The 71,329-nt window shown below is 44.7% G+C and overlaps 2 protein-coding genes across 2 annotated transcripts; both read left to right on the plus strand.

The window, feature by feature from the left end:
• The first annotated feature begins 964 nt into the window (after positions 1–964).
• DHRS11 (dehydrogenase/reductase 11) lies at positions 965–27,378 on the plus strand. The gene is made up of 7 exons (XM_063296585.1): positions 965–1,202; positions 17,427–17,636; positions 19,731–19,825; positions 21,007–21,136; positions 22,105–22,197; positions 24,893–24,958; positions 26,710–27,378. Exons 1-7 carry the CDS (start codon positions 1,071–1,073, stop codon positions 26,749–26,751), a joined length of 768 nt encoding a protein of 255 aa, XP_063152655.1. The 5' UTR covers positions 965–1,070; the 3' UTR covers positions 26,752–27,378.
• A 6,610-nt stretch (positions 27,379–33,988) lies between these two features.
• Positions 33,989–48,556, plus strand: MRM1 (mitochondrial rRNA methyltransferase 1). Its single transcript, XM_063296574.1, has 5 exons — positions 33,989–35,222; positions 37,151–37,244; positions 41,416–41,536; positions 45,062–45,181; positions 46,010–48,556. Exons 1-5 carry the CDS (start codon positions 34,402–34,404, stop codon positions 46,141–46,143), a joined length of 1,290 nt encoding a protein of 429 aa, XP_063152644.1. The 5' UTR covers positions 33,989–34,401; the 3' UTR covers positions 46,144–48,556.
• Positions 48,557–71,329: the final 22,773 nt, after the last annotated feature.

Genomic DNA, 71,329 nt, shown 5'->3' on the forward strand with positions numbered 1-71,329 from the left:
GCCCCACCCTCTTTTTAGATGGGGCTTCGATGGCCCAACTGCGGCCACCATTTTGACTCTTTTGACCGCCTGTAAATGTTTCACAGCCTCGAACAGTAGGGGAGAGGCAGCCTCTTATCAATGATTATTTGCATGTCTCCCCATAGTCATCGTTCCTAACACCGTGATTATATTATGATTCATATTTCATTAGATTTAAGGTTTATAACCCCAGCTCCTATTACCTCTGGGAGCTCACAGCAGTGTGCATAGCCCTTGCTCGTTTTTATCCCCACAACAACCCTGTGGGGTAGGCCAGGTGGAGAAGGAGGACTGGTCCTAAGTCACCAGCAGCATTCCGTGGCTGAGGATGGCCTGGGAGCCCAAGTGCCCTCACCAAGGACCTTCTCCTGCTGCTGAACGATCCTGCACCCATCCTTGAGTCAGCAGACAACCAGACGGGCACAACATTTGGTCTCGCACTGCTGATCCTTTCTGCCTCTGCCAGGCCTCTCCAAGGTCACGGGTGCCAAAGCTGAATAGATCAGACACCCCCTGAGGCTTACCAGCCAGGGCTGGTTCCGAATAAGGGGAAAATACCACTTTATGCCCAGCCCCGTTAAGAATGCCTTAAGGCTGGCTCACTCGCGGGCTGGAGACCACGGGCAGGCAAACCAGCTGCCCGGGCAGGTCGGGGTCACAGCTAGGCGCAAGGGCCACCCCAACGCTTGCCCCTTCCTACGAGTTGACTCCCGTAACGCCGAGCGCCGCTCCTCCCGAGGACGGGAGGCCCCACCCGCCGGAAAAATGCAAGCGGGACTTTCAACCCTGCGAGGGAGGGGGCCGCGGCGCTTCCCCGCCCCCTCCCGGCTCCTCTCGCCTGCCGAAGGGCGAGGCCGCCCTTGGAGAAAGAGGCGAGTGCGCCGGTCGGTCCGTTCCTCCTCCTCCTCCTCCTCCTCCGCCCGCCGCCGCCGCCGCCGCCTCCAGCCGGAGAAGCTTCGCCGGACGGGCTCCTGCGTTTCGGGGAGGGAGGGAGGAAGCGGCCGCGGCTGGACGGGGGAAGGCGCCGGCAGTCGGCGCGGCTCGGGGCCATGGAGCGCTGGAAGAACCGGGTGGCGCTCGTCACGGGCGCGTCGGTGGGCATCGGAGCGGCCGTGGCTCGGGCGCTGGTGCAGCACGGGCTGAAAGTGGTGGGCTGCGCCCGGAGCGTGGACAAGATCGAGGTAGGCGGTAGGGGGGGGAAGGAAGGAAGGAAATGTGTGGGGAGATGGCAGACAGATAAGAAGACGTGGGAGCATTTGCGAAGAAAGGGATTTAGAGAATGAATGAACGAACGAACGAACGAACGGATGAATGAATGAATGAACGAGGCAGTGGAGGGAGGCAGGACCGCGGGCGAAGGGACGGAGAGAGAAGGAACAAAAAACAGCGAAAGGGGGTGGGTCTTCTTTTGGGGGGGGTCTTCTTCCTCTTTCCCCCTAGGAGAAGGCAGCAAGTTCTCCCCCCCTCCGCCGCAGCCCAGGGCCGCTTTCTCTTAGCCGGCCAGCCCGGCGTTCTGCAGACAAAGCTTCGGGGGACTGATACCTGGGGCAGAGGGAGGGTTTGGGTGCGTTTGCGGGGGGCTGGGCGGGGAAAGATGTTACTTGGCTGGAGAAATCTAGGTGCACTGGATGGGTGGGTGGGCAAGGGAGAGGGGATAGCACGTGGCCTGTTAAAAAGGGGGGAAAGGGGAAATTGATGGGATCTGGGACCATATTAATGAGGGGGGGTTGAATAGAAGGAACAGCACCTTTGTTTGCAAGAGGCGGCCCCTCTTTTTCCTTTGTTGGAGGGAGGGTGAGTTTAGAAATCTGGGCAACAGCACCCTCCCCCCCCCCTTCAGTCTTTGTAGTGTACTTTTAAAGAAGCAATTGCTTGAAACAACAATGCAGGAAAAGGAAAGGCAAAGGCACTTTTCTGTGGCTTCATCTGGGAATGTGCCCTAGATGCATCAAGGCGCTTATTTGCGCCCCACTGCGCTGTCAGATTATACATGTGTATCCCCCGGCTGACAGTTCCCAAGAAGCACTGCAATTTTGAAGGAATTCTTGCTGATCAAAGCATGACACTTACTTTTTCCAGAGGACATGTAGGTGACACTGCTTTGAAAAAGGAGCTACGCTTTGTGAAGTCTTTCCGTTGTAGTTCTGGAGAGGTGTGAATGTCTGCTTTTGCTGGAAATCAGGGCCATAAGTTTCTTACCTCTGGAACAGGGCTCCTCCGCCAGGGTTCTGTGGCACCCCAGGGTTCCGCGAGAGGTCACTAGGGGTTCCCTGGGAGATCACGATTTATTTTAAGAATTATTTCCAATTTGGGCAACTTCACATTAAGGAGGTAAGTTTCATTCTTTAGTTTAAGAACACTGTTAATGTATCTAGACAGGCCTGCCCATGAAAAGAATATAATCATTCTGTAACTTCTGGCCTGTATTTGAGCCTGAATGTGCAGGGGTTCCCCGAGGCCTGAAAAATATTTCAAGGGTTCTTCCAGGGTCAAAAGGTTGAGAAAGGCTGCTCTGGAATAATTGAGTAAGACAATCAAAGGGAAAAACAGTCCTCCTGGAGCATAGAATTTTCTTCCAGAGAGACTGGGCCCATCTAGCCTATTTTTCCCTTCTACTATAGGAATCCTTCAGATGTTTTGGATTTCAACCCCTTTGGCTCAGTAGGCTTAGCTTCCCAATCAAGAAGCATCATGAACATATGGAATGGAAGGCAGGGACATCTGCAATGCCAAAACAAAAACAAAACAAAACACCCCAACCCATCCCTGTCTATTGCTTAATCAATTATCATTCCATCTGATGAAAAAGAGAAAGTAGTTTCCAAATTTATTGCGAAGAGAAGGGATGAAGTGGAATGTTCCTGCACATTTTCTTGACTTAAGACTTGTATAGTCTCTTGAATGGTCTGCAGGACCTTTAGCTTCTCACATTTCAGTTAGATCCCCCTTCCTCTTCAGCACCACCACCTCCACCACCACCACCACCTTTTCTGAGTGACCCACTCCTCTTGTTTTTGGCCCTGATCAATTTTCTTCACCTAAGCCAGTGTTTCTCAACCTTGGCAAGTTTAAGATGGGTGGACTTCAACTCCCAGAATTTCCCAGTAACCCTTTTGCAAGGTCTACCCATGCTAGCTGGGAAATTCTGGGAGTTGAAGTCCACCCATCTTAAACTTGCCAAGTTTGAAAAACACTGGTCTAAACCATTCATGCTTGTTTTAGGCCCAGATTCCTTGGTGGCAATATACACCTTCTGGAATATAATAATAAAGAAAAGAGATGCTAGATGGGAGCAAAAACCTGTCTGGTCCAGAATTCTGTCCTCAGAGTGGCTGAAAGCAGCTTCTCATTGTTGCTTTCAAGCCGATGTATTGAAAAGCCCACTGCTCTGACAGTGTATCATAACTACTGCTTGTTGATCACCACCTCCTCCACGAATTTGTCTGATTTCTTCTAGAGCCTTTCAAGTTGTTCTTTTTTCTTGTGGCAGTATGTTCCACAGGTTCACAAAGTACCATGGAGGTCCTCTAATCTGCCTGGAGTCTGCTGGCTTTGAATTCTTACCCACGCTCAGTTTGCAAAAGAAAGTTTCTTCTCCTCCATAGATGTTACAAGGAGAAGGAAGTAAAATCTGAAGCCAGCCTGGATCTACGGGCCTACAGCATAAGTTAAAAAAAGGGAGGGGGCAGAATCCTTTGCTGAGAATATTTTTTTTCTATTTATTTATTTGTTTTTCAAATTTCTATCACCGCCCATCTCCCCCTAAAAGGGGGACTCTGGGCGGTTTACGGCAAAATCAACCATGAAAACCATAAAAATATAAATTACAATATAAACAAACCAGTAAATAAGAATAAAATAGATACAAAACCCAAGGAGCGAAAATCCTTGTTGCATTTCATCTTGTTTTTTTAAACCACCCATCCTATCCTTCGTAAAGAAAAGCAATGCAACATTTTATTTATTTATTTAAAAGATTTATAAGGCCACCCATCTTAAGCAACTCTGGGCGCCTCACAACAATAAAACCGATAACTATAAAACAATCATAAAACAGTAAAACAATAAAACAATTAAAGTGGTCAGGCTATCAAAACAGAATCTTGGACAGATTATGTGCTGGATAAGTATATCTTCCTTCACTTGGGCCCTCCCAGTTCCCCTTCTAGAAATTTTGGGCATTGTTATCCAACTACACATCTTGGGGAGGGGAGAATTTCCTGATGGCAGTTACTGCAGCCAGTGAAATCCATTGCTTCATGGTATGTCCCCCTTCCATGGAGGCTGTCCAAAGTTTCATTCATTTAATATTAGATTTATATTCCCACCTCTTATTTTTTGCAATTCCAGGTGGTGGACCTACAGTGATGCTCCCACAGCCTATTTTCCCCACAACAACCTTGTCAGGCAGGTTGGGCTGAGAGAGAACAGGACTGGCCTGAAGTCACCCAGCTGGCTTTCATGCCTAAGGGAGGATTAAAATTCACAGCCTCCCAGCTTTTAGTCCAGCTTCTTAAACACTACATCAAAATAGCTCTTGATGCTTCAGTCGATCCTGCCCCACGTTAGGGGGTTGGACTAGATGACCCCCATAATCCCTTCCATCTCTGTGATATTATGATTCTATCTAGAGAGTGTCCAGCTGGGGAAGGTTGGTCAGTCTAAAAATTAGGGCTGTAGTCTCATAATAAGACCCCTGCTTTCCATACAGATGGTCCTAAATTTAGTCCCCCAGTCTCTAAACTTGGAAGACCTGAATCTGCCATAAATGACAGTATGACTGATCCAATTGATGCATAGTTTAGGAGGAATTCTGTTAATTGCTTTAATTTCCACTGCTTTCTGTGGCCTGGCAGGGATGGTGTTAAGATGGTACAGGGCTATTTTAGTTTATTTATTTATTTATATTTCAAATTTCTGTCACGGAAAAGGGGACTCTGGGTAGTTAAAAAAAAACTTGGAAAATAAGGTAGGGCTTGGAAAAATTTAAAAAACAGTGGAAGATCTGTGGGCTTTAAGCAACTGAGTGGTGCGCATTTGCAGTTGGAGGAATGCTCAGTGTTTAAGGAGCATTTGAGTTAGAAGTCAATATAAGATTTTTCTTTCTGTGTATGTTTGTGCACCTGCGTGTTTCTGTGTTTTTAAACTTTAACAAGGTGGGGTTGAAATGCATGATGGTGGAGTATGCTGGTTGCCATTTTAAATGGAGACTGCAAAAAGGGACAAGAGATACAGTGAGCCTTTAAACAGTGTTTTTCAAGCTTGGCAATTTTAGATGTGTGGACTTCAACTCCCAGAATTCCCCAGCCTAAAGTCCACTCATCTTAAAGTTGCCAAGCCTGAAAAACACTGCCTTAAAAGGTCAGTTGAGAGATTCAGTTTCAGCTGAATTTCCAAATCAGGTTGAATTTCCAAATCAAACTGGAAAATCAAAAGGAAACATCAAATCAGATCTGACACCTTGGAAATTATTGAAACACTTCAGCACCTGGTTAGATTCAGAAATCTGAATCGAATTAGATTCAGCTGTTGGATTTGGGAATCGGAATCCAATTGATTTTCCAAATTGGTTTGAATTGCTCAGTTTGTTTTATTGTTTTACCATTTTCTGATTGTTTTATAGTTTTGTTGTTGTGAGCCGCCCAGAGTTGCTTAAGATGGGCCGCCGTATAAATCTTTTAAATAAATAAATAAATGGGATCAGAATGAATTTTTGAACTGAACTGAACTGAAAATTTGAATTGGATCCCAATTGATTTATGTAAGTAAGCCAGATTGATCAAACAGATTTCTGGCACATCAAGCTAATTGCCTTGACTAGTGAGGCTGGCTATAAAAATTACATTTCAAAGAACCCCTGTTCCAGATCTGTTGATTTTCTGTGACCATTCTCCATTCCTACCATTTGGGGGTATTCCCCTTTAAATCTTCAAATTTTGGAGCGTTTCCACATTTGTTGATTACTCCCCACCCCAATTTAGATGATGCTGTTTTGACTAAGGAAGTTGAGTTCAGTTCAATTTTATTAAGGTCACTGACCAGTACAAGATACAAGTCTGTAAAGATATACACATTAGCCTTAAAATATGAACCATCTGATTTAAAATGATTTTAAATTTGAATTTAGAAGTTCCAATTAAATGTTAAAATACATATAGATCATGATGTAAATGAGCCCCTTAATCAAATTTAAAAACCATCTTATTAATTTACATTATCGTGACTAATATTCTATCAAATATAAGTATCTATAAAAATATGACATGTAAAATATTAAAAAGAGTAACAAAAAGAGTAAAATATCATATATAAAATATGATATATAGACCACTTAAAGTTATTGCACTGGGTACATTACTACATTTTTCCAATCATAATCTGATGTATCTTCATAGCAGCTGTGCAGAATCTGGCTACTTGCACTGTGACAGTTGGATGTTCATCTATAAGTGAAATGGAGGTCCTAGTATAAAAGTGGTTTAAGAGAGTCCTCTGTGGTATCTTCCAGCAACTGATAGCTGCTTCAAAATGTTCTTCATGAAATCTGACTTATCTGGCCGCCACCCGACAACCATTCGGCTAAGGAAGAAAACCTAGGAAATATGGGAGGGCTTTGATTAAATTTTTAAAGGTTAATAAAAGAACTCCAGGCATAAGACAATGCTGAGTTGACCCCCCGATAATTCCAACAGGCTTCTCATCTAGGGCTTAGTGTGGTCTCCAGAAATCTTAGCTATAACCTCAAGGGTGGACAACCTCAAGGGTTGATTGGTTATTTGTTTGTTTGTTTATTCCATTTATGTAGTTACTCACTACGCGATGCAATGCATGCAATTAAAAAACAAAAACTACGCAGGATAAAATCTGCACTGTAATAAAACTTATTGCACCAGAGGCGGCTCAGACAACCAAAGGCAATAACTCTCACTGAATTCTCATTTTAATGCCACAGAAGTATTAAATATATGGGTAATTAACTGCATTTGGTTCATTTCCTTTCCATGTCCAATGTAAATTAAATCAAGTGTTGTTTTTCTCCTGGCTCCATTTGCTTCTTCCTCCTTGACGAACCTCCTTTTTGGGGGAATGCCGCTCTAGAGGGGAAGGGTGGCTCTCGGCACCCCAAAGTTTTATACTCTGGATCTCAATTGAGCTGTTCCCTGATAGGCAGGGGCCTGTTCCCACCTGGGTCTCTGGGAGTCCCAGGCCTTGGAAGCCGAGCAGGGACTTCCTGTCTGCAGGGCCTCCCCACTCCGGACCGGAGGCTGGCAGAGGGCGCGGGGTGCCCCTTCAACTTGGGTTGCCAAAGGAGGGTTTCTTTGGTTGGTGAGAAAAGCAGGGTAGACACAAGGCTTGTTTGGCCTTATCCAGTTGAGTTGTAGCAAGAACTTGGTAAGATGAGATGGCCTCCCTTGTTAGAAGATGGGTGAAGTAGGGCTCTTTTCTTTTTTCCCTGCCTTTCTTCTTCCTCCCCCTCCCCCTCCCCCTTCCTCTGCTTCTGCTTCTTCTCCTGCTTCTCTTTATTCTCCTTCTTTTCTTCCTTTTCCATCCCTTCTCCTTCCTGTGCCTCTTCTCCTTCTCCTTTTCTTCCTCCTCCTTTCCCATCCCTTCCCTTTCCCCTTTTCTTCATTCTCCATCCTTTCTCCTTCTCCTTTCCCTCTCTTCCTTCTCTTCCTTCCTCTTCCCCTTCTCCTTCTCCTTGTCTTCCTTCTCCATCCCTTCCCCTTCCCCATTTCCATCCCTCCCCCTCCCTTCCCTTCCCTTCCCTTCCCTTCCCTTCCCTTCCCTTCCTTTCCTTTCCTTTCCTTTCTGATGATGCTTGCAGGCCCAGGAGAACAGAAGTTTCCCCTTCGGATTTGGCAATACGATGGGTGCCATTTTGCTGCTGGCACTGAAGTGTTAAGTGGTTATGTCGGTGTTAATTTAACCAGACTGTTAAGGAGGAAAATTGTTAACAGTAAGTCATTTATTAATAACCTCTCCTGCTGGGTGGTAAGATTGTCCACAGCCTGCCAAGTGGGCCAAGGGAATTCCTAGCCGCGTGTTCTCCTTTCTGTGCACCCTGTCCCAAGCAGGCAGGCCAAAGGGGCCTTGATCAGCAGACCCGTTTTCATTTCGGATCATGTGATACAGGATTTGGGGGCATATGTACTACCTATATATTCAGTACTTCTGTGGTATCAAGGAGATCCCGATGCAGTTTCTTATTGCCACAAAGCTCTCTGACTGAACTTGGTCACATGTCCTACTGCACAGGGTTGTTGTGAAGGGGAAAGGAAGTCAGTTGAGAAAATCATGCATTTGGCTATGAGGTCGCCTGAGGGAAAAGGTAACAGTAGGAAGTAGGGGTTTCTCAGTGTTAACAAGGGAGGCAAGGAGGTGGTGCTTCTCACCATCTGGGATTAAAAGGTATACTTTACCTGAAGATGGAAGCTCCATTGAGGGATCATGGCTTGTGATTTTGCAAGATGTGGAACAGTATTTACGATTGATCAGATTATCCCAGGAATTGGATGGCTCTGCCATTCTGAAGGAAAAGGGCAGAAAAACAATTATATCTACTAGGATGGATAGTAGCATTTGAAATGTGTTGAAACGCCCCAGCAAGTTATTTCTTTGCTGCTTCCCTGGGTCCTTGTCTCTCTCAGTGTCCTTCAATCTGATGCCCTCCAGAACTGTTAAACTACAGTTTCCATCATCCCCACTTCCACCACCACTAATTTAAGCATTACCTTGCTTGGTCCATGGAAACCAGTAGAGTTTCTGACAGGATGCCCATAGAACAAGGTTTCTCAACCTTGGCAGCTTGAAGATGTGTGGACTACAACTCCCAGAATTCCCTAGCTAGCTTGCTGGCTGGGGAATTCTGGGAGTTGAAGTCCACACATCTTCAAGCTGTCAAGGTTGAGAAACACTGCCATACAGCATACATACCTGCCTTGCCTGTCCCAGCACCTGAAGGTCAGATAAGTCCTCTCTGGGTATGGCGATAGCTTGCCTTTGTTGCCTCCCCCTTGGCTGTGTTTGCTTGGTCCCATCCCAAAATCCAAATAAAGAGTGGCAAATAAAATTAAAAGTGGCTCTTTCATTATTCCTTGCTGGCAAAAACAAAAAAAACCCAGACCAGCTGCAGCAGACCTGGTCTGTGCTTGGCTGATAATTGGCAATTACCAGCAGAACACAAGCCGGCTAGTTTGGCTGGCCTGTTTTTTGCTTGCAAGCAGGAATAAAATGTACTTTCGCAGCATCTGAGCATACACAGTGATGTCACTACACAAACTGTAGTATCATCACGGTAGTATCATCATGCAAGCTCATAATCTCACAAGTTGAGTGCTGTGTGTAGCAATACCCAATCACAAAACTCACATTTTACCAGATTGCATGGAGGCAAACTTGCTTCCCACCATCCTCTCTATTTTTACTGGATGTTTGCGTCTTAGCTAACCTTTGCCTTTTTTCCTTACAGAGTCCATTTCTAATCCTGATTTTTCTTTGTTATTTTCCAACAAGGCCTTTGTGTATCTTAGTTACACTTGCAACTGATGCTTGGCATTGCAGCATGCTACCATACATCCCATTTTGTCTCTTCGGCTGCTGTTTTATAGCTTGTTTTGGTCTGTCTCTTCATTTATTATCACCAGTCAGTCCTTTATTTTTTATTGTTATATTTTATCCCCAACTTTAGTATGGAACAAAATGTTAATCCATTTTATTACTCTTAATAGGCATTTTGATTTATTAATACTAACATTATAGAAGATTCAGAGTTGTGTCATTTGCATTCCATTTTGTAGTTTTTATATAGGTTTTAAGGTTGTGGTGAGTTCATACCTTTGTGCCAGTTATTCTATTCTAGTTACTTTTCCGCTAGCTTTTAGCTTAGATTGTTGATGTTACAGTTTTCCATTCTCTTATGTTGGCCAGGGATAATAAGAAAGTGTTTTGAGGGTGGTTGTTTGTTTGTTTTTTAGCATGTTAATTCCCTTTCTACTTTCTTGAAAAATTAGCAAATCTGAAAGAATAAAATAAAATAATAAGAAGTTTGGGTGGGCAACCTGGTTAGTGCCAAAGAAGGTGTGGCTGAAATCCCAGACTTTGGATGGATGGATGGATTGCTTGAAGATGAAGAATCAAGGCAGTATTGATTCTTAGCAACCTTAAAGATAGATTTTCTCTGGATGGATCTGTTCCCAGCCTGGTCCTTCAGGTCTTCAAACAGTACCCCCATTGCCACTCTGAGTCCACCCACCTTGCTGCTGGTCCTCCTCTTCTTCTTCCTTCCACCTTTCCCAGCATTAAAGCCTTCTCCAGAGAGCTGGGTCTTTGCATCATGTGTCCAAAGTAGGATAATCTGAACCTGGTCATTTGGGTCTTGAGTGAGAACTCTGGGTTGATTTGTTTGATGATCTATTTGTTCATTTTCTTGGCTGTCCAAGGTATTCTCAGGAGTCTTCCCCACACCAAAATTCAAAAGCTTCCCATCTTGCTTCTTCAAAATCAGTTTTCACTTTCTGAACTTTGTGGAAATAGAATATCTTTTCTATTTGAATTTGAGTATCTTTTCCAGGGCCTTCATGGCTGCTCTACCGAGTGCTAGTCTACAGCATATTTCTCGACTGCTGGTTCCTTTATTGATGACAGTGGATTCTAAAAGGCAGAAGTCTATCTACCACTTCAAGATCTTCATTGTCAACCCAGACTCTTAGAAATGGATGCATTTATTGGATCCCTGGCAATCTGAGAGAAGAATGGTGGATTAAAAATACAACAAACAAATACTGCTTCATGGCTTCCTTGCAAAGGAAAACAGGATGGCTGGAAAGGAAGGAAAAATGTGGCCAAACGTCACCCAGGAATTTTGTCCTTGGTCTGGTCTTCCTCCCCTCCCTCCCTCCCTCCCTCCCTCCCTTTGGTATGAACAAGGAGTCCAAACACATCAGAACATGCTGAGATACCAGTATTGCCTTGCACAAAACTCCATCTTGGGCCTCTAGTCTGAAAAGCTACAGTATGTGTGTTAAAAGGCACACAAACGATCAGTGTGTCAGTGATAGGGACGGATCAAAGGTGCCCATTTATGGCACCTTTGAGGGAGGCGCAGCAAGAGTAACTGTGGTTGTTCTGTAAGAGTTTGGTGCAGAGGGAAGGCCCGCTGGGGAGGCAGATGAAGAGCCATCCTAGTAACCCTTTTGTGGAGAACAAGGAGGATATAAACGGAGTGCCTGGATGAATAAGGAGGAGCTGATCCTTCAGTTCGGAACTCGTAGGGTGCAAGAATAGCTGAAGAATAGTTGCTATGGTTTGAACGCTGAACTGTTCTATTCATGCTGGCTGGGGAATCTGGGAGTTGAAGTTCACATGTCTTCAAGTTGCTGAGGTTGAGAAATGCTGAATTAAAGGCATGAATTAGGAAGAAGGAATGCACACTTAGCTAAATCTAGCTCCCACCAATATCATTCCCTTCACTTCTTCCTACCCTTTGCAAACCACCCTTGTCTCCACCATGACCACTCGCCGCTTCATATGTTGCCTTTTCCTGTTTCAACTTCTCACCAATCCTCTTTGAAGATCTCATCAATACCATCCAACCAAGCCCTTCCTCTGCCTTTCAGTCCATTCCCTCTTCCTTCAGATATTTGGTTGGCAAGTTGATCCTCATTCATTCCGTCTCTCTGACCAAACTGCCTTATCATGCTTCCTTTATGATTAGTCGTCTTGATATTCAGTCCACATTCAGTTAGGACCCATTTTACTCTCTCAATTGACCACACTTCTCCTTAGCTCGTTCCCACTGCAGTCAAGTTACTTTTATTTTCCTCCTGGCATGCAGAACTCTCATTTCTATAAAACTAGTCAGAAGCATGCTCTTATACACAATCTTGTTCACTTTTTTCAACCAGAGATTTCTTGCAACAGGCCACAAATTACCCACTGTCTTTCCATCAGCATTTGGGCATCTTAAAATGTCTCCAGCCATTTTCTTAACTTTAGTCAAAGCTCTACCAAGATACACAAAGGTATTTGTTTTAGGTTGTGGGTTTTTTTTTTTGCAATTTGTGTACAACTTGCAATCATTCACTCCATTCTGCCTGTGAAATGCCTTGGACTTTGATACATTCATTTTCAGCTCCTTCCTCTTCATTGCATCATGCAGTCTGACATTCATTGCAGATCGCTTGGATTCTCAGCCAGCGATATGGCATTGTCTGATAAAAAGCACATGTACATTCATGTCTTCCACCAACACACCTCTGCTATCACCATAAACAATCCTTACCTATCTATCCATAATGGTATCAAACAATTAAAGGGACATCACCCATCTTTGTTGTACTCTCTGCTCAGTGTTGAACCACAGACTAAGCATCCTATACATGCCCTATTTCCATTATATCCTGCCCCAGTCCCATACAGCAACCAACTTTCCACTCCATATTTGTGGGAAAATCCCACAATTCAAAGGTACTCACTTCATCATATGCTCTCTGCAAATCAAGCATCTTTCTCCATTCAGGCATTTTTCAGTAACCTGCTAAAGTGCAGAAATCTGATTTGCACACCTCCTGCTCATCCTAAGCCTCGTTGTCCTTTCTACCTTTCCTTCCACGCACTGTTGTGTCTCAATCTTTCAACCAAAATTCTGCCGAAGTCTTCCCAGGCCCCTTTAAAAAGTGAATTTCCCTATACTTTTTACATTCCCTTTTTAACCTTTTCTTTTGTATAAAGGAACAGTAATACTGTTCTTCCAAACATCAGGCACAAATGCAGTCTTTACATGAAACACCCTACTGGAATTTCAAAGAGCCCTGAAGATATGATTAAAGCCCCTTGTTTTATTTTCCTTGTTCTCATCCAGGTTTGTTTTCTCTTTCATCTTTGTTCCTTTTGTTTAGCATGGTTTTTGTGCAGTTTCCTTGTTTTTACTTAACAACCATTAGTTTAGTGACAGTTCGGATTCACAGCAGTGCTGAAAAACTGACTTATGACCAGTCCTCACACTTATGACCATCGCAGCATCGCCGCAGTCACGTGATTGCAATTTGGGCGCTTGGCAACCAGTTCGCATTTATGACCATCAGAGCGTCCCATGGTCACATGATTGCCATTTTCAACCTTCCCAGCTGGCTTCTGGAAGCAAAATCAGTGGGGAAACATGTGATTCACTTAACGACCACATGGTTCGCTTAGCGCCTGTGGGGATTCGCCAAACAACTGCCACAAAAAAGGCCCTAAAATTGGGTTGGATTCACTTAATGACCCCTTTGCTTAACAACTGAAATTTTGGTTCCAATTGTGATCGTTAAGTGAGGACTACCTGTAAATGGTTTTAATAATTTGTAAACTGCCCAAAGTCTCTGGGAGTCAGGTGGTATATACATTTAAGAAATAATTATTATTTTCAATGTTGCATAGTCACTCCATAAGCAAACCACACTCACATTTTAACACATCTCCAGCTACATTGTTCACATCTGCAGCCTCACTGTATTTTGACATTCTCACAGCATTTGCAACTTCCTTTTCCTCGTTTGTTTTTTTCTTGGACTCAGTTCTATTTTTTTGCACCACAGTCATTCCCCTGTAAACTCTAAAATACTCCTTTCAGCATTCCGACACTTCGGTTTCATCTCAAATAATTTCATCGTTTTTATTTTTCATTTCCAGCAATTTGCTGGAGACAGGCTTCCACCTTTTCATTCCCCCCAGCAATTGCAGGGTGGGAGTAGTTAGGGTCTTAAAATCAGGAGTCTGACTTAACAACTTTTACTGAAAGGCACAAAGTGCATAGAGGTGGATGGGCTGGCTAGGCTCGTGGAGGATTTAAATTTAAATTTAAATGGAGGTGGGATGGGCATAGGCACCCCTACAGAAAGTAAGAGGTAGTTTCTCAGTAGCTAGTCCATTTCAGCTTTTCTCCTATTCAGGAATGGGTCTGCATTCTGGAAATACAGTATTCCAGCCTAAGGAAGGCCGGGCAGAATCCCCAAGTAAGACCCTCCCCATTCTTGCAGCAATCTCCCATTGTGGCTATTTTCCCTATTTAACCAGCCCATTAAAGATTCAGGTGTATTTGCACAAGATGCTAAACTCTGTTAATCTCAGCTCTTATCCCTGCTGGCATTTTACTATATCATGCCCTGACCACACCAGTCTTCCATCTTGGCTGCACAGGACTGTCTCTCTCCCCTCTTCAGCCCTGAGGTCCTCATTTTAAAGCTGCCTTTTCCCTCTTCAGCTGAGTCTATCCCAGCACAGCTTTGAGACAAGCTTATTCCACAGTGTGTGGTCCCCCCTTGTCCAGGCAAAGTCCCAAAGAGAGACCCTCCCCATTCCTGCTGTGTTGTCCCACTGTGGATGTTTCCCTTGCCGGCTGGTGACTGGCTGAAGGGGGACAGCAGCGAGGCGGAAGAGACACCCAATCCCCTGTCCTATCGCAACTGGTACGCTCAACAATCCAGCAGTGGTGCAGAATACCAGGTGGCCCTTTGCTTGCATCCATTCGTTCAGCGACCGTTCAAAGTTACAGCAATGCTGAAAAAATGGACATACGACCGGTCCTCGAAATTCTGGCCATCGCAGCACCCCCGCAGTCACATGATTGTGATCTGGGTGCTCGGGCACCTGGCTTGTGATGATGACATCGCAGGGAGCCACGGTCACGTGACCACCATCTGCAACCTTCCCCGCCAGCTTCCCACAAGCAAAGTCAATGGGGAAGCCAGCAGGGAAGGTCGTGAGTCGCTCTGGGAAGTTGCTCCCACTTTTTCTCCAGCCTGCAGCACCCGCCAGCCCTCCCAGGTCCTCTCCCAGCCTTCCCCACCCCTTGTGGCAACTTCCCATCCCTCAGCGCTACTTACCAGGCACTCGCACCTCTTCCCACTTAACGACCCACGCGTCTTGGGATTTCAGTCACTAAGCAATGAGGTCACGTGACATTGCGCTTTATGACTGCATTGTTTAGCAATGGCAGTCCTGCTACTAATTGCCATCGTAACCTGAGGACCACCTGTAGAGGCAATATGGATCAGCAGTGGGGAAAGTGAATGTTATGCTGGCATTCTTCGGTGCTGACTCAAGGATGGATGGGTAACATTTTAACTCAGCAGTGGGGAAAGGCTGTCATTCTGAAAGCACATATGGTTTGAAGACAGGGAACTATTAAATCGTTTGCCCAGTTACTGTGTGTGTGTGTGTGTTTTGTGTGATTTCTCTCTGGAGGTCTCAAGGTGGAGACCTGCCAAAAATTTAGCTGAGGGACTTGCCTCCAACCTGGTTAGGTGGAAACGTACCTTTGCTTGCCCTGAAGAAGTTTAGGCTTTTCTGTATACCAAATGGGCATCGTTTTCTGTTTGATAGTGATATTTCAACACAATCCCATCAAAAGCAGACCCAAAATCCCAGCTCTGGTTACAGACAGACTTGCCTTCATTGTTCATGATGGGAAGTGGATTGACTTCCAAAATGGGGGGATTGGTTTTAAATTATCTTTGCTTACCGCCCCAACCCGATGAATACTGTATGTCTTCAGCCTGCCAGTTTGGGAGCACTGAACCTTAATTTATTCTTCTGGAGTGCTTTGCTGAATTGGGGCCAGAACAGGGGGCATTGTATATATTGGATGAAACCTTCTTCAGGGAATATTTGGTGTAAGTTCCTGAACAAAATGGTGCTATATATTGATTTGTGTGGTCAGTGGTGCAATCGATCTGGAAATTTTCTCTGTTTAATGGTGGCCTCCTGGCTTTTCCGTTTTTTGAAAAAAAATCTCTTTTCCATTCTCATTGTTGCAGATGCAGCCACAAAGATACACCACATGTTTTTGGCTTGTTTTTAACTAGGAGCATTTTAAGAATTGAGTTTCACTTCTTCCCTGCTCAGTGTATCAGTTAGGGGAGATGTTTTATCTTCTCCTTTTACAGTTTTTAATATCCGGGGTGTCTGCAGGATAAGGTTAAAAAACGTCAAGGGAACAGCTGCCATAGCGCGATCAAAACTCCGGCTGGGTTTTATGTGCAATGCATATAAAAAACAGGCAGACCTTCGACTGCACTGTCATAAAATGATCTTGACCTTTTTGACTGGACTCTGCAGAGGCCCTTTCCTCCATCTGGATCTGGGTTTAGGTCCTTTTTCATCCCAGCTGCCCTGTGAAGTACTGTGGTGGGCTTCCTCTATCATATGTAGCTTTAATAATTTGGTGGGTTTCTGAAAGAAGAGGTTAGGGATAGATCGTCATGGAGAAAATCTATCTATGTGGTTGCTAGGAGTCGAAAATGACTTAATGGCACATAATCATCATAACCATTAGCAAATTGAGCAAAACCAAGCATCTATGGCTTGTAAGCCATGATTTTGTAACTTATGGTGATGGTATGAAGCCTGTGGAGGGTGGTTCATTCAACAAACCATCCTCAAAACAAAGCATGGGTGAACACAGGGGTGGGACTGGGCAATCTTGGGTAGCTGAAGGTGCCAACTTGGTAGGACTTTGAGAAGGGGGAGAGCTGCACTTGGTACGGCAGTGTTATGCATCTAGATAGGACCAGGATTTTAAATTTTCCCTTTGTGTTTTTGGTGGAGGACAGAGCTAGAAGGCCTGCTGACAAGTTACTAGAATAGGTCCTCTGTTCTGACAGGACCTCTTGTAGACTTCTTCAAATCCACCTTGTGTGCGCAATATGGGAAGTTTGCTGTTGAGCGATATGGGAAGTTTCCATCTCCAAGATCCAGATGATCTTGGAGATGGAACCCTGGACTTCAGCTTGTCCGTCACTGTCCCAACCCTCTGGAATTCTCTTCCCCAGAAGTGAAAACACCTTTTTTCTTACTCCAATTCTGGAAGCATGTGAAGACTACTTTCTTCCATGGAGCCACAGGAGGCTGTCATCTTGATAGAAGGATAGCTACTGTGTTGGTTCCTGGATGTTACAGGGTTATACTTTTGTGATTAGGCAAGACTTGTGGTCTTGATTTTATGATAATTTTCAGTGTTGAGCCATATAAAGTCTGGCAAAGGGGGTGGCATAGATTTAATCCTATTGCATACATACTTCCATACAGATCCATCACTGGTTTCAAAAGATCTAACCAGACAGGAATCTGTGAAGTGGACCAGAATAATCAAGAGGACAGCCATGCACAATTGAATCCCCACTTTTCTATGAAGTGCATTGCACATGCAACACATTTTAAAAGAGGCAGGGCTTCAATCAGAGGTTTGTGGCTACCATCTTGACTTTTTTGACCTTCCCTGCAGATGCCCCCATAACCACAGCTTCATCTGCATCTCCATTTTGGAATTCTTTTTCATGGAATGTGAGAATGTATATAAAATGTTCATTCCGTAGCAATAAATTCCAGTTATTCCCTCTCGGTCTCTGTCTTGCCTCTCCCCTTTTCAGAAGTTGGCAGCTGAGTGTGAGAGTGCTGGTTATTCAGGCGTCCTCATCCCGTATAAGTGTGATCTCTCAGTGGAAGAGGAGATTCTCTCCATGTTCTCTGCCATCAAGACTCTCCACCAAGGGGTTGACGTCTGCATCAACAATGCTGGCTTGGCGCGGCCAGAACCTCTGCTGTCTGGCAAGACCGAGGGTTGGAGAACAATGATAGACGTGAGTAGGGGAGAAGTGAATCTCCAGGGAACCTTCCCAACCCATCGGCACAGTGACAAGTGCTGCCCAAGTGTTCAGCAGGCCAGGAAAGTTACGTGCCCCCACATTTGTTGGTTTTCCTTGACTTCTTCTACAGTCAAATTTGTATTTGCATGGCTATGTAACTTTGACTTTCACAGATCACCCAAGTGACATAGAAAATGGTAGTGCCAACGTAATTTATCCTCCAACTCCCCTCCTCCTCCTCCTCCTCCTCCTCCTCCTCCTCCTCCTCCTCCTCCTCCCAGTCTACCTCAGCCACCACCTCTTCCTCCTCCTCCTCTTTCATATCATTTTCTCCTCTTTTTCTTCTTTCTCTTCCTCCTCCTTCTTCTGCTCTACCTCAATCACCACCACCACCTCCTCCTCTTCCATATCATTTTCCTCTTCTTTCTCTTCCTCCTCATTTTTCTCTTTCTTCTTCTGCTCTACCTCAACCACTATCTCTACCTCCTCCTTCTCTTCCATATAATTTTCCTCTTCTTTCTTTCCCTCCTCCTCCTTCTCCTCCTTCTTCTGCTCTACCTCAACCACCTTGTCCTCCTCCTTCTCTTCCATATATGTAATTCTCCTCTTTTCTCTTCCTCTTTTTTCTTCTCCTCCTCCTCCTTCATCTTCACCTCTACCTCTTCCTCCTTACACTTCTCTTCTGCCTCAGCTTCCTCCTTTCTGTGCTCTGTCAACCTCCTCCTCCTCCTCCCTGGAAGGAGGCCATTAGTAAAGCATGGTTTGTTTATCTGAGGCTTCGTGTATTGTTCAAATTATTTACCTCGGGTCAGTGATCTGTTCAGGTGTTTACTGGTTTAAGCAATGGCACAAGCACTCAACTGCCCCCTCTCAACATCTCACAGCATCACCAGGTCACATGACATTTTGGCCTTGCTTTAAAGTCTTGCAAGATGTTTGCATTTTAGCACCAAGCTCTTTTGAGTATCCAGAGGGTAACAGTGGAACATTCTCACACATTTTTGCCCATTTTTTTTTAATACAGATGTGTTTACTCTTATCAAATCAAATCTAACCTTTTACCGCAGTCATTAAGCAGCAGAAAGCAAATTATTTATTTGTTTGTCTGTTTGTTTATTTATTTATAAGATTTATATGGCCACCCACCTTAAACAACTCTGGGCGGCTCGCAACAATAAAGCCAACAACTATAAAATAAATTGTAAAATAGTAAAACAATAAAACAAAAACCCTGCGCCTTGATGGTCCCCTTGGGATGCCCTTCATCAAGCTCAGTTACCCTCATTCCATACTTTCTATCACATACAATCCTATCCCAGCGACTTGGTAAAAAGTTGGGTCTTGATGGCCTTCCGAAAGGCTACAAGGGTGTTGAATTGCCAGTGGGAGGGTGTTCCATAAGGTACGGGCAGCGATGGAAATGGCATACTTCTGAGGTCCCGCTAGGTGGCAAGATTTCAGAGAGAGGATCTGGAGCATGCCTACCCTATCTGATCTAGTGGGACAGGCAGATACTCTTAGGGAACGGCAGTCCCACAAATAACCAGGTCCCGTGCCACGTAGGACTTTTTTTTTTTTTTAATTCATTCAATTGTGTCCGATTCTCGGAGACTGCCTGGACAAGTCCCTGCAGTTTTCCTGGCAAGATTTTTCAGAAGTGGTTTGCCATTGCCTCCTTCCTAGGGCTGAGAGAGAGTGACTGGCCCAAGGTCACCCAGCTGGCTTCATGCCTAAAGCAGGACTAGAACTCACGGTCTCCCCGTTTTTAGCCTGGTGCCTTCACCACTACACTGAACTGGCACTTTAAATAGGGCTTTACAGGTAATATAAGCATGGACCTAAGATGAAATGAAACGGGTTAAAATAAATGATAGCAGATAAGTATAAAAGAAAAATTAAAATTAATTTTAGTTAAAAATCAATTAAAAGAAAATTTGATGGGACTACATCTATATGGTCCCATCGAGGCCAACTGAGGCTGTTGCAGGCAGCACGGCCCGTTCGTTACAGGGCTGGAAGTTGCTCATTTACTTAAATTCAGAGCTCCTGATTGATTTTCTCGTCTTCCGCTCTTCCCTGCTCTTCCAGGTCAATGTCCTGGCAGTCAGCATCTGCACACGAGAAGCTTACCAGTCCATGAAGGAAAGAAACATTGACGACGGCCACATCATCAACATTAACAGGTGAGAGGGCTGTACAGGTGAAAGGGCTTTAGTGTGCAAGTGGCCTTCCCCCACAGCATCCTCCAGATGTGCTGGACTACACTGTCCACCATCCCCAGCCAGCCTAGTCAACACACCTCTAAAGGTTGCTAAGTTGAATATCTTTTTAATGATTTTTTTATTTGGTTTTAATACAGTTTTATGGTCTATTTGAATTTGGTTTATTATATTTTGCTGCGGTTCTTAATTCTGTCAGCTGCCCAGGGTCACTTATCTCTGGGGGAATGGTGTTCCAAAGGGAGGGAGCCACCACGGAGAAGGCCCTTTTCCTTGGCCTCACTAGATGTACCTCCCAAACTGAAGGGACCCATAACATACCCCACCTCCCCACTCTGGTGGGCTGAGTGGATGTGACTAGGGAAAGGCGGTCCTGCAAATAACCTGGCCCCAAGCCATGTAGGGCTTTAAAGGTGATAACTGGCACCTTGAATCGGATCCGGAAGCAAATCGGCAACCAATGCAGCTCCCGCAAAAGAGGTGACATGTGCGACAATCTAGGCTTGCACAAAACTGTGCAGGCCACTGCATTTTGAACCAACTGAAGCTTCCGGATACTCTTCAAGGGCAGCCCCATGTAGAGCGCATTGCAGTAGTCCAAACAGGAGGTGACTAGGGTTTGGGTGACTGTGAGAAGGGCCAAGGGAGACCATGAACTACATCTCCCGGCATCCCTCACTATCAGCCTCTGAGTGAGGCTGTGGCTGTTGTGGCTCAGCAACATCTGGAGGCCTGCAGTTGCCTTGCTTCGGCTTTGATGTATCACACTGGCAGGCTGTCAACTGAGATCCCATCTGGAGGTTTTCCTGGTGGGCTCACAGGATGCACAAATCTGCCATCCTTGGGAAAAAGCAAAGTGTGGTCTATATCATCTATCTATCTATCCATCCATCCATCCATCCATCCATCCATCCATCCATTGTCTGTCTGTCTGTCTGTCTGTCTGTCTGTCTGTCTGTCTGTCTGTCTGTCTGTCTATCTATCTATCTATCTATCTATCAATCAATCACTTGGGGCTTCTGCTGCTTACCAATGCTTCTGAAATCACAGCAGCTTCTCTGCCACTTGGCTAAAGCAATTGTTCTGTATACTGAATATCTTTCCCCCCTTCCCCTTTCATCCCTTTTTCCCTGCGTTGCACCCAGCATGAGTGGTCATCGAGTGCTTCCGGAGTCTGTTGTCCACTTTTACAGTGCCACAAAATATGCTGTCACGGCTTTAACCGAAGGGCTTCGGCAGGAACTCAGAGAGGCAAAAACACACATACGGGCCACGGTGAGTAGCTCTGATCGGGCGATCGCTCGGGTGTAACACCTCCTTTGCATGTCCAAGGTCCTGGGTTCAATTCCCTGCAGCTCTGCCAAGCTTGGTGACTCAGAAAAGACTTCTCTTTTCCAAAAATGACAAGATCTGGATATTCTCTTCAGCAGACCAGACTTACGGACTTTCATGATGCCAATCCTCTTCGTTTGCACCGTGCGCACAGAGTATCCTTGGCAGACTTCCAATCAGGCTTTGCCCAGAGGCAAACAGCCTACAACTTCAATTACCCCCAGTCAATGCACCCCCAATAGTTTATTTCTAAGCATATTTATCCCATTTCTTTATACATGCTTCCATGACGACTTGGAGATCAATCCCGAATTGGGCTGATGATTATGGGCATTACCATCTGACCCATGTGGACCTTGCAGGGTTGATTAAGGTGCATTTGTTTTAAGATCTGATTGGATTTACTTAGACGTTTTGTGCTAATGGTCATTACAGGAAGTCCTCGACTTATGACCACAATTGGGCCTGGAACTTCCGTGGCCAAGCGATGTGGTCATTAAGTAAGTTGCACCCAATTTTACAACCTTTTTTGCAGTCATTAAGCGAACCCAGCTTCCCCCATTGACTTTGTTTGTTGGAAGCCTCCTGGGAAGGTCACAAATGGTGATCATGTGACCCCAGGACGCTGCAACCATCGTGAATACTGGCCAAGGGCCTGAATGTTGATCACATGACCATGGGGATGCTGTGATGGTTGTAAGTATAAGGACTGGTTGTAAATCACTTTTTCCAGTGCCGTCGTAACTTCGAACAGTCGTTAAACGAATGGTCGTAAGTCAAGGACTACCTGTGATGTCTATAATATTCATTGGCTGTTTTAGCCTATGAAAGCAGGGTGTCCAATAGGCTGCTGTTTTTCTTTTTTCCTTTTTTTTCCTGTTTTTTTCCTTTTCTTCTTCTTCTTCTCTTAGTGTATTTCTCCAGGGCTGGTCGAGACTGGATTCGCTTTTAAACTGCACGATAACGATCCGGAAAGAGCTGCGGCCACGTATGAGAGCATTAGGGTACGAGAAAAATCAAAGCGATATAGAGGGATGATGTTGGTTAAGAGAAATGTCAGACTGTTTGCATATTGGATTTAGATCAGGCGTGTGAAATTTTGGGGCAGTGCACTTGAAAATTGGATGGATTCAGGTGGGGGCAGGAAAAAAAAAGCTATATTTAATTTAATCTATATTTATACGAAACTCATCAGGTTTACATGAATATTGCAAACTTTGTTGATAATTTTCCCCTTTGGACATTTAAGTTACTGTTTGATAGTAACTTTTGAAGACGCTTTAAAGCTTGGGGGTTGCATCTGGTCTTGGAGAATCTCCCTGTGAAGTCGTGATGTATTTATCCAACCAGAAGGCAGATGTTTTTCTCAGCTAATTATCTAGAAATTAGGAGTCCTTGTACCTTCACTGAGAAAAATGAAAGACACGGTTGAAAACAAGAGAATTAGCAAGAGATACAGATGACTGCAGAGAAGGCTTTTTAAGGTTGAAGATTAGCGGCTTTTTGGACCAGGCATAACCCTTTTGTAAGGTCTACACATGCTGGCTGGGGAATTCTGGGAATTGAACTCCACACATCTTAAAGTTGCAAAGTCTGAAAAACACTGGTCTAAACAGAACTTCTCTCTTTCTTCGTTGTCCAGTCTCATCTCCATCCAATTGGAAGGGTATGTGGGAAAGACCTTGGGAGACGGGGTGAAGAGAAGCTGCCAAGGGAATGGTCAGATAAGAGAGGGCATAGCCCACAGCTGGATAACGGGCAGGGAAAGAGGCTCAGGAGGGACCCTCCCTGACTTCTCAGGCTGTAAAGGAGATGGCGGGAGATTTGTACTTTCAGACTTGCAAGACTGATGTCAGCCTTCCCAGGTAGACCAGACAGGAAACACGACCAGATAAGCTAATTCTACTTTATTGTAAAGCTCCATTAACAGAAGCTTGCAAGTCTGAAAAGGCTTTACAGCCCTCCTCCTCCTCCACCATCCTTCTCCTTCTCTTCCTCTTCCTCCTTCTCCATCTCTTCCTCTTCTCCTTCTCCCTTTTTTTCCTTCTCTTCCCTCTCCTCCTCCTGCTCTTCTTCATCCTCTTCACCGTTCCTGTTGGAAGGAGGGCATAATTCTATGTATGCATTTTGTTTCTGTGTCAGATAATAGTTGCATATTTGACATAGTTGGCATATGCAGATATGAGATTGATTTTATAAATGAGTTAGCCAAGACAATGGGTTTAACTTCAAGCTAATCTGTAAAGAAATCCATAATGTGTGCAGACCTTTGCACTTCCTGCCTATTCCTTTGTTCGCAGCAGCTTCTATTCTTCTTAGCAAAAGTAAGAGGACCTTCTTCATTCATAAGTAATTTCAGGGGGAAAAAAAAATTCAGTCTTATTTTCAAGTAAATTGGGTACTTGCAGAGGGGGATCAATTAATTTTGCAATCGATTTTACAGACAATTTTAATTAGCAGTCACTAATTTAATTAATATAATTTTAGGATTCTGTCCTTTCCTTTTTTGGAGAGTGGCTTCTGGCTGGTATCTACACATACACACACTTCTGTGCATTCACATGTGCCAGTGTGTCACACACATACAATTATTGAACTTTGGGGCTGGATGTTTGTTTGCTTATTTCCATCATTCCTCTCCTACCAGTCATACCAACTTGGCAGTGTACAGTAAAAATATTATAAAAATAGATCTAAAAATAAAATACCCCTTCAACCCACATTAAAATAACTAAATTAAGAAACCATTAAAAAGATCGCCAAATACTCTTTGAGGAAAGCTGAAATCCCAATGGAAAAGTACAGTTTTTAATGCCTTTCAAAACATCAGGTGCATTAAGAAGCTGCCCTGCCTTGGAACGAATGCCGAGGAATGTTGCTAACTTGGAGGCTTTGGCTAGGCTACAGAGATCTTTGGACCAATTTGGCAAACAGAGCTGAATCATCAGTAACCCAGGGTTATGACTGTCCCAGCTATGGGCCTTCCTAGATATCTTGACTCCACCCTACATCTAGCTCTGGAGAGAAAGCTGATTGTGCTCTCAAATTCCTGAACTCCAGGGCATAGTTAGGTAATTTTGGATTCTGAACTGTGAGATCATGCTGGTAGACTGAGTGGGAAGGTAGATGGTATAGCACAATGTTTCTCAACCTTGGCAACTTTAAGCTATGTGGACTTCAACTCCCAGAATCCCCCAGCTAGCATGCTTAAAGATGTGTGGACTTCAACTCCCAGAATCCTGCTGGCTGGGGAATTCTGGGTGTTGAAATCCACACATCATAATAGTTGCTGAGACTGGGAACCACCAGTGTAGCATATCGCACTTAGTTTCAAAAGATGGATACTACTATTGGGATCATCTGTGTACCAGAGAGGAGGGTTCTGGCTCGATTGTTACCAGTTTTCTTGCCTAACCAACACTGGGCCCTGGGGACTGCCCTAGCTCCGTAGGACTGCCAGCGTGGACCCACCAACAGGTGGGAGCTGCTGAGAAGTCCCCAGTAGAAAAGCTAGAAGTGAGTGTCAACCTTTCAGAAGCGAAGTGACTTCTGAAATCTTGGCATGGAAACAGAGAACAAGAGGATGGTGGAGAAGGGCTGGGCCAACCTTTCCAAAACCTGTTGGAAGCTGTTGCCTCTTTCATGATCCCTCAACCCCCCTACCTCATTCCTGCATTCTGTTTCTGCCTCTTTTTCTAGTGCCTAAAAGCCGAGGATATGGCCAATGCTGTAATATACGTTCTCAGCGCCCCACCTCATGTACAGGTAGGACCATGAAGTGTCTGTATTTTTCTATAAGGTAGTCCTCGACTTACAACCACAATTGGGACTGGAACTTCCATTGCTAAGTCATGTGATGGTTAAGTGAGTCGTGCCTGATTTTCCGATCTTTTTTGCTGTGGTCATTAAGCGAATCAGGCAGTCGTTAAGCAAATCGGGCTTCCCCCATTGACTTTCCTTGTCAGAAGCCCCCTGGGAAGGTTGCAAATGGTGATCACATGACCCTGGGACGCTGCAACCGTCGTAAATACGTGCAGGCCGCCAAGTGCCTGAATTTTGATCATCTGACCGTGGGGACTCTGCAACGATTGTTAAGTGTGAGGATCGATTGTAAGTCAGTTTTTTCAGCACTGTCGTAACTTCAAATGGTCGTTAAACAAATGGTCGTAAGTCAGGGACTACCTGTAATTTAGTGGGAGGGGGAGGGGAGAAAGACTATTTCCATTGATGTCCATCGGGGAGGAAATGGCATCACACACATCACGGCGTCATTGCACAAACGATGCAAGAACATCCTGACTTCATTGAGCCACTAACACAAGGATGCCATGACCTCATTAGTGCAATGACATCATGGCATGCATGATGTCGTGTTTCATACCAGGCTCCTGTGACTATTCCCCCACTGCAGTTCTCCTGTGTGTTAATCCATGTCCACCACTTTAAATTTGCACCCAGTTGCTTTTTTAGACAGACGAACTTGCTAGCGAAAGGAGGAAGAAGGACTTAGGCTCTCTGCTGGTGGTAGCAGAGATTTCTTCTGAGCTGACCCTTAGGAACAGAGCTGTGCTGGATTCCAGTGGGGTCGCAGCCCTCCAGGACCAGGAACAGCTCCCTCTGCTAAGGAAGAAGTGCAGAGATGGCAAAGGGGTGGTGGAGACGTCAACAGAATGCAGGATGTTGGGAAAGTATCAAAGCAGCTTTGCTGCTTTAAGTGTTGGGGTCCTAGGTATCTTGCCGTCCTTGTACACTGGCTAAAACTCATTTTTATCTCAGTAGGAATTTTCCCTCCAATCTTCTACCACCATTACTGTTGTTCCAGGGCTGTAAGAACTTAGTCCACCATCTGAACTCTGATGTTTCCAGCCATACCTGCAAAAATTGGGAACCTACTCTATGATGGACCAATTCTTGACGTAACTTTTTTTCAGAGAAATATTGAGGAAACACCTTTCTTGAAAAGTTGTCTGTTGCCTTAGGTAGGACTAGATGTGATTTCTGTAGCCTGGACACCCTCCAGAAGTATAGACTATTCAACTCCCAGAACTCCCCGATCAGCCCAGCCATTGCTGAGAATTCTGGGAGTTGAAGACCACATTTCTGGAGGGCATCCAGGTTGATGAAGACCAAGTAGATCTTTTCATCTCATAGGTCGCGATGAGAAATGGCAACATGTAGGTGATGCCACCGTGCAAATATAACTTATGTACATGTGTCATGTGGCAATGCAAGTATGTAATATTAGCTTCATGTCATCCCGCACATACTGTCATTTTGGTTTGTCGTGCTTTGTGATGGACGCTGTTCTTCCATTTATTCCAGAATAGCTTTCTTCTCTCCCCTTGCTACCCCTTAACTGTTCTGACAGGCTTAGTGAGGGCTGGGGTCCCATGTTAAATAACCCTAAAGGAGGCCCCAGTGGAGACTGCAATTTCTGTGGGATCCTCAGAATTTTTTACTTTGTTCCATGTCAATTTCACCCAGCAGCAGTGAACAAGTGCCACTGTGTCTTCCAGATTGGTGATATTCAGATGAGACCCACCGAACAAGTCTCATAGCTGTGGAAGAAGAGGATTGGAGCCGTGCAACCAGAGAGGGGACCCCCTTGCTGCAAACAGGGTTTTCTTCAGTTGATCGATGACTTTCTAAGGCCTCGTGGGAAGGGTTGATAGCCAGCCCTTTCCCCATCACTCTCCTCTGTTGAGCTGACCTCAGTGGAAACTGACATGAAAACCCAGTCTTCACAATGTCCCCCGCCCACCCCATGGTCCTCTCAACTGTGGTTAATTTGTACACAACAGCTCCCAGCTTTTGCACCCAATGTCGACATCACTGGATTCTGATTTTTTGGGAAAGGGACTGACGGCAGTTTCGGACAGCGAATGTTTTACGAGTGATCCCTTCAGCTTTCCTCCATGACTTGCAACCGCCCTTGCCAATGCACTGTTTTCTGGATGTTCCTCCAAAACTGAAATGCTGCCCCGTCTCTTTCTTCCTAGGTTGTCATCCCCAAATAGTTAAAACAGAAGTTTCTGTCTTCTGGGCACTGAGGATTTGCCTTAATATCCATTAAAACAGAACACAACAAAACCCAGCCAGGTCAGAAGCGATTTCCCTTCACTTAGAGCAGAGATGCGCTTTGATGGCAGGTTCAAATGGCTGCAGCTTTTTAGCTGTCATATATCCCCCTGCCTGAATTCTGGAGTTGCAGAACAGTGTTTCTGAGAAATGCAAGTTACCTTTTTCCATCTATAAATCTGCACTCCCAGGTAGGCATGTCTGCAAGGAGAGGAAGCCACATAAGTTGATGGAGGTTGCAACTGTGCAACCAAACCCCGCCCCTTTTATGCACGCAAAAAGGGGCAGGGCTTCCATCACACAGGTATGGCCGCCATCTCGTCTTTTTTAAACAGCTCCCCCTTCCCTGGACCACCCTGCCTCCCAAGGTTGCTTTGAGAAGGAGCAATGGCACAGGCGTCCATTAAAGGCGCCAATGACCTTGTGTGCCATGATTTCGTTTGTGCAACAACGTCACAACACACAGCACAACTTTTGCCCCTCCTTGCTCACTTGGGGGCACCTGTGGGCAATAATTGTCATTGTGTGTGTTGTGTTTTGTTGTGAAGTGCACGCATAGCTGCTCCTGTGTATTATTTCAAACAGAATAATTACTCTATTGTATGATTATAATATCTACTCTGGCTGGGGTGTGGCAACATGCTAAACCCCTAAACCTGGATGAACAATGGCCGTGTTCATATAACACACCGGGCCTGCCCAAAGGAAGCCCATTACGGCTTAAGGGGATGGCTTGCTTTGCATAACATGCCAAGTGTTTCTTTCAACATGTTAAGCCAGGAACTGATCACATTTCAGTGGAGCCTAGCTGCACCCTGCTCACCTTGGCTGATTTAGAAAGCTAAGCAGGGTTGGGTGTGGTTTGTACTTGGATGGGAGAGGACAAAAGCAAGCCACTTCCATATCACGTCAAGAAAACTTGGATCTGCTTATGAAATTGTCAGGAGTCCAACTTGATCTGAAGGAGATTTTAGTTTTATTTTGATTATGTAAATCCAACCACTCTACATCCGTTTTGACGTATGAGGAGAAATCTCATTTACACAGAGAAGTAGATATGCTTGTATAGGAAAGGGAATCTCAGGTTCTTGCCTATCTTTTTACGAAGCTTATCACTGCTTGGCTGCACCACGTAGGACACCACCAATACACCCAGCTGCTCTGTCCAGGACATTTTGAAGTACAAAGATGATGCTTGGTTCCCTTATCTTGTTAGACAACTGGTGGTATTTAAAACATACAACCAAAAAATCAAGGAAGGAAACAAACAGCCCACCCAGTTTAAGCTGTGCAGAGTTGGTCTGGAGTCGGGCGGACTCAAATTTCATTAAAAAATACCCAGAGCACATGGTTTCCAGCAACCAGCACCCAAGACAAGCAGGAAACCATGTCAGATAAACAATAAGGGAAGAAAACAAAAAGAACAACCAACCAGCCATGCAGTTTATTGGACGTCTGTATCTGGCACTGGTGGGCAGGGCATGCTGTCATTGGTATTTGTGCAGAAAGGAGCGTTTCCCTTGGTGGAGGTTTGCCTACATGCCAATTTCTCCCATTTGCGGGCTTTCTAAAGCATTTGACCCCCGTGTGTGGCTCCAACAGAAGAGAATATCTGTAGCTCAGGGTTGAACTGTGGAGTTCTGGTGGTTTCTCAGCTTGGCTGGTTGCTTGTAGATGTTTCATTGCCTGAAAGCATCACCAGGCAGCAACCTCCACCCTCACCAGCACTGGTGATGTTCCCTAGTTGGGTCATGAAACGTCTGCAAGCCAACCACCAAGCTCAGAGCGCACCAAGGGCTCCAAAGGAGGGAGTGGCCATCCAAGGTAAGTGAAGAGATGGTTAGGAAGCGCCTGGATAGCGTGAATGAGTTAGTCTCCAGGACTAGGCTAGTCATATCTAAGAGCCTTGAAGGAGATTGCAGGCGTCATCTTGGAGCCTCTTTCTGCGGTCTTCAAGAGGTCATGGAGGACAAGGGTAGAGCTAGAGGACTGCGGAAAATGTAGCCAGGAGCGTGGGGCCTGTTGATATGCAGGAGCCTGCCCTGCCAGTTTTGGTGGAGGTGCAGCTTCCTCCTTGGTGTAGTTTCCACCCCCAGGAGGAAACGACACCCCCCAAAAAAACCTGGGAAGGCAAGCTACTGCATACAGTATAAACAGGCAGGAAACCCCACCCTCCCTCGCCCTGATGATGTTACCTAGTTGGGTCATGAGACGTCTGCAAGCCAAGCTTAGAGAGCTCCAAGGACTCCACAGTTCAACCCTGAGCTGCAGAGATTCTCTTCTATTGGAAGAAAAAAAAATCGAGGAAGGATCCATGTCCCAACTAAGACGGGCAAGGCAAAGGCTTTATATAAGAAACAGCCAGCAGACTACAACTCTCCCCTGCATTGATGTTAGCTAAGGAAATGTCTTCAGGAAAACCACCAAGATGAGGGAGGCTCAACATGGGGCTCTCTCTGTCCTAAAGGAGGAGGCTTGAGGGAAGCTGAGAAGGGCAGATCAGCCTTAGGAGGTGTACCAGAAATTGGGCATTTCTGAGTTCCCTGCAGTTTATGGTCTCCACAGATCAAGCTGACCCCTTGCTGGCAAAAGATCACGCGACCCCTGCAAAAAAGGGGCGGGACTTGGATTCATGTCCAGTTTGCCATTTTGACTCTTTCTACCCCCCACCCTCCCCCCGGACATCCCTCTGTGTAAACTGGTGTTTCTCAGCATTGGCTACTTTAAGACATGTGGACTTCAACTCCCAGAATTCCCCAGCCAACTTGCTGGCTTGGGAATTCTGGGAGTTTATTTTATTTCTTTATTTATTAAATTTATATTACCGCCCATCTCCCCCGATGGGGGACTTTGGGTAGTTTACAATAAAAGTTGAAGTCCACACGTCTTAAAATTGCCAAGGTTGAGAAACACTGGTGTAAACACACACACGCGCGCAAACCTTATTTTCCCTTAATAGCGGGTCCATCAGTGCAGCTTGAAATAACTTGCAATGCATTTCCTAATTATGAGTTGTAAAATAATGTGGGAGGGATATTTTGTCTTTTTAACTGGTAAGAAATGTGCACAAAACCAGCCGATAGGTAATATTTTCTAAAATATTTAATGACAGCCTGCTACATATTTACTCAGAAATAAGGCTTATTTTCAGGCTGGTGCCCGTAAATTTGGCCAAAAATGGGCCAGTTTTATTTTTATTTTCATGTTGTAGACAGGGCAGAGCTGAAGCTGAGAAACTGTGGGTTGCGTAAGGTAATGGCAAATTCCTGGCTGAGTCTGGCTTTGAAACAGGCCTCCTAATTTAATCTCAGCCGCTACGCTTCCCTGCTTCTGTCTTAGCTTCGAAAACATGTCCCCTTGGCAAATTTCAGGGAGACTGTTTTCAAAGCATCACCCTGGACTTAGGACAGATTTGTTTTGAAACTGAGAAGGATGCAGTTAATGATTTAAAGTTTCTGCCGCTAAAGATTTGTTAAAAATTAAACTCTGCCGGGATTAGGACAACCAAGAAAAAACCCCCAAAATAAAACCAGAATTATTTATTTAGTTTATATCCGGCATTTCCTCCTAGCATACATGCCCCTTTTCTCTTGCTGTTTTCCCTCACAACAACCCTGTGAGGTAGGTTAGGCTGGGTGGGGGTGGGACAAAGTCACCCCATGAGAATCCATAGCTGGGGGGAAGCCCCGAGCTGGGTTTCCCTGGAGCCAGTGCAGAACCTTATCCTTGATCCCACACTGGCATTTTCCTTTCTGCCTTCAGCTGCTTTAACAAGGGTCAGAAAGGATTCTCACCACGTTCAAACCCCAGGTTGACAAACTGACCCAATTCTGGGAGGTCAAGTCCACACATCTGCCGAGCTTGAGAAACACTGGTCTAAGTCCTTCATATGTGGTGCCCAGAACTGGACACAGTTCTTAAGCTGATGGACACCTAATAAAGTGGAGTGACTATTTTCTGTCATTTGGACACAGTAACTTTACTGATGCAGCCTAAAACTGTTATGTTCTGTTCATTTTTAGCAAAGCATGTCCACGCAGCTGGGAAGATAATGGCAGTGGGGTGGGGGGGCGTTGCTAGAAAATGCTTGATCATGAACTATCCAACCTCATTTTAGTCTAGTGCGTGGCTTGGGAATCCAGGCTGGGTGTGTACGATAAAGCAAAAATATTGAGAGTGCAAAGCAAAACGTTCTGCCTTCCGCTTTTTTTTTCTTTAAATTGATTATGTGCCCTCAAGGTGGTATTGACTCCGAGAGACCACATAGACAGAATTTCTCCAGAATGATCTGTCCCCAGTCTGGTCCTTCGGATCTCCCAACGGTGCCCCATCACCACTGTAACTGAGTCCCTCCCCCTTGCTGCTGGTCGTCCTCTTTTTCTCCTTCCTTCCACCTTTCCCAGCATCAGACCCTTCTCCACATCGCATAATGTGTCCAAAGTAGGATAATTTGAGCCTGGTCATTTGTGCCTCGAGTGAGAACTCTGAGCTGATTTATTTGCTGATCCAGGATGCTCCACTTCTTGGCAGTTCAAGGATCTTTTCAGAAGTCTCTCCAACACCAGAGTCCAGATGCGTCCATACTCTTCCTATAAATTGAACTTTTTTGCTTTCCCCCATCAACGTACCAGTTGTGTCATTTAAAAAGGCAGGCACGCTCCCCCACACAAAACTCTCTGTCGACCCAGCTTTCCCCAGCACTATAGTCCCCATCATCCCCAGCCAATCGCGAAGTTTCTACAGATGCCCTCCGCGTTGGTCATCGAGCCGTTCTACCTTTAGCCAGCAGGTGGCACCAAACAGCAAGGGCCTCCTTCTGGTCGCCCGTTTGGACTCTATGATCGGGCAGGCGTTCCTTCCTGGACCCGGAAGTGGAGAGCGCGACCCACGTGGCGCCGAGGGAGGTAAGAGCTGCAGAGCCCTGACTTTATAGGTCCGAGAGAGGACCAGGCGGGATCAGGCTTCGGGAATACCGAGGACGCGTATGTAGGGCTTCTTCCCTTTGCCAAAGAAAATTCTCCAAGTTGGTTTGTCAGAAAATGTGTGCATTGTGTTGCATTTCGGTCATATCTACCAGTGGTTCTCAACCTCGGCCACTTTAAGATGCGTGGACTTCAACTCCCAGAATTCCCCGGCCAGCATGGCTGGCTGGGGAATTCTGGGAGTTGAAGTGCTCGCATCTTAAAGTGGCCGAGGTTGAGAACCACTGATATATACCATATTTCATATACCATTTTTATAGAAATTGAATATATAGATAAAAAATAGATAAATAGATTTCATTCTTCCCCATAAAAGCTTTTGGGTGCATCTTGAAACCTCTCCCTGGCTGTGACTGAGGCCAACCCGGCCTGATGACCCCTGGATGGATCAGACTCCAGTTTACATCATCCCCATATGCTGGGAATCATAGGTTTTGGCATCCCCTGGCTGTGCACACAAGCCTGAGCTAACGCTCCTATGTTGTAATGGGGAGGGGGGTGACGTTTTAGTGGGGAAAGTATTTTGTTTACACTCTTAGGGGCTCACGCTGTCCAGGATGGATGGAGGAATCTGAGTGTCTGTGTGTGTGTGGGCCTGCCTTTTTGACATTTTCCTTTCCATTCAGCCTGTTCTTTTTCATCACATCCCACCCTGTTTGGGGACCTTAAAGCACTCTTTCTCAGCCCAACTCACCTCACAGGGTTGTTGTGGCAAAAATAGGAGGAGGAAGGAATATTTGGTATGTTCGCCGCCTTGAGTTATTTATAAAAATAATAAAGGCAGGATAGAAAATAAATAAATAAAATAAAATAACCTATACAGCAAAAAATAATATTATTGGACTCCACTACATTTGAATGGAAAAGGTCTGTTTAAGACAGCATTTTGTTGGAGATGTAATAAGGATGATGCTTCTTTAAAACATGTTTTTACAGTGTCCTATATTTACTAAATTTTGGGAGAAAGTGGATTATGTAATTATGACTGCGACAAAATTTAAAATTTTCGGACGATAATATTCTTTTGCATTACATACCTATTACATGGGAATTGAGAATTGGACAATGTAAATGCATTCTCCGTGCCCTTATTATGGCCAAAACACTGATATTGCAGCACTGGAAAGATAATGTATGGCCCCAGTCACTCAACGGATCGAAGACCTGATTACTCTTGCCACCTATGAGTGGATTGCCTATAGACTGTAGACTTCGTATGGATAATAATAATAATAATAATAATAATACAAATTTGTAATAATAATAATAATAATAATACAAACTTGTATGGCCCCTGAACTCACACATGGTGGCTCTGGGTGGCTTACGGAATTAAAATCCACAATACAAAAATGTGGAATTCATTTATACAAAATACAGTAGGTTAAAGATGATTAAAGGAGCATTGGATCCCTGAATTCTTCTAACCATTGTTTCCTGTCCCCTAGTATTGCATCAAAAGTGGTCAGAGCCAGAGCGGCAACTGACTTTTATTTTTATTAGTTTATTTTATTATTATTTTTTGTGCGCCTTCAAGTCAGTCTTGACTCCTGGTGACTGCCTGGAAGAGTCCCTGCAGTTTTCTTTGCCAGTTTTTTTCAGAAGTGGTTTGCCATTGCCTGCTTCCTAGGGCTGAGAGAGCGTGACTGGCCCAAGATCACCCAGCTGGCTTTGTGCCTAAGGTGGGACTAGAACTCCCAGTCTCCCGGTTTCTAGCCCAGCACCTTAACTACTACACCAAACCGGCTCTCCTATTTTATCTTTACATTAATTAAATGCAGATGCTGTAATATGATTACTGTCTATGAATTCAGTCATGGAGAAAACAGCAGGTCCCCCTTTTGTCATATTAAATGCATCACAGCTCAGTGGCAACTTTTGGAAGAGTTCTGGGGATATGTTTAGGGGCTTGGGGGAGCCCAGAGGTCTTATTTAGGCTTATGACTGGTCAGGGGCAGCATTTCCCAGCTGGTGCCGTTTCCAGATGTGTGGACTTCAACATCCAGAATTCTCAGCAATGGCCATGCTGGCTGAGGAATTCTGGCTGTTGAAGGCTGTTGGGAATCCTTGCTCTAGGAAATCGTTGCATTGCGTATGTTAATCCACTTCTTTTGTTAAGGTTACTGTCAAGAAATATAAGTGGCAGACATGGACCCTCGCCATGCCTTTAACGCTGGCCTCCGGAATGCAGCAAAGTTGCCCTTTGTCGTTTGTTTTATCAACCCTTTTAAGGGCATCCGCTGCTTCTCAGCATGGAAGAAACCACCACCGTTGAAAGAGCAGCCGCCCAGCGAGGCAAGCAAGCCAGAAATTACCGCTTTGCAGGCTGGTCATTCCCTTGAAACGTCGAGGCTTCAGGAAACTCACCTGTCGAACTCGACACCACGTCTGGGTGAGACAGGCCGCGAGCCTGATGCTCTTCAGAATAAACCCGGGCTGAAATTTCATCCCAAAGCTATGCCATTCACCACTAAGGAAGAATTCAGGAACCTGAGAAATGACGATTTTGTCTCCAAGCGGAAAAGGCTGCAGCAAAATCCTCTTCTCCTGGAAAGGACCAAGGGCTCCGAGATCTTATTTGGGACAGCCCCCTGCTCCTTAGCCCTCGGGAGGTCAAAGCGGACATTTTTCCAGCTGTTCCTCAAATCGAGCCGAGATGGGGCATCGCCCGTGGCAGAAAAATTCTCCCAGTATGCCGAGGAGCGCGGGATCCCAGTGAAGAGGGTGCACAGGAAGTTGTTGGATGCCCTTTGTAAGGGGGGCATCCATCAGGGGGTATGCCTGGAGGCCTCGCCCCTTCGCCCCTTAGCATGGCAGGAAGGGCCACTCCGACGAGCCCCGGTTGGCAAGGGATCGCAGCGTATCTGGGTGGTTTTGGAGGGGATACACGATCCCATGAATTTGGGGGCGGTCCTGCGGACGGCGCACTTCCTAGGGGTCGATGGGATTGTGACGAGTGAAAGGAACAGGTGAGTAGGTCTTTTTCAGGCTGAGAAAAGCTGTATTTGTGTCAGCCTTCCCAGGTAGACCAGACAGGAATCACAACCAGATGAGCTAATTCTACTTCATTGTAAGGCTACATTAACAGAATCTTGCAAGTCTGAAAGTACAAATCTCCCGCCATCTCCTTTACAGCCCGAGAAGCTAGGGAGGGTCCCTCCTGAGCCTCTTGTCCCATCTACTATCCAGCTGCAGGCTATGCTCTCTCTTATCTGACCGTTCCCTAAGCAGCATCTCTTCGGCCCGTCTCCTAAGGCCTTTCCCACATATCATTACAGTACGTTATCATCCCTGGGTAGCCTTTCCGTACTCGCTTAGCATTCTGGGAGTGGCTCTCCCAACATCGAAAGAGCACCAGGTTGGGGATGGCTGCTCCAGAGCCACAGAGAACAAGCTGATTCCATTATCCGTGTGATGGCCCTTCAAATATTGGACCATATCACAAGTTCTTGATGATGAGTGTCCTTGTCTTTGAGTGGAGAATGGCCAGTCTGTTGTGTCAGATATCCTTGAACCACTGGCCTGTTCACCACCAATAAGCCAAGCAAGATGTTGAAGTTCATGGAAGGCAGAACTGTGGACACAGGGAAAGGGGCCCCTTTGTTCAAGAGCAGTCTACCTCAGAACACCAGAGGTAGAAGAGCAGAGCTGTCTCCACTTGGCCTCACTTGGCAGCTGACTGCTAGATGAGATACACCTTTGAGTTTATTTATTTAATTTATTTATTTATCAAATTTGTCACCACCCATCTCCCCCCACCAGAGGGACTCTGGGCGGTTTACAACAATAATCAATAAAACAATACATATACAATAAAATTACAATATAGAAAAATACAGTATCTAAAAATCCAGGTACAAATAAACAATAATTATAGATAAAAAGTTGAGCTGAAGCAGTTTGGGAGTTACTCGCTCGGATAGTCAGGAAAGGAGCCTCCATCCCCAGGAATAGTCTACCACTGGAAACAAGAATGGAATCAAACAATGGGGTGTTTGTGAAACTGTGGATTGCACGCCTTGCAGCCGCTGCGAGTTCTCCCGTGCCTCAACGGACTAAGCAGGCCGTCTCGCTTGTCTTGGGATTAAGCAATGCTGAATCTGTTACAACCAGGTTGGGTTTTGCAATTGTTCTTCTGAGGAGTGTTTTCTAATATGTCTGTAGGTTGAGTCAGGGCAACTGGATTTCTTTCTTTTTGGTAGAAACCTGTCGCTGCTTGTCCGAGCAGCTTCTTCAGTCTGGGCAAAGGTTGGTGAGGGGACCCCATACATGTCTTCCAGGGAGGCTGCATCATCCCTACACCTGGATGGCGGTTAATTGTGCCAGGAGGTATGGACTGTCTTTGGGATGTCTTACCCCTAGATCCCTAGCTCATCCCCAAGTGGATCGTTGAGAGTGGCCTTCCTGGTGGTCTGAATCTTCCTGGGGACTGATGAAAGAGCAGCATGGAAAATGGGGGACAAGTTGTGTCTGAGGCCTCCCCCCCTATCGAGGGAAGGATTTTCCTCTTTGGCATGAATGGATTCCCTAACCCCTCTCTCAAACCACCTGTCTTCTCTGTCCAAAATGTGAACGTTGTTGTCCTCAGATGAGTGTCCTTTTTCTTTTAGATGAAGGTAAACTGCTGACTCTGGTCCTGTGGTGTTGCTCCTCCTGTGTTGGGCCATCCTCTCGTGCAAAGGCTGTTTGGTTTCCCCAGTGTAGAACTCAGAGCTCACTGCACCGGATTGCATATACTCCGTTGCTCCTCTTAAGTTTCGGTGTTGGATCTAATATGTGGCTGGATCTAATATGTGATCTAATATTTCTAAATATGTGGCTTTTTAGATAGGCCTGAGGGTTTGTCATCCGTTTTTTGGGGGGGTTCTTTTCTAAATCTTTGCTCTTCTATTCACAGCTGCTCCCTAACGCCGGTTGTTAGCAAAGCCAGCTCGGGTGTCATGGAAGTCTTCAATGTATTTAGCACTGATGATGTTCAAGGCCTTCTTAAGGTAAAATACTTCTGTTGCTAGTCATTAACAATGACAACCAGCTTGAGTTATTTACCCGCAATGCCAAGCTTTGCTGAAAATGAACAGAATAAAACAGTTTTAGGCTGCATCAGTAAAGTTACTGTGTCCAAATCACAGAAAATAGTAATTCCACTTTATTCGGTGGCCATCAGCTTAAGAACTGTGTCATGTTCTGGCACCACATATGAAGGATTTAGACCAGTGTTTCTCAAGCTCGGCAACTTTAGATGTGTGGACTTCAACTCCCAGAATCCCCCAGCCAGCCATGCTGGCTGGGGGATTCTGGGAGTTGAAGTCCACACATCTTAAAGTTGCCGAGCTTGAGAAACACTGATTTAGACAAATTGGACAAGTTTAAAGGAGATCAGTGAGAATGACCGGAGGACTAGAAATCATAAGACTTAATTTAAGAGACTTAAGAGAGAGTGAAGGAGCTTGACATTTTAGCCTTGAGAAGGTAGGAAATATTATAGCTCCCTTTTGATTCCTGAAAGGATGTCACACAGAAGCAGCTCAAGAGTTCTCTTGCTCCAGAGCGCAGGGCAGGGGTACAGTAAACGCTCCATTTAAGGAACCTTGGTTTTAGCAAACTTCTGATTTAACAGACAAAAGTCGCAGAATGGAGGTATCCCACTGGCGCAGAGCTGGGCAACAAGGGCACCCATTGCAGTCAGGTCTCCTCATTGCTAGTCTTGGGATCAACGCAGAGTTTTGGAAAGGGCAAGAGGAATTCCCCACCCTCCTTTCTAGTGGGTTCATTAAGGCAGAGTCTCTTGGAAGGCTTTGAAATGCTTCCTCCCAGCTTTCTCTCCACCTGGGCTGAGTTGCTGTTTGTAATGGCTGCCACTCAATTTTCCATTAAATCCAAGTCCTACGTGCTAGGTAGTAATCTCTTTAAAGATATTACTGAAATGTGCCGTACAGAGAAAAAGTTGCAAACAGAAGTTCCCACGCTTTCCCCAAGTTAAAACAGTCCAGTGACCCCCTTCTTTGGTATGCAGCCCCCCTTTTCGTGCCAGTCCGTTCAGTTCCGTGCAGATGTCTCTGCCGGTTGACCTTGGATGCCAGAGATAGCCCAAACAAGATGCTTTCACACTCCTGGCTTGTCCCCCCTCCCACTTCTACTGACTTGCAAGTCTCAACCCGGGTTGATTCCATTCATGCATGCGAGTCGGATCAGATGTTCTGGGAACATTTGCTCTGGGAGCATGACACTGTTCAGCAGATAAAATGGAATCTCTCTGGATGATTTGAAACTCTTCTTCCCAGGTTTCTGGCCCCCTGGTCTGAGTTGCCGTTTAGGAGATGAGCTGCCAACAGGCTCACCTTCTGTCTCTTGATTATGACTGCTCTTTCTTTCTTCCATTCATTCCTCAGCCTCCCCACTGTCTCTCACAGCTATGATGGGACTTTGGTGGTGGCAGAGGAGCAGTAGAGAAAGGAAGGGGCTGTGAAGGTTGGAGGGTCCCCCAATTTTCCCACTGGCTTTCCTTCTCAGTCTGCCCTCTGCTGCCATAGAATCATAAAATCATAGGGTTGGAAGGGACCTCAGACCAACCCCGTGCCCAAGCCAAGATTCCTCATCAGGTGTGTTATGAGAGTTCTAGTCCCGCCTTAGGCCTGAAAGCTGGCTGGGTGACCTTGGGCCAGTCCCTCTCTCTCAGCCCAACCCACCTCACAGGGTTGCTGTTGTGGGGAAAATAGGAGGAGGAAGGAGCATTAGGTATGTTCACTGCCTTGAGTTATTTATAAAAATAACAAAGATGGGATAAAAATAAAATAAAATAAAAATAAAAATCCCAGAGAGAGGTGGGCTCCCCTTCCCTGGAGGGCAGAAAGCCATCCACCGGGAGTGCTTTAATTTGGATTCCTGCACTGTGCATGGGGTTGGGCCAGATGGCCTCTAGGACCCCTTCCAGGATCTAGGATCCAGTGATCTCATAGTCTGGAGATGGGCTGCAATGCAGGGGTGGAGAATTTGCTTCTTGTGCAGAAGATTGTGGGTTTAATTTTCAGGAGCTTAGGACAGGGCTGGGCAGCACTGAGTCTGATCCTGGGGGCCTCAGCCAGCCAGATGATCCACTGATCCAGCTCTGTATAAAAGCATACTTAGTATTCTGCTGAATTGGTGAAAAGCAGCGTAGATTCTTACAGATCCTTTGGACAGCACCCCATAATCCCCAGCCAGCATGGCCAATTATACTTCTGGAAGGCACTAAGTTGCCCATCTTTGACTTTTTGCTCTAGCTCAGTGTTTTTCAACCATGGCAGCTTTAAGATGTGTGGACTTCAACTCCCAGAATGCTGACTGGGGGATTCTGGGAGTTGAAGTCCACACATCTTCAAGTTGCCCAGGTTGAGAAACACTGCTCTAGCTTGCCAGTTGCTGTAATACACTAAGTGGCCACGGGATGGCAGCATTGGGCAACTCTTGGAAAGTATTTGGCTTTTTCTCTCTCTCTCCCTCCTCCCCTCCCTCCCAAATTCCAGGATAAAAATTGCAATTTTTCAGGGTGTGTTGGGGAGAAGGAAAACAGATTTTTACATGGTGGGGGAAGAAGTGTTCTGAGTGGAGGTCTGTCTAGCACAGTTTTTCTCAACCTTGGCAACTTTAAGATGTATGGACTTCAGCTCCCAGAATTCCCTGCTGGCTGGGGAATTCTGGGAGTTGAAGTCCACACATCTTAAAGTGGCCAAGGTTGAGAAACACTGGCTTAGAACATCAAAATAATCATAATCATAACCATGTATCTTTAATATTACTGAAGAACAACATTTGCCTATCCCAGGTCCCTTATATTCCCTTCCAGAAACTTCACCCAGGCAACTGAATGGTGTGGTAGTGTAGACCAGTGTTTCTCAACCTTGGCAGCTTGAAGATGTGTGGACCTCAGCTCCCAGAATTCCCCAACCAACATTGCTGCCTGGGGAATTCTGGGAGTAGAAGTCCACACATCTTAAAGTTTCTGAGGTTGAGAAACACTGGATTAGTAAATGCAAATTTTATTTACTTATAGATTTATAGATTTATATCTATTTATAAAAGGTGGTGTGCATAAACGCTCTTGTTGAGAAACACCGGATTAGTAAATACAGATTTTATTTATTTATTTATTTATAGATTTATACCTATTTATTATCTCTCTCCTTTTCAGGAGAGATGGGCGGTGATAGACATTTGAAAAACAAACAAACAAATAAATAAATAAATAAATTTATACAAGGTGGTGTGTGAAAATGCTCTTGCTTTTCCCTATGAGGTGGGTTGGGCTGGAGAATGTGGATGGTCCCAAAGTCGCCTGGCCAGCTTTTCTTCCTAGGGTGAAGTAGAATTTCATGGTCTTCCAGTTTCTAGCCCAGCATCTTAACCCCTGCACCAAAAATGGTGTGATGCCTCTAGGTAGCCGGAGCAGGCTGGAGCATGATTCAAATGAATTGAATCCTCAGCGTAACGGAAGAATTTGGAATTAAGTGGGAGCATCCTATTTATTTCAAACAGTACTTTGACTTCCCCAAGATGTCTGTTTTCATTTTTTGAACGTGCAAGGTTTCTGTGAAGAGGTCCAGGCTGAGAGATAAAGCGACTGACCCCCAAAAGCCACCTGCAGGGGTTCATGGCCAAATGGAGATTTGTTCCCCCCGGCCCTCCCTTTTCCCAGTCTGGTTTCAGCACCGTCTGCTGCCCAGTCTAGGGATGCTGAACATCACTCCTTTCTTTCCGCAGTTATTCTGCTCATCCTGTATAGGCTGGCTGTCGTCTTCCAGAAGGATATGTTGCTTACATTTCTGCAACCCCTTCCCAGTAATGAGGATAGTCGAACCCTGTAGAGTTTTAGGAATTTTATTGTAGATTTAAAAAAAAAAATCAGCGAGTTTGGGGACCATAGGCTGTAACGAATTATGAACTGACCAAAGACCAGCCAGATCGTTTTCCCTGTCCCCTCCAGGAAACAAAAGCATTGAGCTTTGTGTATAGGAAGCCAAATATTTTATTGTAAGCAGCCCAGAGTCCCCCTGTTGGGGAGAGATGGGCGGGGAATAAATTTAATTAATTAATAAATAAATTTTATGTATGTATGTATGTATGTGTATATATATATTGCACAGGTCTGAAACTTGAACAACTTCTTCTCTCTCCTCTCCCTGAAAGACAAAATCCGAAGAAGGCTGGGAAGTCCTTGGGACAGTTGGTGACGGAAAGAGCCAGGAAGAGATCCCTGTTGTCAGTTGCTCAAATTTTTTCTGGACTGGGCCCACCATACTGTTACTCGGTAGGTAATTTTTCTTTGGGGTGTGGGAGGATAGGGAGAGACCATCCCTGCCACCCCCTGGTGTGGGCAATTCTATTTTATTTTGCTGCAAAGCAGGTTGGTTAAAATATATCTAGAGGACATGGCACCATTTTAATCTGCTTTCCAAAGGACGTTGTTGCTGCTGAACAACTTGAGAACAGCAAGTTGGAAGGGAGATTGTGGACATAAGGAATCTGGCTTTCTTTTTATCATGGTCAGGCTGTGAGAGAAACTTAAAAATAGCCACCAATTAGCCTCTGAATCCTGGATAAATAGGAAACAGCATAGAGCAGTGTTTTTCAAACTTGGCCACTTTAAGATGGGTGGACTTCAACTCCCAGAATTCAGCATGGCTGGCTGGGGAATTCTGGAAGTCGAAGTCCATCCATCTTACAGTGGCCAAGTTTGAAAATGCTGGCATAGAAGGTCAAAACGAAGAAATACCACATTAAGGAGGACCAACCAAAGAAAATCCTTGGTAAATTTTACCAATGAAAATATGTGCCTGTAAAGAAGGGTCCAAAAATGAAAAGTTAAGATAGGCGAAAGATTTGGGTGTATTAACCTTTGGCTCCATAACTGCAAAAGTTCCTACCAAATTCAGTAGCCCTCAATCCAAATAAAGTTGTACTTTTTGGAATAGGGGATAAAAATAACCTCACCAGGTTGAGTTTGACTCCTGTTAACTTTATGGACATATCCAGACAAACAATCCTTTGAGGTAGGCCAGGCCAGGCCACAGACCCTGCAGGGATCCCAGGAATGATACTTTCTTGTTGCAGGGTCTGTTAACAGGATCCTGAAAACCTGTCTTAAACCTTTGCTGCCCCTTTTGAAGGACCACAAAGTCCTTGAGTAACCGTTTGACCTCTCCCATTTCCTTCTCAAGGCCAGAGCTAGATTCCTCTATAGTTTTCTTGGCAAAGATATGGGACTGATACGCTCCTAATGTCTTCTGGGGTATTTATCTGGATGTCCCAGTCTAGTTTCGTGTCCTGGGATCGCCTAGTGGTCTCCCATCCAGATATAAACAAAGGCTGACTCTCAGCATTTCAAGATCAGCCAAGGTGGATGAGTGCTGTCACCTAGCTGACTTAATATTTCTTCCTCCTCCTCCTCCTCCTTCCTTGATATTTCCTCCTCCTTCTCTATATTTCTTTTTCTCCTGCCTCCTATTATCCTTCAGTAGTCTCATTCGTAAAACAAATCCTTCCTCTCAGCAGAGACCCAAAGACAGAGGTTTGATACGGCGCATCTGCTCTTGTTTCGCTGGGTGGCAGTTTAATTGCTAATCAATCGAAACCTCTAATTAAACTTTCACTTGTCACGTTGGCCTAGTAACTCAGTTGAAGCTGATCAAGGAAAGGAAAAAAGAGTTTCTGGTTCAGTGTCTGCCATGATGATGGGGATTTGGGAGGGAGATGTGTGAAAAGAACTCTGTAATTCTTTTATATAGTTTATATAAATAATATCATTTAGATAATTCTGATCGCTATTGTCAAGGGCAAACCATTTTGGGTGTAGACCCAGAGTCAACCGTGAGTTTGATTCCAGAGACTGCCACGTCACAAGCGTGTGAAGTGGGGAAGGGGTTGGATCAGCAGTGGGGAGACCGGGGTTCAAGTCCAACCCTGGCCACAGAAAATTGCCGAGTGACTTTGGGCCAGCGCCCCTCTCTCAGCCCAGCCTACCTCACAGGGTTGTCATGGGGAAAAATAGGAGGAAGGAATGCTATTTGCATCACCTTTTGCTCCTGAGTGATGGAAGTTTCACAAATTTCACAATTTCACAAACTTTCATAAACAAATGCTAAAAGAAGTTGAAAGTCAGCCAATCAGCCAATAAGATCAAAGCATGCACATTTGGGGGGGGAGCATCAGGAAAGGGGGAGTCCTCTTGTCCCCCCATTACCATTTTTAAGAGAGCTGTACATTTTACGATATTATTGTGACTTCTCCCAAGAATCCTAAAAGCAGTAAATTAAAATACAGTGAAGTGTCGGCCACTGTACACTGGAGGAGGTCTGTAAATTTTAAAAACGACTGTTCATATTTTTAATAATGGTTGTTTTTATATATTTATTTTTTTACTTAATTGTACGCTGCCCAGAGTCACTTCCTGTGAGATGGGCGGCCATATACTTTGATTGATTGATTGATTGATTGATAGATAAATGAATGAATGAATGAATAAATGAATGAATAAAGTTGATAGATAAATAAATGAATTTGATAGATAAATAAATACATAAATTTGATAAATACGTACATAAATTTGATAAATACACACATTTAATAAATAAGATAGATAGATAGATAGATAGATAGATAGATAGATAGATAGATAGATAGATAGATAGATAGATAGAGGTCGTTTTCCAGGAACCTCCAGCCAAAGGAAATGACTTTTAAACTAGTTATCATAGGGGGGACCCATCCTGGATTGCATTTTCTGGTTTATCCTTTCCCCATTACGGTTGCCTGCAATGACTTTTTCTGAAGACAGCAACTCTTTTAGATTTTTTTCTGGTTATTTCACAGCCACATTTTTTTTCACGGGTGACAAAGAGGAAGAAATCCTACCCAGATTTTTTTTTCTTTTTAAAGGCCCACAGGAATAAAATGAAATATTGGTGGTCCTTTTTCGCCCTGTATGGTTGCAAGATCTGCTTCTCATGGGGAAGAGACCAATGCATGATGTAGCTGGGGGCTGGGGGGCAGCCGGTTAGGGCTGGCACAGTGTGACTGGTCCGAAGTCATCCAGTGAATTTCCGTGGCTGAAGACAGCCTAGAACCTGGGTCTCTCAGCTCCTAGTCCTCCCTTCCCCACTGCCCCACGTTGGCTCTAGGGCTGAGACGGGGGGACCCATGGAACTTCTGTGGTTGAAGAGGGACTAGAACCTGGGCCATCCCTGTGCGGATCACACAACCATCCTATGAAGTAGACCGGGCAGGAAGAAACTGACTGGTCCGAAGTCATCCAGTGAATTTCTGTGGCTGAAGACAGCCTAGAACCTGGGTCTCTCAGCTCCTAGTCCTCCCTTCCCCACTGCCCCACATTGGCTCTAGGGCTGAGACGGGGGGACCAGCCCAGAGTCACCCATGGAACTTCTGTGGTTGAAGAGGGACTAGAACTGGGTCACCCAGTGTGGATCACACAACCATCCCAGGAAGTAGACTGGGCAGGAAGAAATTGGCTCAAGGTCATCCAGTGAACTTCCATGGCTGAAGAGAGTCTAGAACCCGGGTTTCCCAGCTCCTAGTCCAGCACCTTCCCTGCTTCCCCACTTCCCCTCAGTGGCTCTGGGACTGAGAGGGGGGACCAGCCCAGAGGCCTCCAGGACTAGAACGTGGGTCCCCCGGCTTCTGGCCCAGCATTGTCACAACTGTCTCCACTGGCTCTCAACCAGAATGAAACAGAAGTAACGGGTGCTTTTGTAAAACATCGATTTTGAAGCTTAAGATTTAAATTGCGATTCCTTTTCGTTTTGGCATGTGTATGCAGGAAATGAGGGGTATGGACTTTCTCCGGAGACAAAAACGTTGTGCCACAAGATGTTGACTATCACTCCAGGAAGAGATTTGGAATTTGGAGTAGAGTCTTTAAATGTGTCAGTGGCGGCCGGTAAGAGAACCTGCCTTCCATGCGTGTGTTCACGTGGTCTTGTGTGTCTTGCTTCTTGGCAAAAAAAAAAAAAGTTTGGAAACAGCTAAGATGTTTTAATATTTCCTTCCTTCCTTCCTTCCTTCCTTCCTTCCTTCCTTCCTTCCTTCCTTCCTTCCTTCTCCCTCTCTCCCTCCCTTTTTTCTCCCTTCTTTCTGTCCTCCTGTTCTTCCTTCTTTCCATCCTTCTGTCCTTTTTTCTTTCTTCTCCTTTCTTCCTATTTTTCTCTTCCCCTTCCTCCCTCCCTCCCTCCCTTTTTTCTCTTTTCCTTCCTTCCTTCCTTCCTTCCATCCTTTTTTTCTCCTCATCCTTCCTTCCTATTTTTCTCTTTCCCTCCCTCCCTTTTTTCTCCCTTCTTTCTGTCCTCCTGTTCTTCCTTCTTTCCATCCTTCTGTCCTTTTTTCTTTCTTCTCCTTTCTTCCTATTTTTCTCTTCCCCTTCCTCCCTCCCTCCCTCCCTTTTTTCTCTTTTCCTTCCTTCCTTCCTTCCATCCTTTTTTTCTCCTCATCCTTCCTTCCTATTTTTCTCTTTCCCTCCCTCCCTTTTTTCTCCCTTCTTTCTGTCCTCCTGTTCTTCCTTCTTTCCATCCTTCTGTCCTTTTTTCTTTCTTCTCCTTTCTTCCTATTTTTCTCTTCCCCTTCCTCCCTCCCTCCCTTCCATTTTTCTCTTTCCCTCCCTCCTTCCCTTTTTTTCTCTTTTCCTTCCTTCTCTTTTTCTCTTCCCCCCCTTCTCTCTCTCTCTTTCCTTCCACGCTTCCTCCCTCCCTCCCTCTTTTTAAAAAACTTGCAGGCATTCTTTTGCATGCCATATGCAACCAGAGAATTAATCATCACAAAACTACTGCCTCTGGAGAGGAAGGAGCAGATTCTGTGGCGGCAAAAGGCTGCAGCCAGGAAAGTTTGCGGACAAATATTGGGGTGTAGAATGAATTTCCGGCACGTGAAGAATTCTGCACCTCAGAGAGGAATGCCGAAGATGGAGGCCGTGAGGCCGCTGGAATGTATTTTCACCCTGCGTTGTTCGTACCTTTGCTGCACTTTGGAATTAGGGATATCTGGGATCCTCTTCTGTAAAATGTGAAGGGTCAGGTTGCTCTGTCTGAAAACAATAAACACTTTCCTGCTATCTGAATGCATAAAAGTTTCATCAAAGTAATCTAGCCACAATGTAAAAGCTTTGTCTGCCAAGTTGGAGAGAAGTTACCAACTCCTAGATTTTATTTTATTTTATTATTTTATTTATTTTAATCTGTTCGGTCATCTTCAATTCTTCGAGACTGCCTGGACAAGTCCCTGCAGTTTCCTTGGCAGAGTTTTTTGGAAGTGGTTTGCCATTGCCTCCTTCCTAGGGCTGAGACAGAGTGGCTGGCCCACCCAGCTGGCTTTGTGCCTGAGGCAGAACTTGGGTCTCCCAGTTTCTAGCCTGGTGCCTTTAGCACTACGCCAAACTTTTTATAGCCCTGATCTATTTGCAGCTCAGAAATTCAGCGTGAAAACTGATGGGTGACTGTGGGAAGGACATTTGGGCCCACCTCTCCTGCTCTGAGCCACTTAACACTCTGCTGTTCTTAATCAGTAACCTACAGGAATGACGGCATTTTAAAACCACACTACAAGAACCCAGCGTCGTGGTTCTCCCTGGTTTTCTGGCCAGGAGACAGGAAGGGCCGCAGCATGTCCACTAGATGGTGGTGTTGATAAGTGCATTCTTTAATTTCTCCTGGGAGAAAAAGATGGAATAGGTTGTTGCAAGGCCTTATAGAATCTATTCTTGTCGGCATGAAGAGATGAGAATAAAACCCATTTCTTTCTCCGTGGCATCCGATCTGACTTTCTGTATTCCCTACGCACCCCATTACAAGCCAATCCTATTGAAAAGAAGAAGAAGGAAAGACTGCATTTTGGAGGTTAAAGTTTCATCTTGCGCTGGTTTTTAGCAATGGTTTCCAGTTCAAGCAGCCAGTTTCCCACACCATTGCCAAGACAGAGGCGGATCAGTTTCCTCCTGCATCAGGCATTGTGGTGAAAGCGCTTTCAATGCCCGCTTGATCATGCACCCGGTTTAAGCAGCTTGGAGGAATTAAGCAGCTTGGAGGGATCTTCTATTTCCATTCCTCCTCCTCCTGTTTTTTCCTCTTTTCTCCATTATCCCTCTGCAGGAATGCACAGGAAATCTCTGCCCCTTGATGCATGCAGTTTAAAATTCAACCTAGGGAAGGAGATACGTTTGGGATCTTTGAGCATTTGGGAGCACAGTGACATACATGCTGGTGAAAATTTACGAGCGCCGAATTAGGTTGACCTTGAATTGAGTTCTGTGCTCCCACCTCCCAAAGGAAATGTCCATCCAGCTCTATGGAATATATTTTATTTAGAAGGTTGTCCTCGTTGCCTTTTTTTCTTTCTAATGTGTCAAACACCAGCTTTCCTTGAGGAAGAATCCAGTTTTAATCCTGAGACACAGGTAGGCACCCTCCATGGAGTTTGGATTATCATCAGGTCTGGCCAGCATGACTAATAGCTGGGACTGGGATATTCCAGTCCAAACTGTAGTTAGCTTTAACATCTGCAGTAGGGGCATCTGCAGGGGTGGTCCAAAAGGTCAAGATGGTGGCTAGAATGGGGTGACTGAACCTCTGCCCCCTTTAGAGGCATTGGACAGCATCTCAACTTTTACATGCCCCACCTGCTGACGCCCCTGATGCGCAGTGGAAAAGATCCCATAGCAACAGATAGGAAGATGAGGGATCCATTGCAGGCAAGAATTAGCTATGCAGATCCTTAACCCAGGAATCCATTAGCTTCCTGGGTTTCTATCTTCCAGTTTAATAAATGCACTCCATTAAGTGGATCGTCGCCTCTTTTCCAAGTAATTTCCTGAGTATTTTTAAATGTGAAGATGTCATTTTTATAGTCTTTTCCTTTTAGATTTGCCCTTAAGCCTAAATAGTATTGTCCTTGTGATGTAATTGTAAAAATAAAAACCACTTAGGTCCATGTCATGAAAATACTGTCTTTAAAAAGCGTATCTGCAAGATCAGAAATACGTTCTCCGATTGCATATGTTTTGTATGCAGCTGTTGGTCTTAATACCCAGTGAAGAAGCAGTGATTTGTTGCTTGTAATTGGCAAGTCTCTTATTTTTCCTCAGTCCTACTTGTTTCTTCATAGATTGGTTGCAAGGATTTTTACTGAAAAAACAACAGCAAAACGTCCTGATCTAATTTTGTTTTTGGACAGTTGGTTTTCTAGCTTCTGCTCGGAAAAAAGCTTGCTCAGTAATCAAAGCATCTCTCAGAGCCAAATCAAATAAATATTGGCTGCTTTCATTAGCCTCTCTTGATGTGGCTTGTGTTGTGTTACGGCAGGCATAGCTAAGGAATCTTTTGATGTCCTGCTTTTAAGAGTTTGAATAAGAAATGTGGATTTTTCTGGGTAGATTCTGCCCTCCCTCCTCTCAAAACAGCTTGCTGCCTTTTGTTGAGCTTACCAAAGCGACTTCCAAAAATGAAAATGATAAAACATAATCAATGGAATGGATAAAACTTATCACAGGCAGAGGCGTCAACAGGATCCAGCGCTCGTCAAAAAACCATGAAGGCAGCGTCATGCAGTGAACCCCGCCCCTTTTGTGTGATGTCACAATGCTTGTAAAAGAAGGGGTGGAGCTTGCAGGGCAACAGTCCTCTGATCCCATTTTTCATAAGATCCCAATAGTAAAAATCCAAAGGAATTTCCGATGGCTTCTTGGCAAAATTTTCAGTTTTTTACCTGGCTGGGGGAGGGAATAGAGCTGGTGATAGGTACAGTGACCATACATCCTTTATTTCAGAAAGCTGTCCTTTATATTATTTTTTTCCCCAAAAACTCACTTTTGTCCTGTATTTTGCTTATTTAACTTTTACTGTACAAAGGGTGCCGCTTAACACACCGTCTGATTGCCAACATTCTTTTTAATGCTTGCTTCTTATAACTTCATCGCTTTTGAGATATTTGTATTAGACTGTGCGTTTTTGTAAAGTTGTTTGTGGTTTTGCTCTTGATTTCTCCTTTATAAAGCAAGGTTATACACATAAACAATTAATGTGGTTTATCCTTAAACTGAACATGGTGTATCTTTCAGATTTGCCCCCTTTTCAGGATTGTCCTTTGTTTTTTCCAAGAAAATATGGTCACCTTAGTGATAGGTAAATTGAATGCCACCTTTGATCAGGCCCTAGTGGAAAACAGTGGGGTATCTGGCAGCTGTGCCAAAATCTGCAAGGTGATGGGTGCAGCCTGGATTGTGACACCACATCCAGCATCTTGCAAATTGGCCTCCCCCGGAGGATGCCCACGATAGAAAATCTTAAGCCACGAAGCCATCGTATTTTATACAGCATAATGCAGCATCCATAAAATCGGTGCCCCCCAAAATGTGTCAGATGCCCAACCAGCTGGTAACAGCCCCCCCCCAAATCTGGTACAAAAATATTTTTAGTGGCTACAGGCAGTCCTTGCTTAACAACCATTTGTTTAGTGACAACTTGGACTTACGATGATGCTGAAAAAACTGGCTTATGACTGGTCCTCCCACTTATGACCATTGCAGTGTCCCCGTAGTCACATGATCACAATTTGGGCACTTGGCAACTGGTTCGCATTTATGACCATCGCAGTGTCCCATGGTCACACGATCGCCATTTTCTATCTTCCTGGCCAGCTTCTGGCAAGCAAAAACAATGGGGAACTGTGTGATTTGCTTAACGACCATGTGGTTCATTTAATGCCCATGGTGATTCACTTAATGACCACTGCAAAAAAGGTTGTAAAATTGGGTTGGATTGACTTAATGACTGCTTCGCTTAGCAACTGAAATTCTGGTCCCGCTTGTGGTTGTTAAGCGAGGACTACCTATAATTCCCTCCAGCATAAATTGTAAATGGGAATGCTCTGTATTTACACATATGAATTTGTCCTTGGGGCTTTATTGGAAGATTTCCTGCAATGACAACTGTAACTCTCCCATGTGGGCGATTGACCGTGAGGTGTTCAATTTTTCTTGGCTGCTCTTTTATGCTGTGTTATATTATTTACGTTCTTAATCATCGGTCTTGTTTTTGTACTGTGTTTATTTTATTTATTTATTTATTACTCAAATTTAATTACCACCCATCTCCCCCAAAAGAGGGACTCTGGGCGGTTTACAATCAAATCAAACTCCAATCAGAAATGTTAAAATCTCATAAAACCGGACCCATTACAATTATTATAAAATGCAATAAATAAATTTTGTTTTGTGAGCCGCCTGAGTCTTGTGTGTATATGAGATGGGTGGCCATGTAAATGTATGAAATAAATAAAATAAATACAATCCCTCCAGAAGTTGCTTTAAATCTCAAGATTTCAAACGTTCTTTTGGGAATCTCCCGGATCGTGGGTGAAAACCCGTACGAGAGTTTGGGTTTCTGTAAGTTTTTAACATTCCCATTTAAGATTTGAGCAATCCGAGATTTGTCTATTTTAATTTGTTTCTAAAAATGGTTTAGTGTTTGGAGATGCAGCTGGCATTTGGGGAGTGATGGGCTTAGTTGGACCTGCAGGCGCCGTGTTGCAGGTGAGGACCCTAATCGTTACACTAGATGGGAAATGCACATGTTGGGGTGGGGAAGTTGAGGGCTGCAAAGTAAATGGAGCCATATCATACTTGTAGGCCGAACTGATTTTGGGGGAACAAAACACGTCTGTTTTTACCTTGTTGGTTTGAGTTTTAATCCTATTTAATCCATCCACCATCACAATTTGTGAGCTGGGCAGTCATACACATTGATTAAACGAATGCACAAATAAATTGAATAAAACTTGGACGCTTTTGTTTGTTTTTTAATCTATGATAGGCCTGTTTCAAGAATTGCAGCAGTTTTCACAAAAATTTTATTAAAAAGTGTAAGCTTTTGTGAGCTGCAGCTGGCTTTTCCAGATGCACAGCGTGACTAAACCGATGTAGGGTTTAAATTGGGGTGGGGCAGATAGGTTGGTTATGCAGATGCAGGCTACACGTGAGACAGATTACAGATTTAAATTACAATTTAAATCCCACCTCAGTCTAGCCACTCCGTGCATCTGATAAAGTCAGCGGCGGCTCACAAAAGCTGCTGCCTTTTAATAATAAAGGCAGAAATAATAATAAAGCTTAATAAAGTTTGTTAGTCGGACTCCTGATTTTTTTGCCACCGCAGGCTACGATAGCTCTCCTCCAACAATGACAGCAGTTTTCATCCATTTCTCACCAATAAATGGCAAGAATTGGGACCTTCAACCCAGAACCAGGGTCAAAGGAAATGTTGAGGGCCTTAAAAAGGGAATTCTGGGTATCTGATGTCCAGAGTTTATGGCAGTGTTTCTCAACCTTGGCAGTTTTAAGATGTGTGGACTTCAATTCCCAGTATTCCCCAGCCAGCCTGCTTGAAGATGTGTGGACTTCACTCCCAGAATTCCCCAGCCAGTCATGCTGGCTGGAGAATTCTGGAAGTTGCAGTCCACACATCTTAAAATTGCTAAGGTTGAGAAATATTGGTCTACAGTAACCCTCTCTGCGCTGCCCTGTCCTTGTTGCTCCTTAAGTAATCCTTACTCAATATCCCCAAATTAAAGAATATAAATAAAGCCTTGCCCTTATACAATGTGTTGTTCTCAAAAAGCTGAGTTGGATTTGGATGGGAGACCACTGGGAAATCCCAAAAGTGTAAGCTAGTCTGAGAAGCAAGGGGAAAAAATCCTGAAGAAGGCTGAAGTTAGCCACAACCATGTTTCTAGGAGAAATGTGTCTGTTTGTCCACGAAGTCATCTGGGGTCATGCCAAAATTGAGGGAATTTCTCCCTTTCCGTTTGATCTTCTTTCTAACTGAGTCTTGGTTTAACAGGGAGGATGCTAATAGCTTACCTCATATTACAAAAATGCTGCAAAATTCCAGTTTCATCCCCAGGCTAAGGAAATCACATCTCAACTGAATGGCTGCCAAGAAAACTAGGTGGGTGGTAACCGTGAGCAACCCAGGAGTCCAACTGGATTGTTTTTAAACCTGTTCCATGGATATAATCTCAAGAAATAGGCCTGTCAATCTTGCTTGGCTGTACCACATCCATGTTCAGTGCCTCCATTCCTAAACCCATCCATCTGTTTCACTCCATTTCCACCCCAGTCAAGGCTGGTTCCAAAAATGGGGTGCCTCAGAGGGCATCTAATCCAAACTCCCTGGTGAGCGCAGCCTCCCGCTTGAAGACCTCTTGAGTAGGAGACATCATGTGGCAGCTTGTTCCACTGTCAACAAAGCATTCTTTTCGTACCCTTAGGGATCTAATGCGTCTGATTCATAGAATCAAGTTGGAAGGATTCTCAGAGGTCATCTAGCCCAACCCCTCCCTCTGCTCATTGCTGATGGAATACATGCATGGCTGGCTGGGGAATTCTGGGAGTTGAAGTCCACACATCTTAAAGTCGCCGAGGTTGAGAAACACTGGACTACAGCATCTGAGAGAGAGGACCACCCAGCCTCCCTTCGAAGACCTCCAGCAAAGGAGGACACCCCGCTTCATGCGGCAGCCGGTTCCGCGGGCTAACAGCTCAGGAATCTGCTACCCTGGAGTTCCCACCCCCTGATTCTGACCTACCGGCCTTCAGGGGCCGCAGAGAACAAGCCCCCGGCCCCGCCGTCTTCCCCGGGCGAACCGTGTACGAGGATGCTCCCCTTCTCTTCCGCCCTCACCCTTGGCAGCTCGGCCGGCCAGCTTCCCCGCCGGCCCCCGCGGGCCGCTCCTCCCGAACCCACGGCCCCTTCGGGGGCCCAGCGGAGTCCTCCCGCCGCGCCGGAGCGCTCAGCCGCGCTCGCACGTGCGGGCAACCTGGAGGTGCCGCTACTTTCCCAGGTGCAATTAACATCGCCATCTGCTGATTCGTGATTAACGTCGTTTACAAATATGCGGCGACGTGTTAAAAAGAAAAAACACCCAACAACCACAACCATCAGCATCGTCATCTGCAGACGCTTCGCCCCCCCGCCCGAGCTCCCTGCTATCCCCCCCCCCCCTTCAAGCGCCTCCCTCGCTCCCCCTCGGCCACCAGCGGGGCAGCCAGCGGGGCGGCAGGCGCTCCGCGGAGAGCGCCCCGTGCCCTCGGGCTAATGCGCTGGCAGGCTGGGCGCGCGCCTGCGGGGGGTGCGTGTGTGGATGTGGCTTTGTCGTCCTCGCTTCGCCACGTCGGGAAGGCGCGAAGCATCTGGAGGGGGCAGGTGGGATGTTGCAGAGCGGGGCGGGGGTCCCGTCGTTGCCGCGGCGCGGAGGTGCCAACTGTGCATGGCAGTGGTAGAAGGTTTGACATCGGCGGTACTTAAATACAGCTATGCTTCGTATTCATATGTTTTATATGTAGCACTCATCTATTGGGAACCTGTGCACTGAAACCCTGCGTTGTGTTTCCTTGAAGAGTTGAGTTGACTTTCTTACTCTTCCTTTCTCACCCACCTACAGGCCTTGATAGAGAGCTGTGCCCACAGAAACAAGGTAGGGTCTACAGTCCAAGGACAGCTTCTCCAGAGGCAAGGCACTGTTTAATAATGGTCAAGGGGCCCTGGCAAGGATGGAAGGAAGTGAAGGAAGGAAATTCCTAATATGGAATGAGGTTGCAGTGGAGTATGGGTAACTGGGTAAGGGGTGGTGTTCCAAACAAGGAGTTGAATGGAAGGTATATGATGTGCTGTAAGGAGGGGGGGGGGGGGGTCCCGCGCGATTGCCCACCTCACAGCTTGCTGCCATTCCTTTTGCTCTTGGGTGAAAAATAAAGAACCGAATTTCATGCAACTGCCTGTTCCTTTGGTCCCAGCTCAAAAACTAACCTGGTAAGGAAATAAAAAAAAATCTACCAGGAGGAGGGAGAGTTGGGTGGGAACGTGGCATATGGGCAGCTTGAACAGGGTTGCTTTTCTTCTTCTTTTTTAAAAAGCATCCCCCCCACCCCCGCCTCAGCAATGTGCTAATGAAGTGGCAGCATCGTTGTTTCCAATGCTCCCCTCCGCTGGCATTGGCTCGGGATGGGATATTTCATGCTGTGGCAAAGGAGTATTGCAGGTCTTAAAATAACAACAACAACAACAACAATAATAATAATAATAATAAAAAGGGGGGGGAAATGGCCTCCCTCTTAAAACGGAGGTCTTCCCATCTTTGGCTGCTCTGGGTTGCCTGGGATTGAATAAGGGGAGCAAAAATCTGTGTGAAGTAAATAAGAGGCTAGTTCTCAAGATGGTGGGATATATGAGTGGAAAGCGGTTCTGCTATCTAGCGTTTTGGTTGCTGGGGTTATTAGTCACAGACAAACTTTTGAATTGTTAAATGCCTGGAAGTTAGGCCTTTTCAGAATAAGATACACAAGCTTTGAAGTGAAAAGCTTATATTCCCCTCCAAAAACTTCAGCCAGGCAGTGTATTGTAGATCAGTGTTTCTCACCCTTGGCAACTTGAAGACTGTGGACTTCGACTCCCAGAATTCCTCAGCCAGCTTGTAAGCTGGCTGGGGAATTCTGGGAGTCGAAGTCCACACGTCTTCAAGTTGCCAAGGTTGAGAAACACTGCTGTAGATGAAGCATTTGTGTTTCATATAGACTCTACTTGTTTGTTTTAAGTACGTTATTGCTGAACTCCTTCCTGCAATTCTGTGGTGGAGGTTGCCTGTTTTACCATACATGACAACCTTTTAAAAGACTTTTTGAACAATCTGCATATCGATTAAGGAAAGGAAAGGTTTCTGTCTCCAGCTTTATAACCTAATAGTTGTGACACAAAAGGAGAAACAGATGGAGAGGGCAGAGGAAAACAAGGAACTGAGGCTACGCTTCTTAGAAATAAAGCAGCCGGGATGGAGCAGGTGAATGAGAAAAGAAGCTAAGATGAGATGCTGTTTTCTTCCCTCTGCTCTGCAACTTGATGCACTCATTGCTTGGGTTGATGGTCACAGTGAGCTTATTAATAATGCAGATTAAAAAATGCATAATGCAAATTATGTGTATGTGGGGTGCTGCTGCTTAGGGCTGAAGGGAGTCGAGGCCCAAAATTCACTTGAAGCTGAAGCTCCTTCTTGAAGCCAATTTAGTGGCCTGCTAGAACCACTGAAATGGAGCAGAGCTTACAACACAACTGAGAAGCTGGCACAGAAAAAGAATGATCTTAAAATAGCTTCAGTGAGCATGCCAGAGAAACACAGGTTATGGATCTTACACACTCAGCCCTTCCAAGCATAAAGAATCACACGCTTAGACCTATTAGGTTAAGAAGTAAAAGGAATTTCTTACTGACTTTATTGTTGCTTCTGTTACATCCATCTTGGTGGAAAAGATGAAGTTCCTTTGTTCTTCTTTCCTTTCTACATACTTAGTTTTGCCCTAAACTCTCAGCCCTACAGCTGCCAAGAGCTGTGTGGAAGAAAGGGGAACTCATGGTGCCCAGAATGGAGGAGAGCAGCACACATTCCTGTGCTTGCTTCTGGTGGAGAAGAAGGAAGAGAGAAAGAGGAAGTGGGAGTGGGAGTGGCAACAAACAGCTTCCTCAGAGGTGCATTGTGGGACAACTCAATTTACATGTTAATTCACATGCAAATGAGGCATGCTGGATTTGCCAGAACTTCCAACACTTCTTCCCTACCCAGCTCCCCCTTTTCACCCTCTCAACGCCCCTGTAAAGTGGGTTATATTGAAAGAGAGTGGCCACCCTCAGGGCAACAGTAAGTTGTGGCTGTGGGAGATTGTGAGCCTGCAGTCCTCCAAATAGGTCTTGCTCCCTTGATACAGGATGAGAATCGTAGGGAAGGGGAAGGGGAAAAGATTTGATGCCAGTGATGTCATGTCCGTTGTGACATCATCACACCATTGATGATATAATATTGTTGTGGGGGGGAAAAACGGGAGGAGAATGTTCTTTGTATGCCCCCTTGAACACCTCCATAAAAGATGAGCCATAAATCTAACCAATCAATGAATTTGCATCAGGATTCACATTGCATAATACACGTCCTTTGCAGGACGATGTCATTATTTATTTATTATTTATTATTTAGTACTTATTAAAGAGATTTATATGTAGGCTGACCATACATTCTGTTTTGAACCGGAAAGTCCTGTTTTTTTAACATTTCCAGACTGTCCTGTCATTTTAATATAAATGTCCATTTTGTTCCGTTTTCTTAAAAACCTTACTTAAAAATTTGAAAGTTCCCGCGAACCGGTCAGAAGGCAGTCTGACTTTGAGTGGAAGGAGGGGGAGCTCAGCAGAAATGGTGGGGAAAAAGCCGCAGAGCTCAACCCGGCGGGAAACCTAAAAAGGAGAAAACAGGATCGGCTGAGAGGCGGTGGTCAAAGGGCGAGCCAATTGGCTCCTGCCTTGAAATGGCGGGAAGAAAAGAACGTAAAAGCACGGGCAGAGGAGGAACGGCTTGTCGGGGACAACCGTTCACCAGACTCTCCAGCCCAGCCTTGCCTCTTGCAAACGAAGGAATTCGAAGATTCCCAGCCCGAGAAAACCGGAGAAGTTCCTGCCTGCCGATCCAGCCCGTCGCCCAGCCCTGCCCCGTTTGGCCATCCCAACGTCCTGTTTTTGTCTCAAGGAAATATGGTCAGCCTATTTACATGGCCGCCCAACTCACTCATGGTGACTTACAAAAATAAAACCCCCAATGCAATACCCACTACACCCCCCATCCCCGGCAGCAACAGTACATTCAAATGAAGCACTTGCTGGGCTCCGCCCATCGTGATGTCATGGCATGGTGTGTATGATGTCATTTTGGTTTCTACTGGATATCTATCATGATCATCTAGTTTTCCATTAACAGCCACATTCCCCCAGATTATCTATGGGTGATCACCCAGGGGGTGTGTCTAAAACAAGCTGCAGGTGCACCACTCCATCAATAATCTCCGAAATAAATAAATCATACAGTAATAAATGTTGGGAGTACCATGAAACAGAAGGGACATTTTACCACATGTGGTGGACATGTAAAAATACTCAAAAGTACTGGAAAGTTATACATAGTACAGGGCAAAAAATTGGAGATGAAATCACAACCTCTTTTATTAGGTATAATCCCAGAAAACATCAATGAGAAATATAATAATTTACTGGGATACATGCTCATGGCAGCACAAATAAATTTTGCTCGACGCTGGAAGACAGACACAATTCCAACGATATCTGGGAACAAACTTGGAGAATACGCAACAGTGGCAAAATTAACAGCGTATTTTCACAACAGATATTTAACCCAGCCTTTCTCTACCTTTTGACCCTGGAGGAGCCCTTGAAATATTTTTCAGGCCTCGGGGAACCCCTGCACATTCAGGCTCAAAGATGGGCCAGGAGTTACAAAATTATTATATTTGTTTCATGGGCAGGCCTGTCTAGATGCCTGAACAGTGTTCTTAAACTGAAACTAAAGAATGAAACTTACCCCTTTAATGTGAAGTTGCCCAAATTTGAAATAATTTTTTAAATAAGTGGTGATCTCCCAGGGGGCCCCTAGGGACCTCTCGCGGAACCCAGGGGTGCCATGGAACGCTGCTGGAGAAACCCTGGCTTAACCAAATTCAGGCAATAATACTTTCCATACATATAATACCTCACGCAGTGCAGCAAATATAAACCCAATATGGTTTCTAAGTGGACCTAAGTGCTTATAAACACCGCAGGAACAAAGAAGGGGGAAATTAGAAACCAAATAGGTTTTTTTTAGCTTCTTTGTTTTTGTTTTTTTCTTTTTCTAATATGCAAAAACAACAATAAGTAACAATAGTGTAGACCTTAATTATTATTACCATAATTATTATGCATAAGGAAGGAAACGGTACAATGAACAGTGACAGTATGCAAAATCTGAGAAGTGGTCTGTGGCTTTTTGCCAGACAGGGTTTGCAGACCAGATTTTTGCTCTTCAGCAGGTCGTTGAGAAATGTATTATTCATTCAGGAACTTTCCAACATGAATGCTTTGGAGACCTGGGGGTTCTATTCCTGGAGGGTTTCAAGAAATGATTGGAAAACTGTCTGGGATGGGAGGAGGATTCCTGCCCTGGGTGGGGGGTTGGACTAGAAGACATTCAAGGTCCCTTCATAAACCTATGACTCTACAAGAAAAATATCTGTGGAGTATTTAACAAAAATCTCTATAAAATTCTACAACAAAAATATCTTAAGACTGGGCAGCGTCTGTCTATCTGTCTATCCTCCATCCATCCAGTCTTCTATCTATCTATCTATCTATCTATCTATCTATCTATCTATCTATCTATCCATCCATCCATCCATCCATCCATCCATCCATCCATCCATCCATCTATCTCATCTATATATTATCTATCGAGGAATTGAGACGAATGGAAAGTGAGTTGCGACCAGCAGGATTCTGTCTGGCGATAGTCTGATCAACTGAGGTGATATCATCTATCTATCTATCTATCTATCTATCTATCTATCTATCTATCTATCTATCTATCTTCTATATATCTATCATCTATTTACCTACCTACCTACCTATCTACCTACCTATCACCTCTATCATCTCTATCTATCTATCTATCTATCTATCTATCTATCTATCTATCTATCTATCATCTATCTATCTTCTATCTCTCTCTCTTCTATCTATCTCACAACCAAACAACTACTTATCAACCATGCTCACTGAAACAAGACCATTTCGACTATTGTAAAAATAGCTAGCAAGCAGGATGCCATTTATATGAATAGGTTAATGGTTTTAAATTATAGAATGTTTTGCACAAAATGAAGTTGTTGATTGGAAGAATGCCATTACTGTTACTTTGAGTGGGATAGGAACAGTTTGAGATGGAACTAAAGTAGGCAGGAGAATAAATGGAAAGCTTAATGAATTGTTCAGTATGGAGCAGCAGTAAGATCAGGATGTGTAACATCCCCTTAAGGTAAAGGTAAAGGTTTCCCTTGACGTAAAGTCCAGTCGTGTCCGACTCTAGGGGGCGGTGCTCATCTCCGTTTCAAAGCCTTGGAGCCGGCGTTGTCCGTAAGGACCTGTCTGTGGTCATGTGGCCAGCATGATGACACGGAACGCCGTTACCTTCCCGCCGAAGCGGTACCTATTGATCAACTCACATTTGCATGTTTTCGAACTGCTAGGTGAGCAGGAGCTGGGACTAGCAACGGGAGCTCACCCCACCGCGCGGTTTCGAACTGCCGACCTTCCGATCGGCAGCTCAGCGGTTTAACCCGCAGCGCCACCGTGTCCCTAACATCTCCTTAGTTGTTTAATATATGCATGGGTTAATATATAAGGTGAAGGTGGAAGTGTGTCTATCGAGGATATGAACATGCACTTTTGAATGAAGATGATGCCATGTTCTTGGCTGAGAACCCAAATGATTTGCAGAAGATGTTAAATAGATTGTATCATGCAACAAGAAATATGGATCTGAAAATTACTATCACAAAACTATGCTAGTTCTGTTCGATAGGAAAAATGGAGTGAATGAGCTCAAGGTGACAAAATCAGAGCAAGTAGATGGACTTGTGTACCTTGGAAGAATATTTTCTAAAGATGGGCAGGTGGATGAAGAAATTTTAAGATGGGCAAATAGGGGAGGAAGGGTTAATGGATAGTATGTGGTCCTACATGGGCCATTTTCATTGAGTAGGAATGCAGTGTTGATTTTGAAGGCGTCCTACCAGATTGCGCAGAACAGGCCAACTAATTCTATTTCAGATAGCTGGTTAGTGGGTGTTTCTGTGTTTCTCCCCAGGGGAAGTCCACAACCCAATCAATAGACCATTGCTTGAAACCTGCTGAAGAATTAAGCGCTGCACATAATTTTGCCCTTCGCCCAGATAATGAATATTTTCAGTTTCATTTACCAGCCTGAACAGGGAAAGTTTGTTTATAATTAAAGTCCTTTAAAACATGTGTATATTAGAGATAGATGGCTCCCAAATATCTTAGTAGGTATTTCCATTACTGGATTCTAAAAAAGGTTATTATGTAAATCATTTTTCCTCCTATCCAAAAATCATTACAATACTCAATTTCAGGAAGCAGTCTCCACCAGCTGCTGCTTTTATACATCTGTGAGATAGGTGTGCACGCCCTCACACACACACACACACACACACACACGCTCTATAGCATTTAGGAGGAACCACAGCGAAATGTATTAGCCATGCCCGTATATTTCCTTCTAAATCCTCCTGGTAGATATAAATATTTGGTAATGATAAAGCCAGGAATTTAAACCTTCACCTATGTCTGAGACAGAATGGAGAATTGAATGTCTGTATAGTTGACCATCACAGATAACCTGTGGTCCTCTGCAGCTGGGTTAAAGCAGAAAAAAAATATATCAGGTGGCAATATAGGATATTTTATTTGTCCAGAAGGGTTTTAGGGCAGAATGAATGAGCCGAACTCCAGGCATAGCAGAGATGGTTTCTTGGTTTTGCAAGTAAATAAAATAATATACATAATCAACTGAACAGCAGTTCCTTCCTTTAATATCCAGACTTTTTTCTTTAATCTGATATCGTTCCATCTTGCTCTGCCTCCTCCATGCAGCAGGCCCAACTATCTGGAACACTAGCCAACTGTGTGATAGGTGTGTTTGTGTGTGTAGAAAGCTAGCAGATCAAGATCCTAGCCCTATTCCAGCAACATGTGCCTTTTTTTTTAATGAGCAAACATTCAAAGATGAGATTTTCTACTAATAAAGTGTAATCGTATTTAAGAACTCTGTCATGGTGCAGCATCGCAGCATTCCAAGAAAAGACATACAAAATTTGGAAATCTTGGGGGGTGGGCTCAAAAAAGTCAAAATGGCAGTAGTGGTGCATGTTAAAATGGGGTTTTGATTCTACACTGTCATCTGCCATCCTGATTATTTTTTTTGTACCGCCCCCCTGGGCTGTGGATGCAAGCCCAGGGAGGGCTTTCACCTGTTGCACATTGCAAAGACTGAAATACTTAGTGCAAGAAAGAAAACCCAGATGGGCTTAGAGAATACAGGTAGTCCTCACTTAACAACCATTCATTTAATGACGGTTTATACTTACAATGATGTTGGAAAAAAATGACTTATGACAGGTTCACACACTAATGACTTTTGCAGCATCCCTGCAGTCACGTGATCACGATTTGGGCGCTTGGCAACTGGTTCGCAGTTATGACCACCACAGTGTCCTGTGGTCACGTGAACGCTATTTTCGACCTTTCTGGCCAGCAAAATCAATGGGGAACCAAGTGATTTGCTTAATGACCACATGGTTCGCTTAACATCCGCAGTGATTTGTTTAACGACTGCTGCAAAAAAGGTCATAAAATCGAGTCGGATTTGCTTAATGACCGCTTTGCTTAGCAACCGAAATTCTGGTCCCAATTGTGATTGTTAAGCAAGGACTACCAGTATTACTTTGGGGGAAGTGAAGTGATAACCTACAGATGCATAGGCATTCTTTGTACTGTACTTCTTGCAGAAATGCCATTACAGTAAAACAATTTTGATATTTCCTGCATTGATCCTGAGGACTGGGGGATCTGTCAAGCCTGGGAGCTGCCAGTGGTTGGTATGTGATTTGAAAGGCCACTTTCCAAATTTTGCATGGAATGCCGAGATGTTTAACTAATGCTCCACCAAGACAGATTTCTTAAATACATTTGAGAGAAAGTGAACTCGAGACATGCCTGTTTGGGGAGAAAATTGTTAAAGAAAGGCATGTTTGGAAGGGAGAAGAATATTGTGCAATTTAAAAAATTAGTAGAGAAACACGCTGGAACGGATTTAGGAGTGAAAGCATACCAAAGCAATATAGACGCATTTGTCTGCCCCTAGTAAGTTGCATGCAACGGATCAGAATAATTTCACTCTCTCTCCCTCTCTCTCTTTTGATTAGCAATTCAGTCAACAAGTTGTGGCTGGCTGGGCAGGCTGTTGGCCAGATTCCCAGCACGCATGGATGCTCACACGCAGACACCGAGAGAGAAAACCCAGAGAAAAATCAAAATAAAAATCACCAACGGAGTCATCAATAGCTACGGCAGCTGCCTATCGATTCACGGGGCAGCGAGGCTTGGAGAGAAAACATGCTCTATTTTCGTGGTGACTGGACTCTGTATTGACAAGTTGAATTGGCCATCAGGAAACTCTGATGGGAGCCAACGGCTGCTGGAGGGGGGAGACGGTTTGGGGCAGACGGGGATGAGGTGGGAATCATGAGAAGGCCCGTGCAAGGATGGGTCATGGAGCTGCAGTTGGTCCTCCCTGTTAACTCTCTGAATTGCGAAGCTAAAACTTTTAAACAAGCCGAGATACAATATTTAGCATTTCCGGAAAGTGGCTCTCTTATCTGATGGCGGCGGTGGCATCATCATCATCATCATCACCACCACCACCACCATCTTAAATGAAGTAGCAGAACCAGCATGCACCAGACTGTAGCATCCCATTTATTTTGAAAAGCCCTCTTGAAAATCATAAAGGATCCATTACCCGATCCAAACAGGTTGAATACCTTCAATATGCAACTTCTGAGTGTTTTCCTTTTAAATATCCCATAGACAAAAAGCATCTTTGCTGAGGCCAGCAAACATATCCAGCATGTGTACTGAACCAGGGAGCGATTCAGTTTGCGACTTAGAATCATCGACTTCTGGAATGAAAGGGTTGGAAGGGACCCTGGAGATCAACTAGTCCAACCTCCGGCCAGGGCAGAAATGCACTTATTATTTGGACTGGCTTACAATCTTTTTACATTTTCTTACCTCTATTAAAAACATCCAGTACAGGTAGCTAGTGGTTTAAGAAAGAAGAGATTTAAGAAGTTCTCTGGCCTTACTCAAGGAATAGATTTGGATGAAATGGCTTTGGTTGAAAGGCATTTAGGATTTTTGTTTTGTTTTGTTTTTGGTCTTAGAAACCCAAAGGGAAGCTCACCTTTGAAGGCAAGGTAGTCCACAGTAGGGAACATCTACATCCTGATGTGCCGCATTTGTTGTGATGGTTTAGGGTTTTGATAGGTTCTTCAGCTGAGTGCCCTCCAGATATTTTGGAACACAGTTCCCATCTTTCACAGCTGACGGGCATGGAAATTGTAGTTGGAGACATTTGGGGTTTACCGGAGAAGAGAACGCTGGCCTAAGCTATTTCCTACCTGGTTCAAAAGATGTTGATATTGGCAGTGATTTCAGTGCATTAAAGTCCCTTAAATGCACTGGTCAGTGTTTAATGCACTGGTCAGTGCATTAAAGTCCCTTAAATGCTAGGTCAGTGTTCCTCAACCTTGGCAACTTGAAGACGTGTGGACTTCAACTCCCAGAATTCCCCAGCCAGCGTGGCTGGCTGGGGAATTCTGGGAGTTGAAGTCCACACGTCTTCAAGCTGCCAAGGTTGAGAAACACTGTGCTGGGTGATAATTCTCGTTCTAGAACAGATCGCCAGGCTCCGCCCCCATTCTGAGAACCACCCCTGCCCCTCCCCTTATCTCCTAGGCTCCGCCCCCTGCACAAACCTTACCTTGTGCCAATATCATAGCATAAAAAAAGGGTTTTCCCCCCTCCGCCTAATTATTCCAAATCAGAAACTTCCTTCTCTAATCCAGGCCAAAACCCCAATCACCCTACCAGATTCAATATGTATCCCAACCCACCGTCTTTCCAATCCATGACACGCCACTACCTCAATTAAGCCTAGGAGAGGTCTTTGGCGCTTATCCACCCATGCCGCCTCATTATCAAATAAAATAATTGCCCTCTCACTTTGCAGGCTTGATGAAGTTGTAAAAAAGAAGATTTACAAGGTTATTAAAAGTGGGGTATCCTCCCCCCCCCTTCCTTTTCAAGTGAGTGTCAAAACAGATGTGAATAAATTCTCTGTCGATTTCCAAATGCCACCTAGGGAATATGGTCAACTAATTATTGAAAACAGAAGATGGGGTCTCTCTCTCTCTCTGCGTTTTAGAGGCACGCGGTCTTCTTCCCAACAGCCGAGTATTTAATTAGGGCCGATTGTCGTTAGCATGTTCAATAGCTGCGCTCATTACGAAGGGGAGGGATCCAGTGATCCAGCATTGCCTGCAGCGCAGGAGAACGGAGGGTGTTCCTAATTAAGGAAGCAATTTATTTTAGCAAGCCGTGTGTACAGAAGCGAGTGCTTGAGCTTAATTTTTCACGGGTAAAGGGTAGAGTGCTTTTGGCTTTTGTTTAATAGAAGGTCAAGGAATGTCATGCCAGCTGGGTGTCTCTCTGCACAAGAGAAGCAGGGAAGCGGGACCCGGATAGTTTTGGCCGAGGGAAGCAATTAGGCCATTGCAGATGCAGTGAGACTGGATGCCCTTCTACTTCAGATGGCAAGGCCTGGTTCTGCAGGGCTCACAAAACCATCAGTTTGACAGGGACTTTGGAGGTCTTCTCATCCAACCCCTTACCCAGGGTAAGAATCCTCCGTCCATCTCTCATCCATCCATCCATCCATCCATCCATCCATCCATCCATCCAAATGGTTGTCCAATCCTTGCTTGAAAACCTCCAGCAATGGAGCCCCCCAACTCCAGGAGGCAAGTAGATGCCCAACTCTACTTCAGTGTTTGTCAACCTTGGCAGCTTGAGGATGTGTGGACTTCAACAGCCAGCATGCTGGCTGGGGAATTCCGGGAGTTGAAGTCCACACGTCTTCAAGCTGCCAAGATTGAGAAACACTGCTCTACTTAATAGTAGGAAGTCCCTCCTCCTTTCAAGTTTGGCTCTCCCTCTGTAAAGCCTCTATCTATTAATTTTGTCCTACCTGTGGGCACCAAGGAGAATAAATCCACCATCCCTTCTCTGGGACATCCCTTCATGTATTGGAAGACTGCTATCACGCCTCCCCTTAGCCTTCTCTTCTTTAGGCTAAACATCTCCAGGTCTTTTATGTGTTCTCCAGGACCTTCACCACTTTTGTTGGCCTTCTCTGCACTCTTTCCAGTCCTTCAGCATCCTTCTTATATTGTGACGACCAAACCTGGACACAGTTGTTCTTGCATCCTTGATCATGCCCAGCTGATAACACCCAGCTCATGGGGTCATCCCAGGCCAGGTTGATGATACAGCTGATGTCTTGGTCTACTTCCTGGAGGCTGGAGGGGGGTCTGTGTCATGCGTCAGTAGCCTTTGGTGTTCCTAATGTTGATGAACTCCAGTTCCCATCAGTCCCCACTGGGTTACAGTTGTAATAACTTAAGTATGTAAGAACGAGGATTATGGCAGAATTTAAGCAATTTTAATAATAATAATAATAATAATAATAATAATAAATGTTTTAGCACAGAGCTCTTGAGCATAGCCAGAGTTTTAAGTAGAGCAGCCATTAATTAGCAAGCTTTTAGCATAGTTTCAACTCTGTATTAGTGGTTAGGCTCGAAGAGGAAGTTGGCCAGATGGCTAGAGTTAGCTGAAGTTGTGGTTTGACATTAAACAGGTGCAATGCAGCGCAGAACAGCATAGTGAGTCTATTTTAATCTTTTGCCTTTTTAGAATCAATTTCTAACCAATTGCCTCTTATAATCCTCTATTTCCTTGTTGGTTAATTATAAATACACGCTGATTTCTTTGTTTCAGAGTTTGGCCATGGAGTGTAACTGAACATGACCATGTGTGCTTGACCTGGCTTTGCAAAGCCATAACAAATTTTGGAGACTGAAGTAGAATCATAGAATCATAATGTTGGGAGCTTGAATCGTAAAGGGAGTTTGGAGGTATTCTAGTCCAACCCCCTGCCCAGTGCAAAATCCTCATTCCATTCTGGACAACTGGCTGTCCAGTCTTTTCTTGAAAAGGTCCAATGATGAAGCATCCACAACTTCAGGAGGTGTCGTCCTGACCTGTAGAGAAAATGAATCTCATCTTGCCCTTGGAGGGCAAATGAGAAGGGAGGGGAAAATGTAAAATGTAAATGGGATAAAACAAAATGTGAAGTTCTCTCTCATATATTTTTCTTCACTAGGATCGATCAGGTCAATGGCCCATCTAGTGGTGCCCGCCATCTTGCCTTTTCTGGCCCACCTCCCCATGGATGCCTCTGAAGACTAAGAGCCATTGTTGTTCCAGTCCTCGGTGGAGTCATCTTGTGTCCTTCTAAACCATCCAAACTGGGGATTGTTAAAATATTTTAATCCAGGGTTTCTCAACTGGGGTTCTGCGAGAGGCCACTAGGGGTTCCCTGGGAGATCACGATTTATTTAAAAAATTATTTCAAGTTTGGGCAACTTCACATTAGGGAGGCAAGTTTCATTCTTGATTTTTAGTTTAGGAACACTGTTAATGCATCTATACAGGCCTACCCATTAAATGAGCATCATAATTTGGTAACTTCTGGCCTATCTTTGAGCCTGAATGTGCAGGGGTTCCCCGAGGCCTGAAAGATATTTCAAGGGTTCCTCCGAGGTCAAAAGGTTGAGAAAGGCTGTTCTAATAGATGATTCTAAGTTCTAACATTTGAGGGGAAACAAATCTTCTGCCTGTTTACATACTTGATACCACTGAACTCAACAGATCATCCTTCTGAGGGGACGTGTGGGATTGCACAGCCAAGGCTGTGATTGTTGAAAACTTCCCATGCAAGAACAAATCAGCTTCTCCTGTGCTTTGCACTGCCCTTTGAACAGGTTGCAGTGAGCGGATGAGCATGGTTTTAATAGCTCGGAGGAAAAAATCTCCTAGCAGGTTACTGGAGACTTCTACTGTATAAGGGTTGCCAAATTCTGCTCAATTGCTTTAGTTGTGTATTTTTAATGCATTATTTCAGTATACAGGTAGTCCTTGCTTAACAACCATTCATTTAGTGATGGTTCAGACTTACGACAAGTTCTGAAAAAACCCGACTTACGACCAATTCTCACACTTATGACTGTTGCAGCGTCCCGTGGTCACGGGATTGCCATTTTTGACCTTTGTCTCTGGCTTCTGGCAAGCAAAATCAATGGGGAACAGTGTGATTCGCTTAATGATCACGTGGTTCGCTTAACACCTTCAGTGATTCACTTAATGACTCCCACAAAAAAGGTTGTATAATCGGGTCGGATTTGCCTAATGACCACTTCACCTAGTAACTGAAATTCTGGTCCCAATTGTGGTCGTTAAGCGAGGACTACCTGTATAACTTTGATTAAATGCCACATTGTTTCTTCGTTTTTACTTGTTCACTGTACATCGGTAACACTCAAGTAAAGATTGTGGAAATTTGGTTTTGCTGTTGATAAATTTTGGAAATGCATTTTACCTCACCAAAATTTTGGAATGTTGGGTTAGACAGCAAAGCTACTGCTTTTAAATGAGTGAAGATAGAAATGAAAAGAAAGCAGGATTGATGCATGGTGGGGCGGGGTGGGGGGACATTCGTAATTTAAAGCCAGCCTATGGGGTCATGCTGGTGGAAAAAAGGGCTATTGTAGAAGATTAGAAATGCTTATGTTTTGTCCTTTAAAGAGGAAAATGTAGTGATATCTTCTGGAGCAGGAGAAGAGAGCAGGTAATTGTTGTGCAAATGTAGCTTGCGTTAAAAACTGGTTATCTTTCTGTTTTTTCTGACCCTAGGCAATGTCTGCAGTCAAAATATATTTATATATATTTTCTATAATTTGCCTTCTCTCCAGATCTTTGCCAGAGCGCAAAGAAAACCTTGTACGTGTTGAATTTTGAATGGCTCCTGACAAGAATTTTGCATTTCCGTGAAATTATCTTGGCATGTATAATTTCTCATTTTATCTCCTGCCCCCCACAAAAACTCTACCGTATGTGTGTATGTGGGAGTAATAACTGCTTTTACATATGAAAATAATATCATTTATCATTTAATGCTTATGGTTCACCCCTCCCTCCAACCTACACTCCCCCCCTCAAGCAAATTGAACTAAACCAACATTTGCACAAAAGATACCTTATCTTGCTTGAGTTCTGGCTCTATTTCATGTCACAAAACCTTTGCAGGGAGAAATCTATGAATTCTTTCCACCCTGTCCCCCCCTCACGCTAGCCAAGATGAATTTGAATGCTTTGTTTGCAAAATCTTGCCTTCAAAACATCTCATAAGAATTGCGTCTTTTAGCGCTGAAATGGAATAGTGTCAGAAGCTGGGGGAATGCAATTGGTAGACATTTTATCATGTCAGACAATCACATATGGGGAGGGGAACGTATCTTGCATTTGACTGTATTTACATATGGGATAAAGGAGCGATAGAAAATGTTATCGTTTTGCACCATGCATCTGGATGACTCTGCAAAAAAAAAAAAAAGAAGTTACGCTTTCAAAACTTGGAAGAACTTTTTCATTTAAAGCCAGAGGTAGTGTCTTCTTCAGGAGTTGGAAGGTGGGTGGTGAAATAAATAAATTTATATATATATGGATCTGGCCTGAACAATCTTTCAGGAGGAATCTTTGAAATCCAGACTTCCAGCAAAATATTTCAGGATTCTCTGGAATTTCTCTCCACCCAAGACAGAAGTCAGGATAGTTCCTGACAAATCATCAGAATGAAAGAGGACTCAGTGTTTTGTGATACAGAATTAAAGCAAGGAATAGCTAAGCCTGTTTTGAGTCAGGAATTGGAAAAAAAGAAGGTGATGGGACTTCACATTCCCACCGAATGCTCTTGGTTCTTCTAGGACTCTGATGGAGAACAGGAATTTCTCTAGCTGATCTTAAAAATCTAAATCTAAATGAAATGTAAATAAAATAAATCAATAAAATAAAATATAAAATAAGTAGCATTGGCATGTTTGTTTATTTAAATCAATTTATATGGCTGCCCATCTTACCAATAATAATCATTTAACAATTTATTAAAATTTTATGCCACCCAACTCTCAACGACTCTGAGTGGCTTGCAACAACCAAACAAAGAAATTACAACAACATCGATAAAGATTAAAGAAAGGTCTTCAAGACTTCCCAACAGGTAAGCAGAGTCGGGTCCAGCCAAACCTCGGGCAGGTGGGTTTTCCAAAGGGCAAGCGCAGCTACGGAAAAAACATGCTTCCTGCGCCCACTAGATTAGTGTTTCTCAACCTTGGCCACTGGAAAATGTATGGACTTCAACTCCCAGAATTCCCCAGCCAGCACAGGGAATTCTGGGAGTCCACATATCTTCCAGTGGCCAAGGTTGAGAAACACTGTGCTAGATGATCATCTCTAGTAGATGGGGCCTGGAGCATGGTTGAGACAGAACCCTGGGCTCTCTTATTGGGAGATTACATGAAAACACCAGGATCGTATCTGGATATTATTTGGATGAGGGACTAGCTGCAAATCCCAGGCTTCATTTAGACTGGGAAATGGAGAAAAACAACCCAGAAGAAACCAGTGGGAAGCCAGTTGCGTACTGTGACCAACAAAACTGTGTGAATGTGTCCACAGTCATCTGGAGTCTGTTCAACTGGAGCAGTGTTTTTCAAACTTGGCAACGTTAAGATGTGTGGACTTCACCTCCCAGAATTCCCCAGCCAGCATGCTGGCTGGGGAATTCTGGGAGGTGAAGTCCACACATCTTAACGTTGCCAAGTTTGAAAAACACCGAATTAGAGGGAGCTTTATTTTGACTTCCTAATGCTGCAAACCCCTCATTTGGTACTCTCTGTGATACAAGACAGTCTGCAGAGTATCGTCAATAAAGTCAGGATGATGGCTGTGATGGTGTGTTTGAAGCTTAGTCCGTTTTTATGTATGTGGGATGTGCCTGCCATGTTCACGTGTGACACATCAAAAACAGGCGGAGCTTTGATCGTACCATCATGGTTGCCATCTTGACTTTTTTGACGATATCGTGCAGGCACCTCTGACTGAAATATTGAATGTGGCCTTTCCAAATTGTTCATCTTTCAGCTCACACACACACACAGACCCCTCTGATAGTTTGTGATGTGTATATAGATGCACACCTACACACACATTTGTGTTTGTGTGTGTGTGTGTGTGTATCTAAACCTTATTTTGGTCTCTCATGATCTCCTTCCAAGGAGACAGAATTTGGGGAAGTGTTTGCACCTTGAAGCTTTGTGCCACTTGGAAGTATACGGTGTGCAAGGAACACTATTACAATTATTACCAGTGGGTTTTAATAAAATGCTCCAGGAAGGTAGGAGACTGGCTAAGCCTGGTGGAATATGCTTTATGGCAGGGATCAATTTCTGCCACCCCACCCCCAAACCAAATTAGCTTGCCTCGAGCCAGCAACGCGGTGTAATAATATCCACAGTAAATTAAGAAAAGAGCTATTTTCTCCCATTATTCAGCCGCGTGTAAACAAAAGCTTTTTGCAGTTGGCCTTCTAATCAGCCCGACGGAGGAAACTGCCATGTGGCCAAGGGAAATGTATTGGACACGCAGGTATGCGTCACTGTAAAGTAAATTGTACCACATGCTAGTCCAACACAGGTTTGTGATATGCTCTTCGGGGCTGGGCTCCATGGCTGGGCTCCCGGGTTGAGATCGGACACCCCTCCAATTCCACGGCTGGTTGCGTTGGATGCAGATGGGCCCCTGAAGGTGCAGGACGATTGGGGCTGTTCTGTGGGAACTCCAGATGTTGTGGCATTTTTGGAGTGAGCAGGGCATATTTTACCATTTTTCTGCCCCTATTTTTTTTTTATCAGAGCGAGAATAAACTGTTAGGAAGAAAGATCCAATACAAAAAGATGCTGTGTTAAAGTGGAAGATTCCCCGTCCTTCTGAAACCCAGTCATGTTGGATGAGACTGGCTGCTGCATCAGGAATGAATGTCAGGTCCACCCACTCTAGTTTAGTCCCTTCCATTACTACCCCTTAGTTTAGCCCCTCCCACATTGCCCCTTAGTTTAGCCCCTCCCACTATCACCCCTTAGTTTAGCCCCTCCCACTATCACCCCTTAGTTTAGCCACTCCATCATTGCCCCTTAGTTTAGCCCCTCCCACCATCACCCCTTAGTTTAGCCACTCCCATCATTGCCCCTTAGTTTAGCCCCTCCCACTATCACCCCTTAGTTTATCCCCTCCCACTCACCCCTTAGTTTAGCCCCTCCCATCATTGTCCCTTAGTTTAGCCCCTCCCACTATCACCCCTTAGTTTA

The sequence above is a fragment of the Candoia aspera genome, chromosome 1 (assembly GCF_035149785.1).
Source record: "Candoia aspera isolate rCanAsp1 chromosome 1, rCanAsp1.hap2, whole genome shotgun sequence".
Lineage (NCBI taxonomy): Eukaryota > Metazoa > Chordata > Lepidosauria > Squamata > Boidae > Candoia > Candoia aspera.

What these genes read in the sequence shown, in the direction of transcription:
- MRM1 (XM_063296574.1), top strand. Translation starts at nt 34,402, where the DNA reads ATGGACCCTCGCCATGCCTTTAACGCTGGCCTCCGGAATGCAGCAAAG. An exon ending in GCCCACCATACTGTTACTCG is followed by an intron (nt 41,537 to 45,061) that starts GTAGGTAATTTT and finishes ATGTGTATGCAG; the next exon opens with GAAATGAGGGGTATGGACTT. An exon ending in AAATGTGTCAGTGGCGGCCG is followed by an intron (nt 45,182 to 46,009) that starts GTAAGAGAACCT and finishes AAAAACTTGCAG; the next exon opens with GCATTCTTTTGCATGCCATA.
- DHRS11 (XM_063296585.1), top strand. Translation starts at nt 1,071, where the DNA reads ATGGAGCGCTGGAAGAACCGGGTGGCGCTCGTCACGGGCGCGTCGGTG. An exon ending in AAACACACATACGGGCCACG is followed by an intron (nt 21,137 to 22,104) that starts GTGAGTAGCTCT and finishes TTCTTCTCTTAG; the next exon opens with TGTATTTCTCCAGGGCTGGT. An exon ending in GCGCCCCACCTCATGTACAG is followed by an intron (nt 24,959 to 26,709) that starts GTAGGACCATGA and finishes TGTGTCTTCCAG; the next exon opens with ATTGGTGATATTCAGATGAG.